Genomic DNA, 72,089 nt, shown 5'->3' on the forward strand with positions numbered 1-72,089 from the left:
AGCAGAGATGTTGTTGTAGATGAGAATGCATCCTGGAATTGGAGTAAATCTGTAAAACAGATTCATTGTTTTTTAGAAGACAGTGAACAACAACAAGATGAAGAACATGAAAATACTGTTGAGCCAGAATCTAGAAGATCACAAAGGCAAAGATTTCCTTCTTCCAGATTAACAGGTCATGAAGTTTACAGTGATAATTTGATCACTGATGAAGGAGACTTGGTTCACTTAGCATTTGTGGCAGACATTGAGCCAATCACTTGGAAGGAAGCAATAGTTGATAGAATGTGGAAGAGTGCAATGATTGAAGAGCTGGACTCACTGGAGAGAAATGAAACCTGGGAATTAGTGGCTTTGCCAAAGGGAAAAAGACCAATTGATGTCAAATGGGTTTTCAAGATAAAACTCAAGTCTGATGGCAGCATAGCCAAGCATAAAGCAAGATTAGCTGCTAAGGGTTTTCTGCAGAAACATGGAATAGATTACACTGAAGTCTATGCACTAGTGGCCAGATTGGAAACCATTAGATTGGTGTTGCTGTGGCCAGTTCTAGAAACTGGAAAATCTATCAAATGGATGTTAAATCTGCATTCTTGAATGGAATTTTAGAAGAGGAGGTTTATGTGACTCAGCCACCAGGTTTTGAAGGAAAGGATGTCAGCCACAAAGTGTTCAAACTTAAGAAAACACTTTATGGACTCAAATAAGCTCCTAGAGTGTGGAATAAACTGATAGATTCGTTTTTGCTCAAGCTAGGCTTCACAAAGTGTTCAGTAGAATATGGAGTGTATGTAAGAGAGTCACAAAGTCAAAGCTTAATCTATGTATGTCTATATGTGGATGATTTGTTAATCACAGGGAGCTCAATGACAGAGATTGAGCAATTCAAAAATAGATTGAAGGCTGTTTTTGAAATGATAGATTTGGGAATGCTTAGCTATTTTCTGGGAATGGAATTTGTATACACAGATCAAGGTATTATCCTGCATCAAAGGAAGTACATTAATGAAGTGCTCAACAAATTCAATATGAATCAATGCAATGGAGTTAGGGTGCCTGCTGCTGGAAATTTGAAACTAACAGAAGCCTTGGAGGAGATTGCAGTAGATAGTACTTTGTGATGGAGATCAAGCTCAAGAGGACATGGAGGCCAATCAACAAGATCAAGAAGAGGTAGAGGCACAAATGGAGGACGCCCATGGAGGTCAAAGCCCACCTCAAAGGCTTACAAGAAGCATGTTCAAAGCTTTAGGAGCTAGGGGACATTTATTTTCTCTTTTTGTAATTTCTTTGGTTGAAGGTGCTTAGAGGGAAACATTAGAAACCTCTTTTGTTATAGCATCTTTTAGGCTTTAGTTAGGAGCTTTAGGAAGGGGGGTGTATTAGTAGATAGGTGTAGGAGTATAATAGGAGGTGCCAAAGTGAAGGAAAAGGTCACACCTTCCTCATGCCTTGTAAATAGGCGTCGGTTCTAGTTTATTTTAGGGGGGAAATTTGAATTGTTTAGCTTGCATTTTCAGCACCTTAGGCTATAAATAGAGGTGCTTCCTTTGTAAATTTCAGATTTGAATTTTAGAGAAAAGAAACTATACTCAAATTTTGAGTGATCATTGGAGAGCTTTTGAGCCTTCTTCTCTAGTCTCATCTTGAAGGATCCATGGTGTCCTCAAGTGGCGGCAGCACACTCATCTAGGAGCAACCATCCTTCTAGTGGCGTGATCATCCAACCATACATCCATCTTCATGAGCACTCTCTTCTCCTTCCTTTCTTCTCTTTTGTTGTTCATGTTTTGAGTTGGTGTTCTTGAGATTTTTGGTTCGGCTTTAAGTTTTCCAGCAGCTGTTCTTATTCTTCTTTGTGTTTGGTTCGGTACATTTCTGTTTCCAGCTTTCCTTTTCAGTTTTCTTGTCTTTAATTTCATTTTGTTCGGTTCAAAGTTGTTCTCATTCAATTCTATTCGGTGCCTTTGGTTTTTACCTCTTTTTGTTGGTTCAATTTGACAATAATTGGAACTTCTATATGAGTTTGTATTTTGGCACTAGTTTTGGTGAGTTCTTGTTCATAGAACCTTGATCCATTTCTATGATAAAGTGCCTAGCTCTTAACCAACTCAAGATGATTCCTAAGAATGTCAATAATCATTCTAATTGTGCTAGTGGAATCACATCACTTTGTTTAAACAGATTGTTGGAAGTTTGAGGTTCATCTGCAACAGCAGGCCTGACATAAGCTATGCAGTTGGACTAATAAGCAGATTCATGTGTAATCCAAGAGTCTCTCATATGACAGCAGCAAAGCACATATTGAGTTATCTTAAGGAGACAACAGGGTATGGCTTACTGTTTCCAGTAAGCTTGAATAAATCTGAAGACTGTTTGGAGGCTTGGAGTGATTCAGACTGGTGTGGTGATAAAGTGGGAAGGAAGAGCACCTATGGATATTTTTCAAATATCTGAAAGCACCAATTTCTTAGTGTTCTAAGAAGCAAACTATAGTTGCTCTCTCATCTTGTGAGGCAGAGTACATAGCTGCAGCAGAGGCAGCTTGTCAATGTGTTTGGCTTGAATCTGTGCTTAATGATTTAAAGCTGGATCATGTCAAGCCTGTGCAACTTTGTGTGGACAACCAATTAGCCATCAACCTTGCAAAGAATCCAATCTCACATGGGAGGAGTAAACACATAGTGACCAAGTTCCATTTCTTAAGGGAACAAGTTGGAAAAGGAAAGTTAGAAGTGAAGCATTGCAACACCAAGGAGCAAGTGACTGATATTTTCGCCAAACCACTTAGACTAGACAGATTTGAAGAACTAAGAGAGTGGTTAGGAGTTAGAAGTGTTGCAGAATTTAGCTTAAGGAAGAGTGTTGGAATAAGCTAAATAGAAGAGTGTATAAATAGGTGTGCATTTATGTTCATTTGTGTACATCATATAACACACAGTTTCTCTAATAAAGGTTTTTCAGTTTTCAATTCCAACTATCATTTAATTCCCAACATTATGCATATTAAACTTAATTTTGTGAGATATTTAGTTATCCTTAATATAAGTGCATCTTAAAAAAATTGTTTGAAAACTCAATTTTATAAAAGCAGGTGTTGGGTTGCTTTTGCAAACTTAGTTTGCGAAATTAATTTGAACCCAAACATCCTTCATCCATCTCTTTCTCATATATGTGTTCTATTCTGTGCAATATCAGAGATACTTTTGTAAAGCGAGCAATGTAATGCCAGAATGGTTCAGCCTCTCTTTGTGTGACATCATTGAGGGAGACAGAATTTTTCATCATTATGGATTTTTTATCTGCAAATACATTTGAGAATCTTGTATAAAATTTTTGAAAAAAGTATCGAATTTCTTGACATGAAGTAATATCATTATAAAGATGATCCCTTGAAAGTAGTTGGGAATGTTTTGCAATGCAATGCTTAGTTATTAGAGAAAAAGTTTGTGAGTTATATATGTAGAAATCAGAGGAACGTCATACTTCTATGATGACATGACACTTTGAGTTGAAACGATGAAAATCATAAAAAAAAAAAAAATTGGTAAAATCATTTAATTGGAGTGTTGGAACAACTTTAAAAGGCGGTTGTCGGTCATATTCATGTTATCCATTCATGATGGGAGTTATGACTCTCATTTAGTGTTGATAATTAGTGTTGGTGCAATATTGTTGTGTTCGTATCTCTTTAGAGACTAGGTCTTGTTCTTTTGTTACTCTGCTCCATTCGTATGTGATGGATTTTTTCTTGAATGTTGAGTGAAGATTGATAGAAGGTAACAAAAGACTTGTAAATTTGTGGAGGAAGTATTGAATGGTTATGGAGGTTCTTGGTTTGGGCATGAGTTTATAAGGTGTAAGGACCAAGAAAGAGGTTAGGTCAACTCCCTTGAGTTTCTAAGAATGCAATGAACATCATAGAAAAAGACTTGGATATGTGTCTTGAGAATTTAAGAAACACAGTATAGAAATTACAAGAGCCGAGTCTTTTATTTATAATCTAAAAAGACTCCTAAAAATGACTAATGAGTTCTCAAAATACTCTTCATTCCTAGCATGCCACGTGGCAATCCTATGTATAGAAAACTCTTCATTCCTAGCTTGCCATGTGACAATCCTATTTATAAAAAGCTTTTCATTCATAGCTTGTCATGTGACAATCCTATTTACAAGAAGCTTTTTATTCATAACTTGTCATGTGTTTTCGAGTGATTTGGAAAGTCAAGGAAGGAGGCGTCTAGCTTCACTCTTTAAGGAGCTTGAAGAGTCAACATGCCAAGAATAGGCGCCCTTGGGTAGTTTTGTTTGGAGATAAAGATATTCTTGTTCTAAAGTTAGCTCAGAAATATAAAGTCAAAAAATATTATTTTACTATTTACATTTTATACAAAAACTAAGACAAATATTATGTCTGAATTCTTCGAAGTTGAATCTTTCCTCTTAGTTGATCTTAATTTAGAAGAATGGTGGTTTTAGAAAGGATTTTCCTCTATCTAACTCCCCCCTTACAAAAGGATTTATCCCAGATTTGGCTTGTTTTGATCTTTTAGCCACCATGATAAAAAAATTCAGCATATTCCATCAGGTTCAAATATTCACTTGAAGAACATAGGAAACATGAGAAGAACACAAAAGATGTATAAAGGTTTTTTTTTGTTTTTGTTTATTATTTTGAAAATCTTTAAATGAAGTAAGAGTAGAAAAAGAAGTACCTCTTTTAAAAGAAGATTGTAACATACAAAAGAGGTTTGGATGATAATGATACAAGAAAATTAAGAAAAAGAAAAATGTGATAAAGGACATTTGGTTCAAGGTCAATGTACTCCTTGTTGATCAAGAGTGATCAAAGGCTTTGAAGAATCCAAATCCAAGTGTTTGATGCAAGGCTGGAGTTGCTGCTGTGTTTAGGATAGGATTTGGGTAGTTTAAATGTGTAATCCACTCTTTGTTGAATCTAAAGCTAATGTGTTTTAAAACCTTTTTGAGTTTAAAGTGTTTTTCAAACTAAGTGAAAAACAACCTGTTGTTTTGTCGAAACAACTGATTGTTTTACTCTTAAGTGTTTTTGAAAAGGTTGAAAAAAGTTTTGGTTGGTTGACTTGCTGTCAAACCAAAATAATCGATTGTTTTGTGGTTTCAATCGATTGTTTCTTTGAAAATCCTAACAGAATTCTGTTTTGTTAGTTGAGTGTGCTTTAAATGATTTCCAACTGAATACGCTCCTCTATTAAATGCTTTGACCAATCTTTGAAAGATATAAATAGTTTATTTATGTTTTATAACAAACAAGAACAACAGATTTGAGTTTTTCAGTCGTGAAAGATTGCTTTCAAGTTTTGAACATTCACGTTCAGCTTTGGGTTTTCTCAAGAGAGAGTGGAATATGATTACATCTGTATTGATTTCAGATTGTTCTGTAAACAAATGTAATTCGTTATGAGTATTCTGTAAATTCTGGTGTTGTTGCCAAGGAGTGTTGTGTGCTCTTGAGGTGGTCAAGATCAACATTTTTTTTTTTGTGTTGTGCTAAAGAAAGTGTGTTTCTTGAAGGGTTCAAGGTCACTTCTTTGGTGGTTTGTGTGTAATCTGTTGTGATTGCTTAGTGGATTGCCCAGTGGCTTCTGGGGACTGAATGTAGCTCTTGGTTTAAGAGTGAACCGGTATAAACTATTTGTGTATCTTTTTCTTTTCTTAAACTCATTTAAATTCAGTTGTTATTGTTTTACTGGTATAAACAACCGATTGTTTTTTTGGTACTTTGTTATTTTGTGCTTAATTTCTTGGCTTACTGAATTTATGATTTAGTTTCATACAAGGATTTTGTTTGAGCTGAAAATTTTTTCAAAACCCCTCTTAAAGAAGTACTTTTACTTATATATTTTTTTTTCTGTGTTTTGTACCTTATGAATTTTCCAAAAACTTTTTATCTTTTTGTGCTATTTCAAAAACATCTTCCCAAGGTTTTTTAACAAAATCTTATTCAACTCTAGACATAAAATTTTCTTCAGATCACTCCTTATAAAAGTGTTCTAAAGAAGATAAGTTCATTTCAATGTTTAGTTCAACTCTCCAAAAAGAATTTTGTTTAAGTTCTTTTCTTCTTTAGTTTTCAAAACTTGAGATTCTAAAAATTCTTTTTCAAAAAACAATTTGAGTGTCAATTAAAATTTTATCATTATGAGTTGGAAAAGATTGATAATCAGAAGACGTTTCAAAACTATGTTTTTCTTTATCATTATTAAAAGAGTTTATAGGACACTCAAGAGATGGAGTATAAAAAAATGTGACTTTTTTTCTCTCTTTTTTCTTCTATTTTTCTAACAAGATTTTGTAGTTTTTCTTCAAACTTTTTTTCTCTTCTAACATATTATTTTTATCCCTCTATAAATTTCTTACCTATTGTAATAAATTTCTTTGGATCTTGAAAACTGGATGTAGAAACAAGGTTCAGCAAAGGATATCTTCTTATAAGTCCTCTCCCTTAATTATGGTTTGGAAGGGTAACTCTCCCCCTTGTAATCATTCCTATGGTATGAGGTGTTAGAGTATGGAGCTATATAATGGTGGTGATGATACAAAGGCAGAAAAACTTTCTTCTCATACATGCCTTCAATTCAATCCAGTTTAACATATCCTATTTACGATCAATCCTAATATCATATTGTCTTTGTTTCTACCCAGAAATGGCATGATCTTGGAAACATTGAGTAACCATGGAAAATCTTGTAAATCCAGCTACTTGATGGTTTTCAAAAAATTGATCAACCTTCGACTCTAAATATACCTTCGCATTTTTATGCCCACAAAAATAAAGGAGGCTTATTTCAGGTTCAATAGAATCTTGGATGAAAAAATTCCTATAATATGTTCGTTTCTTATGTGAATTCTTTCTATATTTATAATCTTCAACCTGAATTTTAGATCTTTCTCTATTTTTTTTCTTGGAATTTCATAAATTTTGAAAACATTTTTTGCAAATCAGACATTTCTAATGTTTGTTTTTGTTAGTTTTTTCATGTATCATAGACATTATTAAAAACATTGAATATGAAGATTACCATGAACACTAGATTGATGTAATGGATCAGCCATTGTTGAATCTAAGAATGGCTCTAGAATGAATTACAAAATAAAATTCTAGAATGGACAGACACTAAACAATCTAGAATTTATACAAATTTTTTCAAAAACTATTTTTGTATGAAATTTTTATCTAAGAACATCAACACAATATGTGATCAATCGCAACAAATTTTGCGTCAAACAGATGTATACTTGATGAGAAACAAATCAAAATCCTTAGCACTATGGTTCAGAAATTGAAACTATTTTTCAACACTGGTAGAGAGGACCCAAAAATTTATTGCAAAATAAATTAAAATAAATTTGAGGCTCAAATTTTTAGCACAAATGGAAAACATCATAAGAAAAACTTAAAACTTTGGGCAAATAAATTTCAGACCGAGAACAATCAACATAGAAAACTTGTTTTTCTTGGCAAAAAAAGTCCTGGCTTTTCTTGTTTATATTTTATTTTATTTTTTGAGGTGCCTTTTTAACTAGATTTAAACAACATCACAATGAACTTTTGTAAATTTTAAAGATTTTCTTACTGAAAAACAAACTCGGAATAAATTGTCAAAATTGAAACAAAAACTTGAAAAATATAGACAAGAAGAAAAACCTACGAATCCAAAAATAATAAGAACAAACTACAAGACACAATGAAAAATTATGTAATAAAAAACACTAATGAACAAATAGTACTCATGAAATCAAATATTACAAAAGAAAAAGACTCAAAAGCTTATACAAATTTTATGACAAAATCACTGATATCTGGTGTGTGCTTCTAAGAGGCATTTTAACAAATATACAATAAGTGAAAAACTATAATTATGTGAAAAGAAAATATTTGAATACTTAAATATAATACTTGAAGTCAGTTAATAAATCAAATTACATGTAAACTAAAACTACTATTCAATCAAAGCTTATTGTGTTGGAAGCAATTCCTTGAAGCATGATAAGAAAATTACTTTCTTCCATCACAACATATGCTCAAGAAAAAACTTAAACAAGACACATGACTCTAAAACAAAGGTGTTAGAATTCTTAGTGTGAGTTTGAGTGCCACATTGAGCAGGAATAAGCAAGATGAGTAGTATCATAAAAAGAAGGCCCACAAACCCATTGTCTTAAGGTTTTGGGTTAGAGATGGCGCCTCTTATATGATTTTCTCATAGCTCATTGGTGTCAAGTCTCTCAATCATTTCCCTTCATAAGAACCTAACAAACTGGTGCAATGAATGTGAATCGAAGATGTAAGTGGACTAAGAATCATAGAGTTGAGGATTTTTTATACCAAAAGTCTTACGAAAAAAAAATAAGTGATTCTCATTGTGATAAATTGCTAAAGGAAATGTATATCAATGTGGAAGAAACTCGCACGAGAGAATGAGATTCTTAAGAAATTCAAGTATGAGTTGGAGTCTCGCATTAGATAAGAATGAGTAGGATAAATAATATATAAGAAAGAAGATTTTTAAGTGATGAATAGTCTCCTAATATAGTGAAAAAAAAAAGTTATATAATTGATATAGTTCGAAATAGTTCAAGTAAAACATTATAGTGCTATAAAAATTAAAGGTTCTACATATGATGATAGTTGAGTTATAAATTGACAAGGACTTAAACCCAATTTTTGAAGAAATATTCAAAGTGTTCTCATTTGTCAAACTATTAATGCAAAATAAAAAGAACTAAAAGACAACCTAGTGCAAAGTGTTTATTTTTTCAATTCAAGAAATCAAATCATCTTTGCTTCAAATTTTAAAATTAAAAAAAAAATATTAAAAAGAAAGTTTCTTTTAAATAATATACATTAATTATCAAATAGTTCACATAAATAAAATACTACTTTTATATAATATTATGTACCTTAATTAAAAGTTTAGATTCAACTTACAAGAAGGACCTTCTTTTAAGTGTGATATGGTTATAAAAATAATTGAAAAAAATGCTTAAGTTTCAGCATATACTTTCACAAATTATACGAAATTCAATAAAAAATATACTGCTAAATTCTAATATGTATATATTATATATATATATATTTAATTTCCACTAAACTATAAAGTATAACCACAAAGTTGAAAATATTTTCCTATACAATTGATAATTATAAAAATATATCAACTAAGTGATAATCATAAACATTTTTTAAATATTTAATTAACATCAAATGATAAAAAATTTCTAATTCAATCTCATACTATTTATATTTATAATAATTTTACAAATATATATATATATATATATATATATATATATAATTAGTCAAGCAACCTGTGCATGCATATGCAGAGGTTACTACTTCCGATTTGAAACAAATAAACATCTTTATTTAAAACCTCCTTCACTCATTCCAAATTTAATTCGGTACTTTTGAATGAACTTAAAAATTCACCATACTTTAGCTCTTACATTGATAAGGTCAAATTCAATACGTAAATTTTATGATTAAAATTATAAGATAAAAAGAAGAAAAAACTTATTTGCATAATATAATCAATTAAAAAAGTCAGATACCTTGATAAAGTTTACAACTCATCCTCTATAAAATAAACTAGAAATAGAAAACAAACGACGTTTCATAAATCCTGTATAATGTATTCCAAAGTCTTCAAATTAACAAACGTTTGAAAACTGATTTTACAACAAAATCATTACTCTGAGACAAGCATGTTTTCTAAGCATAGGATTTGAAACGGCACTTGAGGGTGAACAATTGCCTCATATTACTGTACTCCACAAACCCCACCCCAATAACATGCCCAAAATAAAACACCCCTTGAAAACCACATCAGTCACTTTCCTCTCATGATCTTCATGACAAAGGATAAAATATCTTGAGTTAAATCCCTAGCAAGCAATTAAATGAACTTAAAGACTTCTGCCATAAGTGTAACTTCAAGAATCCAATTATAGCATGCATCAGGTGGGATTATCATTTTTCTTTTAAAATGACATATTGTGAACATGAAATCATTCACACTATACAAAGATATTGGTGGTTACCTAAACGACCTGTGACAAGGATATTTGCAATGCCTGCTATGACCTAATGAATAAATTATAAAAACTAGCCTTTTCCAAAATCAAAATACCTTTGACAACTAACATAGGTTACCTCCTTAAGTAGCAATGTATCTCAGTTCTCAAGTGTCTTCAGAGGGCAATGTTCCAACGCAAGAAGGGCTATTGCAAAAGCATGGCAACCCCTTTGACCTTTTCCTGATTTCTCCATAGCTAAAAGTAAGCTCTTCATCTACTGGGATATCTTTTGAAGCAAAGAAGCATAGGCGAGGGAACAAAGCTCCTGAACTTCTAACTAGCTTTGTGCTTAAATTACCACCATCACATGAATGATTTACAAATCGTGCAATGTTTCCTATTCTTGTCGCATCGATATTCAATCTCAGACATGCCTTTCCAGAAGGAAGATGTTCCCTCACAACTAAAAGAGCTGAAGAGAAACGGCCCTGCAATGCCAGTTCATCATAGTATTGATGTCTCCTCTGGGCTTCCTTGGTTGTTAGGAGTTCACCTTTTATTACACAGGAAACCATGATTTAATTTTACACACGCATGAGGGGATTAAAAACAGTCATGCATAAGAAACAACTAAAAGATTCAAGAAAGTATCAGTGACAATGGCTTAGAAACAGTAGAAAATAGTTTCTACCAATCTTCATATAATTCTTAACACACAATGCAACATTCCATTCTCGAATATCTCACAAAAGAAAGTGCCATTCAGTTCCTTATTTTAGTCAAATTATCAAGGGTACCTTGAGTATCCAGTAATTTGCAAATTATTATTACTCTCCATATAATAATTGATTAGTTCGCAAATCACCCACCTCTCCCACCATACCATTCTATCAGCAGTAAACTCAACTATTCCATCAGCGCATCTACGGATCTCAAACATTCTACTCGACATATTCATTTCACCTCCCAAGTGGGTTACTGCGGGAAAACTAAAATAACAGAGAAAGAAGAATGGGTAATAGAATGAGAAAAATGCTCACCTAATATGATCTGAGGGGTCCATGTAATTTTGGGTATTCTATAATTTCTATTATATTTTTAACTAAAAAGTACCAGCTGCACTTGAAAGAATTGTTATCAGTCCATTTTCTTTATTTCTCGTATTCTCCCAAGTGCAGCCTTCTATACTTGTAATTAAAAACATAATAAAAATTATAAGAAAACCCAAAATTACATGGACTCCTCTAGATCATATTATCCCCAAGTCAGAAAAGTTCCATTGACTCCAATTTCTGTTTCCAAAATCTGACACGATCCCCTTCAAACAATTCCCCAACCCCAATATAACAGAATCAGACAGCACTCCTCTCTCCACTGAAAGAATATTATGCCCCACACTGTTTGGACCTTCGATGGTATGTCTTAAAAGGCCTATCCCACTTAGAAGGTAGATTCCTAAGTTACCACATGCAAATACCCAAGTTCATTTCATTTACTAGAGCAAAACCACATTAAAGCTTCAAAGCATTAAGAGATTCCTTATATGGAAATATTCGATCAAGTCAGCACCTCAACCATGACCCCATAGTCCATCATCAATACTAGCTACTATAATTACAAATAGTATATAGCTCAATTAACACTTAGAACTCTCATGTCATTTGTTACACTATAGGAAATAGACAAACATTGGGCTAAAACTATTTTTGAGATAGCATGGTGTCTTGTATTGAGAAAATGGAATCAACATAATAAATAAAGAAGATTTCAAATCCTCTAAAATTAAAAAAAATGATACAAAAATAAACAAAAATGTTCCTAGCAATACATATATAATTTAGATATACTTGATTATAAAACTTTGCACCTTATAACATTCTTCCTCATGCTAGAGCATATATGTCAGACGTGTTCAGCTTGCTGCAAATATGATTAACCCTTGGTCCTCTTAGAGACTAGGTAAATATGTTCGCCAGCTATTCACTAGAGTTGACAAATCTAGTGGGGATCTCTCCAAACTCCAACTTTTCTCTTACAAAATGATAATCTACCTTAATATGTTTGGTCCTCTCATATACAAGATTAGAGGCATTGTTTAATGTTGCCTAGTTGTCACGTATAAATTGAATTTGAGATTTCCTTTTTCAAATTTAAGCCCTTTGAGAAGTTATTTTAGCCATATGAACTTATAAGTGACTAATGTATAATTGTTTGAGGCAATACAAGTACCTATGAAGATGACATACCATATCAAATGACTCTCCTAAAAATCCAGAAGGTTGCTCCATGTAGACTTCCTCATCAAGATCACCATGTAGAAATGAACTCTTGATGTCAAGCTAAAATAGAGTCCAATGATGAATAGCTACAATGGAGAAGAGAAGTCAAATAGATGTCATTTTTGGAATAGGTAGAAAGTATTAGTATAATCTTGTCCATAAATTTGTGTATGCTTTTCCAACAAGACGAGCTTTATGGCAATCAATGTTACCATCAAGACCTATTATAAGTGTACAACTACCAACACCTAACAATTGATTTCTCAGTTGGATGAGGAACCAACTCCTAAGTACTACTACTTTGAAGGGCACACATCTCATCAATCATCCCTTGTTAGCACTGTGGGTGAGATAAAGATTCATCTTAAGACTTGGGAATATAAACAGAAGATAATGAGGACAAACAAGTATAATGTATTGTGGAAAGTTAATGACAACTAAGGTTAGTAAGTATAGTGAGGAGAATAGTTGTCGGTAAAGCGTATACCTTTCCGAATAGCGTATACAATAATCCAGATAGAGTCGGGGAAGGATCAATCATGACCTTTACTATATCATTATTCATAGAAGAAGGGACTTGCACTACGATGTTACTAGGCTATGGGCGATGTTGATATACCTGAAGAAGTATTAGAGAAACGTCCCGAGACATGTTAGAGTTATCTGGTGGTAATGAAGAAAGATTGCCACAGGTGGAAACGTGACTACATGTCTTTATTAGAAGGGACAAGTATAATATAGGACAAACTCAAATAAAAAGACATCAATAAATAAAAAATATTGATTAAGATTAAGAGAAAACCATTCATACCCCTTATGGGAACAATGATATCCTAGGACGACAATTTTGAACAACCGAGGAGAAAATTTATCTTGATCAAGTGTGAGGTTATGTATAAAACATCTGGTACTAAAAACACATGGAGAAGACTGTTTAGAGGGGAATGAGGAAAAATGACAAAACAAGGTACTTGATCAATCAGGATGGATGATGGAATCAGGTTAAATGAGATAATATACTATTAAAACGACCAAATGCCTCACACTTGACCTGAATTCTAGAAACTCTCTCCCATGTGCGGCACCTCACTCTCTTAACCTACCTTCCAGAAGTTTCCTTCATGTTGTAGCCCCCCTCCATGCACTCCTGCTCACCAAGGCACTAGTATCTATAAATCGGGTGTCTCCCCTCTTGTAAAAACACATTGAATGAATAGTAAAGAAACTTTGCTTCAATGAGCCTTGAGTTTTCCCTAAATTCCTTTGAGTCTATCTTGGCAGAGATGGCTACAAGTGGCGACTCACATCCTCACTCATCTTGGAGCTCTCTCCCCCAAGCGACGTGATTCACCTCCATAATCTTCTTTAACTATTTTCTTCTTTTCCTTTCATTATTCCGCCATCATGCTTTCCTTTGTTAGTTCTTTATCTTCCTTTTAATTCGGTCATTTCATTCCCTTTGTCTTGCTTTAATTATGTGTTCATCATCATCATAAAGAGTGTGTGTTTTTCTATTTTCTCTTTGAAAGAGAACCTTCACACTTAACCACTTGGTTAAGTTTGTGTCCATTGGCAATTTTCACTGAGTTTCACCATATCTTGTTAATCAAAAATCACAATCCAAGTAAAAACCTCTAAAAATGTGCAATTCTAAAATCAACTCCCATCAGGATGGCTAGTAGGTGATGTTGGCCGAATTGTGTTTATGCCTTTGGGGTGGATCTTGTTCGCTTTATGATATGGAAAGGTTAGAAGCTCAACAAGATTACACAATAATTGCAAGAAATGGAATGGAATAAAAGACAATGGGTGAAGGTGCAAATGGAAAATGAAAATAAAAGATGAGTAAGGAAGGGTGGTGAGTTCATTACCAAATGAACACATCCACTAAGAGACGACAATGACCCTTGAGGGTCTCTTAAGACCAATGTTGTTAAAATCGTAACTCGTAGATGGATCGGAGAGGGGGAAAAAAATCGTAACTCGACTCAAAAGAGTTACTATACATAAGATAATTAAAAATAGACTCATAATTCATGAAATTGTCCAAATATATAACATAACTAAATGGTCCAAATACATAACATAATTCAAAGTAGATTCAACATAATGTTTAATACAGATAAACTATCCAACTAAATCATTCATATTAATTATAGGATAATCATCTTGGTCTTCCAAAAGATCTTCATTTTCATTATCATCAATTGGAGGAACTTCCAAATCATTTGTTCCTCTAGTAGCATCATCTTCAAGTAATATGTCTTCATCTAAATCATATAATGTTTCATTTTCCTCCACAGTCCATTCATCATCAGAAGAAATATCATCAATAGTATATTCTTTTGTTTTTCTAACATCTTTCTTCTTCGTCAATCTTGAATTAGTCATCACAAACACCACATCATTCATAGTCATTTGGTGTAAACGATTTCTTTTCCTAAGGTACCTAAATAATTATTAAACTAGTTAACACATCATATGATCATCTAAAAATAGTTATGAAATCACTTTCAATAATTTAAATTATTACCCTTTCAAAAGCACTCCAATTATGCTCACAGCCAGATGAACTACAAGTCAAATTCAATACTCTAATTGCAAATCTTTGTAGTTTTGGATGTTGATCACCATATGATTCCCACCATTGTGATGAAGATTTGGTTTTGAGTCCAAGTTGAGCTAAGGGAGTACCATACAATCGAGACTTGATCTTGAAACTCTATAATTTAAGATCAATTTTACCCATCACACCAAGGTTTCTCACCAACATCTCCAAACATTCATATAGTCCACGTATCACCTCATAATCAACTTTAAAGTTAGGATGATAGTGTAACATGATATTAAAATAATAGCCTACAGCATGCAACGGCCTATGAAATTGGTTGTCCCATATTTGATCAATGATTTCCTAAAGGGGAGTGTAGCTAAATAAGATAAAAATAAATAAATAAATCTCCAAAACAAGTCTATATATCTAATTGAGAAATCAAATATAGGTAAATTACCTTTTACTAACTTCATTGAAGAGACTTTGTATCTTCTCTTTTGCAATATCCATCTCTTCATAAATAAATCTCATGGCTGGTTTCTCATCTGAATCAACCATGCGCAACACTTTAATCAGGGAAAGAGCACCATCAAACAATTTAAAATGTTTTTCCAAAATTCTTTGTCCAATATCAAATTTTCCACCAACCCTCATCTCTAGTTTTTGCAAATTGACTGGATTGCCACTCCGAGGATGTGAACATCTTAATAAGTGATCATTTATTATCATTCAAACATCCTAAACTCAGATAAGAGGTGGCAAAACGAGTACTGATTGGTCTTATCAAATCTTTTCCTTCACTTTATTTGTGCAACAAGGAGATAAGACCAGTTCTTGAGTAAATGTAGGTTGTAATTTTCTTACCATTGAAGATTGTGTCGTGATGGAGTAGTATTTTCTTTTCAAAATCTTTCAACATCAAATCAATGCAATGAGCTGCACAAGGGGTCCAAGATCGCGAGTGTTGTTAAGATCGTGATCTTACAATCTTTTATGCAGAAAACATGTTGGATCGGTGCTGGATCGGATTCTCACTGGATCGGAGCGATCCGGCGATCCATGGGCCTCCACGATCCATGACGCGAGCCCAAAAAAACCCTAAAACCTAATAAAACCCTAATTTGAGTCTCAGAAACCCTAATCCTACAACATAACCCTAATTTGAAGAACATGTGCTTCTTTCGCGTCGTTTGGCCGTCGATCGTGGTCACCTTTCGCCGCCGCCGCCGTCCGCACTACGTGTTGTCGCCGCTAGCGGTGTGTTTCGCCTTCGCCATTCACGCGCTTCCACCACCGTGCATGCGGCCTTCGTCACCTCGCACGACCGTCGCACTGCCTCCGCCACTGCTTGCGCGATTTGCTCTGCTCCGACACTGCTCACGCGATTTGGGTTATATGTTATAACTTATAATGGCAAGTGGAAGGACTGATCCAGCATGGAAACATTGTGTGTTTGTTGATGGAAAAACAAGGAACTTAAAATGTGAGTACTGTGAAAATGTTTTGACAGTAGGGGTTTACAGATCAAAGCACCATCTAGCAGGGACTTCAAAGGATGTAGGAGCTTGTGTATCGATGCCAGAAGATGTTAAAAAATAAATGTTGGATATTGTTGTTAACCTGCAGGTGAGTTTGTTAAGGAAATCAATCTCTATAGAAGATAGTAATATTGGTCACACAGAAGAAAGTGCTAGAAAAAGATCAAATGGAGAAGAGATTGGGGACTCATCAAATATGGTTAGGGTTTAGGGTTTGGGGACCCCTTGTGTAGCTCATTGCATTGATCTGATGTTGAAAGATTTTGAAAAGAAAATATCATTTCATCACGACATAATCGCCAATGGTAAGAAAATTACAACCTACATGTTTTATCTCCTTGTTGCACAAATATAGTGAAGGAAAAGATTTGATAAAACCAGCCAATACTCGTTTTTCCACCTGTTATCTGAATTTAGGATGTTTAAATGATAATAAATGATCACTTATTAAGATGTTCACATCCTCGGAGTGGAAATTCAATCAATTTGGAAAAACTAGAGATGGAAGGTTGGTGGAAAATTTGATATTGGACAAGGGATTTTGGAAAAACATTTTAAATTGTTTGAGGGTGTTCTTCCCCTGATTAAGTGTTGCGCATGGTTGATTCAGATGAGAAACCAGTCATGTGATTTATTTATGAAGAGATGGATATTGCAAGTGATAAGATACAAAGTCTCTTCAATGGAGTTAGTCAAAAGTAATTTACCTATATTTTTGATTTCTCAATTAGATATATAGACTTGTTTTGGAGATTAATTTATTAATTTTTATCTTATTTAGCTACACTCTCCTTTGAAAAATCATTGATCAAAGATGAGACAACCAATTGCATAGGTTGTTGCATGCTGCAGGCTATTATCTTAATCTCATGTTACACTATCATCCTGACTTTAAAGTTGATTATGAGGTGATACGTGGACTATATGAATGTATGGAGAGGTTGGTGAGAGACCTTGGTGTGATGGGTAAAATTGATCTTCAATTATAGAGTTCAAGACCAAGTCTCGATTGTATGGTACTCCCTTAGCTCAGCTTAGACTCAAAACCAAAACTCTATCACAATGGTGGGAATCATATGGTGAAACCATCCAGAGCTACAAAGATTTGCAATTAGAGTATTGAGTTTGACTTGTAGTTCATCTGGCTGTGAGCGTAATTGGAGTACTTTTGAAAGGGTAATAATTTAAATTATTGAAAGTGATTTCATAATTATTTTTTAGATGATCATATGATGTGTTAACTAGTTTTATAATTATTTAGGTACACATTAAGAAAAGAAATCGTTTACACCAAATGACTATGAATGATGTGGTGTTTGTGATGACTAATTCAAGATTGACGAAGAAGAAAGATGTTAGGAAAACAAAAGAATATACTATTGATGATCTTTCTTCTAATGATGAATGGACTGTGGAGGAAAATGAAACATTATATGGTTTAGATGAAGACATATTACTTGAAGTTGAAGAAGATGATACTAGTAGAGGAGCAACAAATGATTTGGAGGTTCCTCCAATTGATGATAATTTGGAAGTTCCTCCAATTGATGATAATGAAAATGAAGATCTTTTGGAGGACCAAGATGATTATCCTATGATTAATGTGAATGATTTAGTTAGATAGTTTATTTGTATTAAACATTATGTTGAATGTAATTTTAATTATGTTATGTATTTAGACCATTTAATTATGTTATATATTTGAACCATTTCATGAATTATGAGTCTATTTTTAATTATCTTATGTATAGTAACTCGAATAGTAAATCTTCCGAGTCGAGTTACGATCCCCGAGTTACGAGTTTTTTTCCCTCTCCAATCCACCAACGAGTTACTATTTTTAACAACATTGATCATTAGACCTTCTACTATCCCTCATGTTAGTACATAATCGTATACACATAAGCAAACTTGCTACATGGTTCAAATTCAAGGTGTGGAAGCACCTAACCACATTGACTATGAAAACCAGAAGGAAAAAATTATATTCGCCCTACTTTTCCCGCTTTTCATTTACTTATCAAACATAATAAAAGGCAAACAACTACCCTCACACATAGTTGTTAATCTCAAGGTCAAACCTAGTACCATAAGTTAATTAGAAGATCTACCTAAACTACAAAATTCAAACATACCCACCCGGTATACGCATAACATAAATAATAAGAATATCCTTAAAACCACAATAACTAGCATTTACTTGAACTCAAATTAAAATTGCGCAAATGATAATAACAACTTTCTTCACGATTTACATTACTAATTCTCACCAAAAAAAGTCCCATTCAAATTCGGAGAAAACCTAAGTTGAAACCCTCAACGGTCTTTTTACATTGTTCTCTAATCAAAATCAAATTTGGAGTAAACTTAAGTTGAAACCCTTTCACTGTCTTCGCTACTATGCATAAGAAAAACTCTAATTTTAATAGAAGATCTAAACCAAAATCACATAATAGACTACATTTCAGTTTTGTTCAAGGTTTTAGAAAACAGTCTACCACCACGATTTCAGCAACAACCATGCGGTTATTTGGGCTTTGCAACCACAATTGTAGTTGCATTGGCTTGAGTCGCACATGCCCCAAGTATCAAGGATCACAATGAAACCATGGTAGAAACTGCAATTTAAAACCTTTGTTTAGTCCTACAAATTAACTCTATCATTGTTAAATATTACTATCATTACTGGAAACATCAGAGCTGGGGTGGCCTGAGACCACAATTGTGTTAAGTAATCAAAACAATAGTTATCAGGACAAATCTGTCTTCCGCAATTTTGTTAAGTGATCAAATCAATAGTTATCACGATAAAAATCAGTTACCAACACACTATCATATTAACGGCAAAATTAAAACTGTATAAAAATAATGAATACTAAAAGCAATTATTAAGAAAGGTATCATCGCATATTAGATTAGACGAATAAATCACCTGCATATTCAAACACAAACTCCCCTTTCGCGATTAACTGATCCGCGTGCAACCCCCATCCTTTCCTCCTATGCCTCACAATCTTCACCCTCACCGCCACCCCATTCCGTGTCAACCGGTTCCCGCACTCGGGCCCACACCGGCACCCGGACCCGCACTCTCTGCCAACGTCATCCAGCCCATCCAGGCCAGCACAAGGGCACTCAGCGTCCGCACATGCCTCGCACTCGCAGCCCGACACGGCCCGGCCTGCGCCATCGACGAAGCCCACTGACTCCGCGCGAAGAAGGTGACACTTCGCGGAGGGGGAAACTGCCGACGAGCCCCAGGGCTGGCGCAGGAGGGGGAGTGGCGCGGGGAGGACGAGGGAGCGCGTGTAGAAGAAGGGCGCGTATGGGTGGGAATCAACTGCGTTAAGGAACGGAATCGGAAGGGTCTCGAAGGTTCTGGAAGCGTCGGAAGCGCGACGGAAGGTGATGGAGCGTGAGAGCTTGAGGATAGGTTTGCAGGTGAGGGAGACGTTGGCAAGTTCTGAAGGGTTAAGGTAGGGTAGCACGAGCTCTGCGCATTGAAGCAGAGGAGGCTCTCTCGCGTTGCAGCGCTTCGGGGGAACACTTTCTTCCGCTGTTAACATTTGTCCAAAGGAATGGAAATAAAAGTGAATTCGTTCATCGACTCTGCGATTAAGATTCTCTTGCATATATGTTTTATTTTGGACTAAATTCAAATTTTTGTTTTTTATATTTTTTTGGTATTATGTCGCACCATTCTCTTCTTGATATCTATGATAACCCTGATAAATAGATAAATTTTTTCTTTTAGTCATTACTTAGTTAAAAGATATTTTTGTCATTAGGTTGAGTTGTGTTTTGATTTAGGGTTTAAGATTTATTTTTATTGGTAGTGTTGTCATTGTGTATAGTGATTATTGTTATTTTTTTATTTGATTGATAGTATAAGTGGTTATGTTTGGAACTTAAATCTATTTCTACTCAAACAAATTTTAATTACTTTTATACATTCACAATTAAAAGTAAGTAAGTAGAAGCAATTAAGAACTTCTAAAAACACTAAGAACATGTGACTCAATCAAGAAGAGTAAAAACAAAAATGGACATAAAAACATTCAAAAACGAAAAAGAAGTGTTAATGAATAAAAATGCCGAAAAGTAAAGACAAGAAAGTAAAGGCTGAATTTAAATTTGCTTTAATGTAACGGCAAGAATTTAAATTTGCTTGAATGTAAAGGCAAGAAAAGTAAATTGCCAAATCAACTCAAAACAAATATGCTCAAAAAACCAAAGCTCTGATACCACATTATGTGAGTTGATTTTAGATTTAGCCATTTTAGATGTGACACTTTACTTAGGATTGAGGATTTTATCAATTATATGGTGAGAACCCAAAGAAGATCTCCACCAGACACGAACTTAACTAAGTGGTTAAGTAAGTGTGAAGGTTCACTTCTAGAGGGCAAAGGAAAAATACAAGTATATGGTGATTGATGATGAAGGGCGGAAATTAAATGAACATGGAAGGAAACATAAGAGCATGTTAGAAACCAAATTGACAATGGAGGAAAAACAATAACATAAGAAAACAAAGATACATGGAGTAATGGAAAAAATGGAAAAAAAAGATGAAGGAATGAAAAGCTTATGAGATGGAAGAGAGTTGGTCACGCCACTTGGAGTGTGGTCTTCCTCCAAGATAAGTGAGATGGCCACCACTTGAGAGCTCTCCAATCACTCAAGATGAGACCTAATGCCAAGAGGAAACAAGCCTCAAAAACACCTCACACAATTTGTGCAGAGTAACTTTTCTATTCAAATTCAACATGTAAAATACAAGGAGTATGGTACCCTATTTATAGGAGATGGTGCATTGGAAAACAAGAAGCAAGGGTAGGATGAGAAACCTACAAATGGGGTTGCCTTTAGGGTTTGACTAAGTCAAACCATATCTTAGGCTTGTTCTTCTAGAAACTAGGTCAAAAACAAGCTAAAGTGATAAGCACACCTCCCCTATTATGCTATATGAACCTACTCTAGCCTATCTTGCTATTTGGACCCCTAGAGTGAGCCTAATTTATTTACAACTTGTTTAATTCTTAAGAAGACTAGTAGGAAGAACATTAGATGCTCTGGTTTTTGTTCATTTCTCCCTTTGGTGAGGTCTATTAGATCATTGGTGAGGTCTTCACTTGATTGTTGAGATGACTTCTCATGGTGTGAATGGTAATGTGCTTCCTTGGTCATCTCCTTGTAGCTTCGTTGATGACTTTCATCACCTATACGATTTAAAAATTCTTGTATATTGACTGGGTCTTCCAAGTTTCGATTTAGGATAACAACTTGGAAATTACTAGTCGATCTAGGAATTACATTAGTGTTGTAGTTTCATCGTCGCAAGAATGTTACAATATCACTTGTGTCAATATCAAGACCTTCCCATTTCTCCATTGGAAATCCTTTTGTAGAAAATAAAATCGTGACTAAACTTGCACTTACAAGGTATTGATTCTCATGTTTTCGTTCTTAAAATGTTATATTTTCTAATGACTAAACTAACCTTGTATATTCAAACGTGTAAAGGACACTTCTATTCACTTTTTGCCACTAAAACTTGTTACAGGGCTACCTTGCATGAACTAAGATCATTGTTGGGTAGGTGGGAGCATTATCTCACCCTCAATTAGAATCATTTGAAAAGGTCACATTCATCAATGCTTGCATAAAGATTGTGTTTGCTTACACACCTGCACGAAGCTTATCTCCAACTGTTGCATCATTACTTTCCTTTGTTCTTCAATTGCAATTTTGAATACAGACCATGTGTGTAAAGGTATTTCACACATTTTCATTTATTAAGGTTTTCAAATCTCACTACTACTAACTTGTGTGTTTAAATGCAGTCTTTGATTACATGTTATTTGTGCATTTTTCATAACTCTTGTCTTCCTCCCAGCACATGCAATCTATGTTATTACTTTGAATACCATACAATGTGGGAAACTGTCTTATGATGGAGCGTGAGATCTTGAGGAGACGTTTGCAGGTGAAAGAGACGTTGGTAAGTTCTGAAGAGTTAAGGTAAGCTATAAACATTGAAGCATAGGAGGCTCTCTCGTGTTGCAGAGCTTCAAGGACAAACTTTCTTGTGTCGTAAGCATTTGTCCAATGGGAATGGAAATCAAAGTGAATTCATTCATCGACTCTCCCATTTATTGTCTATAATTATACAAATTAACATTTTACCATTAAATTCAAACAAATTATTAAAAAACCAAAATAAACCATTGCATTCTGGATCTATCAATCCATAAGTCAAACAATTCATTCCGGATCCAACAATCCATAACTCAAAAAAGTCATTCCATATCCACCAATCCGTAATTCAAAATATGCATTCCGGATTCAGAAACCCATAAGTCAAAATAACTTATGGATCCATCAATCCGTAACAGAAATTAGGCTTCCGGATTCAACAATCTGGAAATAAACAATTTATTAAAAATTTGCTTCCAGAACACCCCCTCATCCGGAAAACAAAATGATTTACTTATGGATTTGGGCATTCGGAAATCACATTTTCACTTCCAAATTGATCAATCCATAACCAACTCCCAAATTCCGATTTTCGGTAACCACAAAAACTCCATAACCACTCATGCTCTTAAAAAAAGTTAATTCTTACCTTTAAAAGCCAAACAACACTTTGACAACACAACTCACTCCTCCACCTTGCTCCGCACAGCTAAAATGACCCTCCACCAGCGCCTCAAATGAATGAAGAAGAAGAACAGTGTCAAACCAACTCCACCATGGTGCTCTTTTTCAAATAAAAGGTCAAGGCCAATTTTGGAATTTTGAAAACTATGGAGGTGTAGGAAGAAAAATGTAGCGGTGCAGGAAGAAACTCCCATTCATGATTTGGGTATTATTTTTTTTTATCTTTCTCAAAATAAAAAACAAAAAACAAACAAAAAAAATGAAAAGAAAATACGTTTTTTTTCTCTTTCTCTCTTATAACCGCTTCTCTCACGTTCAAACAGTTACTCTCCCCACACAACTCCATACACACATTCACCGAGACCTCTCTCTCACACTAACTCTCTTATTTTAACTACTCGCACAACACAAAATTTTTTTTTTTGGACTCACCATATTCACACCATCATACTCATTACACATTCACGAAAAAACCCAATCGAGGAAAGAAAAACATGAGGGAGGTAGCCTCTAAAGAGAAGAGAACGAGAGGTATGATTCTTCACTAGTTCTTTGGTTTCATTTATTATAGGTGCAAAAAAGTTCTATTGCTTGGTGTTCTTTTCCATTGGTTTGTTTTTGTCTTCATATATGTATGGTGGGCGTTTTCCTATGACACATGAAGTTTTACAGTTCAATTAGAGCACCTATGAGTGAGTTGCTTGTTTTTGAGGCATGGCTACACTAGCATGAATACTGGTGGTGTGTTTCCAATGGTTGCATTTATGTTTTCATTTTGAGCATGTGATGGGTGCCTCAACAAATAGTCTCAGATTCATTAATGCTTTTGTTATGGTTTAATGATGTCGTAACTATAAAGCTCGGACACGGTGTCAAGGTGTCGTTTCCGCGTTTCCGATACACCTCTGATGCCGATACGTGACGGAGGCGAGCACGATGTGGCATCAGACACATCTTCGTGGGTCAGACACGACCTTGTTTTTAGACATGCCGAAGAGACACGATCCACTTCTTGGATAATCCGGAGAGGACACGGTCCACTCTTTTAATGCCTCTATTTAAGATGTTCTCAGAAAAACAAATATGAATATGGCTACTCTTCATTTCGTATACGAAATGTGGGATTCAATGATTGAAAATGTGAGAAAGGTCATATATCAACATGAAAGAAAGACAAAATTTGAACATTCGTCATTTTTTAAGGTAGTAAAATTAATGTTAATTGATCGTTGGACTAAGAGTAACATATCTCATCATTGTCTTGCTCATTCCTTAAATCCAAGGTAACACAGTATAGTTAAATTATTTTATAATTATATTTTATTGAGGACATACTATTATGTTAATTTATGTTTTTATATTTTTTATGTAGATATTATAGTGATGAATGGTTAAATGAAGATTCACACAGACTTGTCCCACATCAAGATAAGGAACTTACTCGGGAAAAAAAGAAATGTTTTAAAAGGTACTTTGATGATGCGGATGTAAGGAGACAAGTAAATATGGAGTTCACAAACTTTTCAGATGGAAGAGAATATTTTGTTGATTTTGACTCTTTAAGGGATAAAGGTAAAATGGATGCAAAATCATGGTGGATTGTTCATGGAGTTCATGCACCAACACTTCAGAAGATAGCTCTTAAACTACTTGGAAAACATGTTCTTCTTCTAGTTGTGAGAGGAATTGGAGTACCTACTCCTATATACATTCTTTAAAAAGAAATAAGATGACATCTAAAAGGGCATAAGATCTAGTATTTGTCCATAGTAACCTCCGTCTTCTCTCAAAAAGCTCCTCAAATTACAAAGAAGAGGAAACTAAATTATGGGATATTGCATGAGATGACTTTTCATTAGATGACAATGAAATTATTGATATTGCTAGCTTATCTCTTGATGAACCAGAATTAGAAGTTGTATTTTTTAATGAAGATGAACAAATGTAAAACCAAACATTATGGTTTCCATTTTAAACTATTTTTATAAATGTTTCTCTTGATTTTTTTCATATAACAAAATATATTACTACATTTTAATTTATATATATAGTCGTGTCCCTTGTCCTATAATTTTCAATTTAGTTGTATTTTTGTGTTCGTATTCGTGTATGTGTTTCATAGTGTTGTACCGATGTTGGTTGTGAACCAAAATGCACTACCGCTTGAGATATACATGAACATTATTGTACCACTTGAGTTAGTGATTTTTGCACTTGTTTTTCTCTTAAGAAAACAAAATCTACGAGACTGATTTATGTTGGTGTTGTTGGGGATATGTGCTGGACATTTTATTTGATTTTCTCTATGAGTTCTTTTAATTTCGAAAAAGGGTGTTCCAGAAGTCCTGGAAAATTACAATCTAGAACTCATTTTAAAAAAAGGGTTTATAGTTTAGGTTAGAAAGGTGGTTCGAATTATGAAACTTGTTTCTGAATTTAGAAAAATGTTTCATATTAAGCAATCCATAATGTAATGTTATATTTTGGATACATAGTTTAATTTTTTTTTCAAGATTCAGGAAAATTTCCGGATTATCTAATCCATAAAGTACACAAAGATAAAAATTAATTTTGGATTGTTTCTATCAAAACATCCTCTTGCTTAAACAAAATGTAGTTTGATCCTTTCTAATCATTTATAGCACTTTCCTTGCATGAGACCATGCTTGCTTGCCTTTCAGTCAATGCCTCACTGTCTCCTTCATGCCATTCTCGTTACATGTTGCAATTATGCATCACATTAGCATTAAATAGCCTTTGTCACATATCACTCCAGAATTCCTATACCTAGATGTCATTCTCTTACCCCCTATTGCCCTTGCTTTGTTGTTTGCGTATTTCGTACATTTTAGCCCAGATGAATTATATATTTTGGAAGCTAGTTCCATATCAAAAAAGGTTTCCAGATTTGTAGAATCTGAAAGCAAATTTTTGAGAAAACACATTTCAAATTACTTAATTCAGAAGTTTTTCCTAAATTTGGAAAAGACTTTCGAATTATGTAATCCAAAATGTGTTTTTTCAAAAAATTGTTTCTAGATTCTTCAAATATGAAACACACTTCCATATTCAAATTTGGCTTCCGGATTATATGTCGAGAATGTTTTCAAAACACTAAACCAATCAGTGCAAATAACAATAAGAAACTAGATCAAGAGAAGAGTGCAATACATCTAGAAAATTAACATTTTCCACCACAAAACCACAAACAGGTTGTCAAATGCTCCCAAACTATGTAAACAACCACAAAGAAACCTTCAACAACTATAAATGGGATGCTACCACGGCGATGAGAGAAAAAGGGAAGTAGGAATAAGGTGAAAAATTGTGTGGAATTTTAAGATTTATTTATTTTTTAACAGAAGAAAAAAATGTAATTTCACATTTAGTAGTATTGAGTGTCATAATAACCTATTAAGGTACACTAAGTGTTTTAAAGCCAATAAGAGATTATTACAAAGGGAAAACAGATCGTGCAGAAGAACCTTATGCTTTTTCCAGTGGGTTTTTTCGTGAAGAACCTTGCGCTTTTTCTGGTGGATTTTTTTGTTCAACTTTGAACTTGTCGGAGGGGATCTCAAAATGTTATAGAGGAGACTAAATCTGCCCGAGGATGACGTGCACGACATTGCCCTTCTATGCATCCTGGTTCAATGTCAACCATTCTCTCGGATGCACCCAAGATAGTGTTAGAATATATGGCCTTAAACGAGACGAGGGTGAATTGTTTAAGAGGAGTTTTTGAAAACTTTTTCAGGTTCAATGAAATTCTTTGTATAAATCCAGAACAGGAATCAAGTTAGCCAAGAATTCAAGCAGTTCTACAACAATACATAGAAAAATAATCGGTTGTTTCTTCGAAACAATCGGTTGTTTATATCAATTAAGCTTAAAACAGAATTTAAATGATTTCAGGGTAAGAGAGAAACACACAAACTGTTTATACTAGGTCACTCTTAAGCCAAGAGCTACATCTAGTCCCCAGAATACCACTGGGTAATCCACTAAGCAATCAAACCAATTACAAACACAAACCACCAAAGTAGTGACCTTGAACCCTTCAAGAAACACATTTCCTTTGGCAAACCACACCAAAAGTATTGATCTTGAACACCTCAAGAACACACAATACTCCTTGGCAACACAACACCAATACAGTAGGTTTAGAAAGGATTACATCTGATCACAGTACAATCTGAACTGAATACAATTCCAATCTTATTCCAGTCTCTCTTGAAAATCCAAAGCTTGAATTGAATCTTGAAATCTTATAATCAAATATGTCAAACTGAAAAACTCAAAACTGTTTCTTACTTATTTGAAAACATAAACAAACCATTTATATTTTCCAAAGATTGGTCAAAGCAATTAATGAAGGAGCGTATTCAGTTAGAAAACATTTAAAACAGATTCACCATTCAAAACTGAATTTTGTTAGGATTTTCAAAGAAACAATCGGTTGAAACCACGAAACAATCGATTGTTTTGGCTTGACTGTTAAGTCAACCAAACCAAAACAGTTTTCAACCTTTTTCAAAACTCCTAAGAGTAATACAACCGGTTGATTCGACAAAACAACAAGTTGTTTTTCACTTAGTTGGAAAAACACTTGATTTCAAAAAGGTTTTAAATCACATCAGTTTTAGATTCAACAAAAGAGTGGATCACATTCTATTCTACCCATATCCCATCCAAAGACAGCAGCAACACCAGCCTTTCATCAAACACCTTGGATTTGGATTCTTCAAAGCACATGATCACTCTTGATCAACAGATAGTTGCCGCCACAATCGAAAATACCGCTAGTTTGGTTTCTCTTCTACACTATAAATGTGTGTCTCCTTATGAAGCACAGACACGAATACAAACACGGACACAAACACAGAGATACGACTAAATTGAAAATTATAGAACACGGGACACGACTATATATATAAATTAAATGTAGTAATATATTTTGTTATATGAAAAAGTCAAGAGACACATTTAAAAAATGGTTTAAAAAAATATCTACTTATGTAAACCATAATGTTTGATTTTACATTTGTTCATCTTCATTAAAAAATACAACTTCTAATTCTGGTTCATCAAGAGATAAGCTAGCAATATCAAGAATTCCATTGTCATCCAATGAAAAGTCATTTCCTGCAATATCCAATAATTTAGTTTCCTCTTCTTTGTAATTTGAGGAGTTTCTTGAGAGAAGACGCATATTACTATGGACAAATACTAGATCCTCTGCCCTTTTAGGTGTCATCTTATTTCTTTTTAAAGAATGTATAAAGGAGGTACTCCAATTCCCCTCACAACAAGAAGAACATGTTTTGCAAGTAGTTTAAGAGTTATCTTCTGAAGTATTGGTGCATGAACTCCATGAACAATCCTCCATGATTTTTCATCCATTTTACCTCTATCCCTTAAAGAGTCAACATCACCAAAATCTTCTCTTCCATCTGAAAAGTTTGTGAACTCTATATTTACTTGTCTCCTTACATCTGCATCATCAAAGTACACCTTAAAACATTTCTTCTTTTCCTGAGTAAGTTTTGTATCTTGATGTGGAGCAAGTCTGTGTGAATCTTCATTTAACCATTCATCACTATAATATCTACATAAAAAATATAAAAACATAAATTAACATAATAGTATGTCCTCAATAAAATATAATTATAAAATAATTTAACTATACTGTGTTACCTTGGATTTAAGGAATGAGCAAGACAATGATGAGATATGTTACTCTTAGTCCAACGATCAATTAATATTAATTTTTGTTGAAGGTTGACTAATTCAAAAGTCAAAAGTGAGAATAAATTAGTGGTTAGTTTGTTGTGGGTACCACTATAAATAGAGTTTGTGTGTATACGTGCAAATGTGTGCATATAACAGAAAGTGTATTTTTTCTCCCAGTTTTGTATTCTTCTGCTTCAGTTTGTTTAGCAGTCATTTTTCATTTCTTTTCTCCAACAAACTGGTATCCAGAGCGTAGTTCAGATTCAAGGGCGTTCTTGTGGGTTGATCTACAATGGGACACACCAGCGCAACCTTACAGTCGAACCTTCTTGTTCTTGATGGCAAGAACTGGAATCGATGGAGTATCCAGATGAAAGCCATTTTCGGCTTTCAAGAAATCACGGAGATTGTTGAAAATGGCTACCCAGAACTTGCTACAGATGCAACAGAAGCACAGAGGGTGGCACACAAGGAAAACAAAAAGAAAGACTGCAAAGCCATGTGTCTTCTTCATCAGAGTGTCGACGATGCACACTTTGAGAAGATTGCAGAAGCAAAGACGTCACAGAAGGCATGGCAGATTCTGGAGAAATGTCATCAAGGAGCAGATCAATTGAAGAAGGTGCGTCTCCAAACTATGAGACGCCAGTATGAGTTGATGCAAATGGAGTCAAATGAAAAAATTGCTCAATTCTTTAATCGAATCCTCACTCTCACCAATGCTATGAAGGCATGTGGTGAAATGATGACTGATCAAGCGATTGTTGAGAAGGTATTACGGTCCCTAACCCCTAACTTTGACCACATTGTTGTGGCCATTGAAGAATCCAGGAAACTTGAAGAACTGAAGGTTGAAGATCTTCAAGGCTCCCTCGAGGCACATGAGCAGAGGCTCATTGAAAGGTCCACTGAGAAACCTGTAGAACAGGTTCTGCAAGCCCAGACTTTGAGGAAAGGAGGCTACGATGGCAGGGGTGGATTTAGAAACCGAGGAAAGGGGAAAGATTACAGAGGAAAGGGCAGAAGTTCTCATCAAGAACAAGAAAAGTCTGATCAAGATCAAACAGAAATCTCCTCAAGGAGGGGAGGATCCAATTGGAAAGGAGGTAAGAAGAAAATAGATAGAAAGAGAATCAAATGTTTCAATTGCAATAAAATTGGACATTTTTCTTCTGAATGTCAAGCTCCCCCAAGTCAGTATGATCATCGCAGGAAACAGCATGATGAAGCTCATATGGCAAAAGAAGATATGAAAGATAACAGGGATGAAAGTCCTGTTCTGCTAATGGCGACAACGGTGCAGGAAGATTTGTGCTCGTTCGTTTCGGACCCGTCCGTTTTGTCTACGTCTGTAATGTTGCAGATGACAAATACTCAAGAAATTTGCAGTGAGGAAGTTTGGTATGCAGACTCTGGCTGTTCTAATCACATGACAGGCCATAGAGATTGGCTCATAAACTTTGATTCAAGTAAGAAAAGAAAAGTAAAGTTTGCTGATGATAGAATGATTCAAGCCGAAGGCATTGGAGATGTGATAATCAAGAGGAAGGATGGTGGGAATGCGTTGCTGTATGATGTGCTCTTTGTGCCTACCATGAGTAGCAATCTAATCAGTTTGGGACAACTATTGGAGAAAGGTTTCTCAATAGCCATGAAGCACGGATTCTTGGAAGTCCTTGATGCTAAAGAAAAGAAAATCATGAAGGCACCGCTTGCATCAAACAGAACTTTCCAGGTACACCTTAATGTTGTTGAAGCTCAATGCCTTAACTCCGAAATTCTATCTGATGATACTTGGTTGTGGCACATGAGGCTTGGTCATCTTAACTTCAAAGATCTTAGCCTCATGAAGTCCAAAGAAATGGTTCTTGGGCTTCCGTCTGTACACGTGCCTAAGAAAGTTTGTGATAGTTGCTTAATCAGTAAACAACCCAGATCATCATTCAGCAAGTATATTGCATCAAGAGCCAATAGTTTACTGCATGTGGTATATTCGGATGTGTGTGGTCCACTTGAGGTTCCGTCCTTAGGAGGGAACAAGTATTTTGTGACATTTGTAGATGATTTCAGCAGAAAATTGTGGCTTTATCTTATTAAGGCTAAAAATGAGGTGTTTCCCATTTTCAAATCCTTCAAGTACTTAGTTGAGAAGCAGTCTGAAAAATCCATCAAAATATTGAGAACAGATGGTGGTGGTGAATTTACTTCCAAAGAATTTGATAGTTTTTGCATGGAAAATGGGATTGTGCATGAGATAACAGCACCTTATACTCCTCAACATAATGGGGTGGCTGAGAGAAGAAACAGAACTATCCTAAACATGGTTAGGAGTATGCTGAAGAGTAAAAATCTGTCACACGAATTTTGGGGAGAAGCTGCAGCAACTGCAGTTTATGTGTTGAATCATTGTCCTACAAAGAGGCTGGAATTTAAGGTTCCAGAAGAGGTATGGACAGGGAAGAAGCCTTCAATCAGATACTTCAGAGTTTTTGGTTCCCTATGCTATAGGCATATTCCAGATCAAAAGAGAAGGAAGTTGGATGATAAAAGTGAACAAATGATCTTCGTTGGTTACAACTCCACTGGATCCTACAAGCTCTTCAATCCTAAGACACGGCAAGTAGTATTCAGCAGAGACGTGCATTTCATTGAGTCAAGCCTGTATCCGTCCGATCATAACCCAATGTTGCACGCGTTTGATCGTGAGAGATCGCATGCATCCGGAAGTGGAAGCACGTACCCGTCTGTTCATGACATTATGTCTCTGTCCGATGCACCAGAGTCAGAGTCAAGGAGTTTGTTACCGTCTGATAGAGACGAACCCAGCACTGAGTCTCAAGGTGCAAATTCACCTGAGAGATGTATTCAAACAAGACCCACCAGATCCAGAACTCTACCAGCAAGACTCAGAGATTGCGAAATTACATTCGATGATGCTGTCACTAACGAAGGAGAATTACTCCAGCACATTGCACTTCTTGCAAATGCAGAACCTGTCAGTATTGATGAAGCTTAAAAAAGCAAAATATGGAAGGAGGCTATGCATGAAGAATTGAAGTCGATAAAGAAGAATGAAACTTGGGAGTTGGTGAAACTTCCAGCTAATAAGATGCCTATCGGTGTAAAATGGGTATTCAAAACTAAGTTGAATCCAGATGGAACTATTGCCAAATACAAGGCAAGACTAGTGGCAAGAGGATTTATGCAAACAGAAGGGATTGATTTCTCTGAAGTGTTTGCACCAATCGCAAGATTAGAAACTGTTAGACTGGTTGTTGCTATTGCTACTTTGAAAAACTGGAATATGTGGCAGCTGGATGTTAAATCAGCATTCCTAAATGGACCTCTTGAAGAAGAAGTCTATGTTACTCAACCTCCAGGTTTTGTTATAGAAGGAAGTGAAGACAAGGTCTACAGACTGAGAAAAGCTTTGTATGGCTTAAGGCAAGCACCAAGAGCTTGGAATAAAAGGATTAATACTTTCCTTTCAAGTTCAGGCTTCAAGAAATGTAATGTAGAGCATGGTGTGTACATTAAAGCAATGGGTGGTGGAGGTATTCTATTCATTTGCCTTTATATAGACGACCTGCTCATAACTGGCAGTAATACAGGAGATATTGAAGCTGTGAAGCAGTGCTTGAAGTCTGAATTTGAGATGACTGATTTAGGAAGGTTGTCATACTTCCTTGGCATTGAGTTCAAACAAGTTGATGGTGGACTGTTTATGCACCAAAAGAAATACATTCATGATGTATTAAAGAAATTCAATATGCTGGAATGCAATACTGCAGAGACGCCTGCAGAAGCAAATCTGAAACTTGATAATGGTGAACAGGAATCAGCAGTGGATGGTACTTTGTTTAGACAGATGATTGGCTGTTTGAGGTTTATTTGTCATACAAGGCCAGAGATTTCATACAGCGTTGGCTTGGTAAGTCGATTTATGAGTAATCCGAAGAAGTCGCATTTCATGGCAGCTAAACGTATTCTGAGATATTTGTGCGGCACACTTGATTTTGGAGTGCTTTACTCAAATCATTCAGAGAAAGTTGGGTTACAACTTGTAGCCTATTCTGACTCTGATTGGTGTGGGGATTTATTGGAGAGAAAGAGCACTATGGGTTATGTGTTTTTACTCTCTGGCTCTTCAATCTCATGGTGTTCCAAGAAGCAGGCTGTTATAGCCTTATCAACCTGTGAAGCAGAGTATATTGCTGCATGTCATGCTGCGTGCCAAGCTTTGTGGTTAGAATCGTTACTGGAAGAACTTAAGGTTGGCTTTAATGGCTATGTTGACTTGTTGATAGATAACAAATCTGCTATCAATTTAGCTAAGAATCCGGTTGCACATGGAAGGAGCAAGCACATAGAAACGAAGTATCACTTTCTGAGAGATCAAGTTGGAAAAGGGAAGATCAGACTGAAGCATTGCAAAACAGATTTACAAATTGCGGATATAATGACTAAGTCATTAAGAGCTGATAGATTCAGAGAACTTAGAAGACTACTGAATGTTGTTTGTCTTTAAATGTTTTTGTAGATTTTGAATTAGGGGAGAGTGTTGAAGGTTGACTAATTCAAAAGTCAAAAGTGAGAATAAATTAGTGGTTAGTTTGTTGTGGGTACCACTATAAATAGAGTTTGTGTGTATACGTGCAAATGTGTGCATATAACAGAAAGTGTATTTTTTCTCCCAGTTTTGTATTCTTCTGCTTCAATTTGTTTAGCAGTCATTTTTCATTTCTTTTCTCCAACAATTTTACTACCTTAAAAAATGACGAATGTTCAAATTTTGTCTTTCTTTCATGTTGATATATGACCTTTCTCACATTTTCAATCATTGAATCCCACATTTCGTATACTAAATGAAGAGTAGTCATATTCATATCTGTTTTTCTGAGAACATCATAAATAGGGATAGTAAAATCAAGTACGTAATCAACCTTCATCCATCAATTATCAGTTAACAAAGTTTCTTTCACAAATTGTGCACTATCGACATTATCCTCTTTGTAGGAAGACCATTCATTACTAATAACCATATCTTGGAGTCCTTTCTTCAAATTCCAAATCTTTTTAGCATGATTATGGTTGAAGCAAATCTTGTTGAAGCAACAGAAAACAACTTCAATGAGTTGAAGTTATTGAACATTGATAACCTCATAGAGTGCCCCTTAATAAAGGTAGCATCATCAAAAATTTGTGAGATCCAAGAACATTGTTGATCAGTATCACTATTTTTTTTTAGTATTTTTTGTTACACATATATTTTTCAATGCAAGATTCAAGGTGTGCACTACACAAGGAGTCCAATAGATTGAAGGAAATTTTAATTCTATAAGCATACCCGCTACCTTACATACAAATGCATTATCAATTACAATGTGTACCATATTTCTCAACCCAACCTCCATAATTGCATTGCTCATGTGTTTAGCAATAAAACCTTTGTCCTTTATTTCACCAGGCCCATCTACTGACTTCAAAAAATATTGGTCCACTCTTAGTGATAGCCATAAAATTTATAAGTGGTCTTCTTTGAGGATAACTCCACCCATCACTAATAATTGTTACACCTTTCTGATTCCATGAGTTTCGTATAGGTTGCATAAGGTTTTCTACATGACTTCTTTCTTTTGAAAGAAAATGACTTCTCAGTTTATTATATGTTGGCGGTACATATCCACTAAGATTAGAAGTATTACTTGCATAAGAAAATGCCCTCCTATAATAAGGACTTCTTGCTAAATGAAATGGTAGTCTTGAAGAATAAAACATCATCGCAACTTCACAATCAAGAGTATCCCTCACTTGAATATTGAAAGTAACTTGTAAAGAACCTTTGAGTTTTGAGTTAAGATCAGTGTTTGTCTGATTTCCTTCATTAGATATAGGTGGTAGAGGAACCTTTTTCTTTTTTGAATAATTTATTTTTAATGATGCTTCATTGTCTAAGTATTTAAACTCAATAAGTTTTAACGGGGTCACATTCGAACAAATTTTAACTTTTCCCCCTATAATTTTTAACAAATGAGCTCTTACTCGAGTGTAAGATCTAATGAATGAAAAATCACACAGACTACTCTTGATCATATTATTTCCACCGAGAGTTTTTCTTAAATTTGAAACATATCTCCACAAAGGTTTTGTTTTATCTTCCTCTTCGGTAGCTTGATTGAATATATTCATCTTAATTTCCTATGACAAAATAAATTAAATATAAAAGATTTACTTACATATAAAAATCAAATAAATTCATTTAATAGAAATCAAATTATGAATACAAAATATAAAACATATAAGAAATTAAAAATTATAATATAATATATTATATATGTTTAAAATAATTTTAAATTATTATGCTATTTAAGTTTATTTTATATTTTTAATTTCAACATAATTATTATTAAAATTATTATCACTTTTGATATAATAAAATTAAATTTAAATTAAAAAAATTACTAAATACATATAATAAATAAAACATATAATAAATTAAAGATTAAATATAATATATTTTATATTTTTAAGAGTGTTCAATTATTATGTTATTTATTTATGATTTTTTTTATATAATTATTATAAAATAAATTATCTTTAATATTCTTTCAAGTAAAAGTTTAATTTACCTTTATAAAATATTATTTTTAATAAAAAATTAAGTGAAAATTTAAAAAATAAAAAAATTATTTTCGTGTTAGTAATTTAAAAATGAAATAAAATATTTAAATTATATAAAAATACAGAATATTATATAATTATATAATAGATTATATTTAAACTATTTAAAAAATTTAAAAATTAAATAAAAAATATTAAATTCAAAGTTCCTGTAACTTTATTCAGAATTACAAGGTCCATTAAATATTGATGAATAAAAAACAATCCTAATAAATATAATTATATAATAAATTATATGTAAATTATTAATTCAAATCGCACTATATAGATTCAATATACAAGAAAAAGTCAGCACAGTATGTACATTCAATATATATAAAAAAAAAAAAAAAATAGACCGTCCTCTAAGAATGGCAGGTATAAACAAACTTTAACATTGGACAATACGAATCATTGGCCACTGCACAATTGCTAATAAAACAAAAAAAAAACATTAAGAACACGTTTACCTCTCCATATACATAGTTTCTCTTCTTTCTTCTTCTTCTTCCTTTTTTTTTCTTCTTTTTTTGCGTTCCTTTTTCTTCTTCTTCTTTTCCGTTGCGAACTTGCAACTCAACAACCCTTACCACCACACCAGAGTGCTATGCCACGTTCCAACTCAGGTTTTAATAGAGTTTAACTATTTTGTTCTTTATTTTTGTAATTTCTATATGATTTATAAAGTGTATTTTTTAGATTATAAATCTTTTTAAGGAAAAAATACATTATTTGCTCTTGATGTCTTCTTTTCTTCCTCTAAATTATAATGGATTTCCTTAAGATTTTTATATAATTTTTTGTTAAAATGATTCGTTTGAGATTTTGTGTGGAATAGGTGTTTAAGGAGTGGATCATGTCTCTCTGGCATGTCCAGAAACAAGGTCGTGTGATGTAAATTAAGCCAACAAGGAGATGACCAAGGATGCACACTATGAGAAGTCATCTCAACAATCAAGTAAAGACCTCACCAAATATTTAGCAGACCTCATCAGAGGAAGAAATGGACACAAACCAGAACAATCAAGTGAAGACCTCACCAAATATTTTGCTTGTTTTCCAAGGCTCCTTCACCTATAAATAGGAGGTCTATCCATTGTATTTTACATGTTGAAATTGAATAGAAAATTTACTCTGCACAAATATTGTGAGAGCTTGAGTGAGTATTGTCTCCTCTTCCTTTGGTCTTATCTTAATGAGAATGAAACTCTCAAGTGGCGGCCTAACACTTATCTTGGTGGTTTCCACCCATCAAGTCGCGTGACCACCCACCACCATCTCCATAAGTTTCTTCTTCCATTTCCTTCATGTTTCCTTTCCATTAATGTTTCCTAGTTTTCTTCTTTATTTCGGCAATTGCATACATGTCACCATACAATGTCTTTTTATCTTTGCCTTTGTGAAATACATCTTCACACCTACTTAACCAGTTGGTTAAGTTAGTTTCCAGTGGGAATTTTCCTAAGGTCATCACCATTAACTCCTAAAATCTCAATCTTAAAGTAAAGTGTCACCTAAATGAAAACATCTAAAAATCAACTCACATATCATCGTGACTGGCCCACAAAGATGTGTCCGACACCGCATCGTGCACGCATCCGTCATGTGTCCGGGTCAAAGGTGTATCCAAAACACGGAAACATGTGTGTTCTAAACCCGACTCAAGCACACTTGTAAAACAAATTGATGTTTGGACACATGCAAATAAGGTATGTCGTCACACCTTACTTAGTGCATTATCTAGTGATTTGTTCAATTTATATATATCTTACAAGGAAGCAAAAGATATTTGGGATTCCCTTATTCTCAAATACACGACTGGAGACGTCGTTAGACAAAGATTCGTGATCAAAGACTACTATCACTGGGAGATGATTGAAGACAAGGACATAAAAATTTAGATAAACGAATACTACAAGTTGCTTAAAGATATGAAATCAGAAAGCATAGCATTGCCTAATGAATTGGTCTCCGAAGTGCTGATAGAAAAGCTTTCACAATCTTGGACTGACTACAAGCAACAACTGAAGCACAAACATAAACAAATGTCTCTGCCAAATTTTATCACCCACATCATCATTGAAGACAAACAAAAAGGAGTGTGCTTCTTTTAGGGCTAAAGCCTTGTCTGCCAAGGTAAGCTGGTAGAAATCAAACCAACTCCAAAAAAGTACGAGAAAAAAATCTGATCACAAAAAGAAATATAATAATAAATTTTCTTGTTCTAGTGGAGCTAACCTTACCTTCAAGAAAAAGAAAAATTGTTTTGTTTGTGGAAAGCTAGGTCATCATGCACCTTAGTGCAGACATAGGGCCAAAAATGACAATCCTTCTAAGCTCAATCTTGTCGAAGGCGAAGATACCATTATTGTAGTCATTTCACAAGTAAACCTTGTGACCAATGTGAATAAATGAGTGTTAGAATTTGGGGCTACCATACACATATATGCAAATAGAAACGTGTTTACCTCATACAAAAGTGTGGGGGATGGAGAAGAACAAATTTATCTTGGTGATTCCGGGACAACCCATGTCTTAGGAAAATGAAAGGTTCTTCTAAAGCTCACATCTAGTAAAACTCTTGATTTAAGTGATGTGCTACCTGTGCCATTGATTAGAGTTAATTTGATCTCGGTAGCATTGCTGGGAAAAGTTGGGGTTAAAGTGTCATTTGAATGACAAGATTGTTACGACAAAAAATAATGTTTTGTGGGGAAGGGATATTGTGATAAAGGTCTTTTTGTATTGAACATTTTTTAAGTTATTAATGCATTTGGGTCTTTTGTTTATATTGTTGATTTGTGTGATGCGTCGCATGCTAGATTAAGACATGTGAATTATTCATATGTTATGAAATTGCAACGACTAAGATTAATCAACATGCATGAAAAACAAAGTAGTAATGTGATATATGTGTAGAATATAAATAACGAAGAAAACATGTCATTTTGTAGAACGTCAAACTGAACTTTTTGGTTTATTTCATACCAATCTTGCTGATTTAAAACAAACCATGTATAGAAGTGGTAAAAATTATTTTGTAACATTTATTGATCATTTTTCAAGATACACCAAAGTGTATTTAACTAAACATAAGGATGAAACTTTTGACATGTTCTTAACTTATAAGGCGGAAGTAGAAAACCAATTGAATAGAAAAATTAAAAGAATTAGATCAGATATAGATGGTGAATATGTTTTTTTTAATGATTTTTATGCTAAAGAAGGTATTATTCATGAAGTAACCCCACTGTATTCACCTAAATCTAATGGAGTAGCTAAAAGGAAAAATAGGACTTCTAAAGAAATGATGAATGTTATGCTTATTAGTTCTAATGATCCTAATAGTCAGTGGGATGAATCTCTACTTACCACGTGTTTTTTTCAAAATAGGATACCACATAAGAAAATGGGTAAAACACCTTATGAGTTGTGGAAAGGTAATAAACCTAATCTGAAATACATAAGAGTGTGGGAGTGCCTAGCTAAAGTGATGTTACCTGATCCTAAGAAAAGGAAAATAGGTTCTAAAACCTCATATTGTATGTTCTTAGGCTATGCTAAACATAGTGTTGGCTATAGGTTTCTTATTCTTAATAGTGGTATAATTGAACATAACACTAGAGTATAGATGAAAAATGTTGAGTTTTTTTAACATATCTTTCCTTTAAAGAGTAGTGGTACATCTAAACAACGTATAGATAGTTTTAGTGATTCCATTAGTGAATATGTTAGGAGAAGTAAAAGACAGAGAAAGGAAACATCGTTTGGAGATGATTTTTACACTTGTCAAGTTGAAAATGATCCAATAAGTTTTTTAGAAGCTACTAGTGCTCTTAGGCCATTAGGATAAGGCCATTAGGACTGAGATTGATTCAATTAAGAAAAATAATACTTTGACCTTAGTAAATCTGCCTAAGGAGCAATACTCATTGGTTGTAAGTGGATCTTTAAGAAAAAGTACCATCCTGATGGATCCACAGAGAAATATAAGGCAAGATTAGTAGCAAAAGGTTTTACTAAAAAACCTAACATATATTACTTTGATACCTTTGCTTCTGTTACTAGGATTTCCTCTATTTGTGTGTTGTTAGCCCTAGCATTTATCCATAAGTTAGTAATAATGGATGTTAAAAAAACTTTTCTGAATGGTAAACTAAAAGGGGGAATTTATATGACTCAACCTGAAGGATGTGTAGTTTCAGGTCAAAAGGAAAAAGTATGCAAACTTTTAAAATCTCTGTATGGTTTAAAACAAGAACAAAAAAATTGCATGAAACACTTGATAATGTATTACTTTGTGAAGGTTTTTCTACCAATGATGTTGATAAAATGTGTGTATTCTAGATCTGAAAATAGTGAATGTTTCATTATATGTTTATATGTGTGATGACATGCAAATTTTTGGTACATGCGATGATATTTTTTTAAACAAAACTTTTTCTTGGAAGTTTAAGATGAAAGACATGGGTAAAGCAAGTGTGCTTTTATGAGTTAAAATTATAAGGAATGGAAATAATATATTACTATTCCAAGAACAATGCATTGAGAAACTTCTTAAAAAGTTTGGTTACTATGACTTTAAGTCAGTGAGCACCCCTTATGATGCTAACTCTAAATTAATAAAGAATATAGAAGAATCTATTTTTCAAACTCAGTATGCCCAGCCAAGATCATTGGGATGCGCTTGCGAGACTCATGAAATACTTGAGAAGTACAATGGATTATGTCATTGAATATAATGAATTTTGCATTGTGCTAGAAAGGTATGTTAGAATGTATGGCTGAAACAAGAGGGGAGTGAATTGTTTTCGCAAGATTTTCGCAAAGACTGGAAGAAGATTGAAAAGATCAGTTAAATCAATCAATTTATTTATCTGTTCAACTAGTTTATTGAACAGATTAACAGTTCTGGAAAAATATAAACCAATTGTTTTATCGAAACAACTAATTGTTTAATGCAGCAGGATACACATAACAATTTATATAATAGTTCATCAGAGTAAGGGAAGAGAGATTCACATAGAAAGATTTATATTGGTTCACTTTTAAACAAGAGCTACATCTAGTGCTCAGTTCACCACTGAGAATTCACTAAGTAATCAAAACCATATTACACTACACCAAGAATGTTGATCTTGGACGCCTCGAGAACTTAGCCAAAACCATAATTTCTAGAAACACTGTCTGAAACTGTTTTACACCATAATATAGCATTGAAAGAAAGAAATAAAGTACACATGGGCTTTACAAAGCTGCATAATAATAGAACAAAAAACCCATATTCTTACTTCGCACACAAGCAATGATCCAAGACTTCAAGAATGATTAACAAAGCTCTTTGATCTTCTTTTGAAAACATTTTTACCAAAACTCTCTTTTTCTTTTTAAATGATCATAAAGCAGTCTTTATATAGACTTTAAAAAGAGGTTAAAACAGTTTGATCATTAATTGAAACCTGTTAAAAGAATTTAAAAACAATTCAAAAATCATAATAAAATTATGTTTAAAATACTTTATTGATTTTTCAAACAAACTGATTGATTTCTTTTTGTTATAAAACTGAACATAAAGAATCAGTTCATTTATTGAAATAACTGACTATTTTATCTTTACAAAAAAGACAAAAGAAAACAAATCATTTTTAAATCCTTTTAAAAACTCTAAGTGTAATTCAATCGGTTGTCACGATAAATCAACCGGTTGAAAAACTTGTTGTAGTCACCAGACTTTGAACAAAAGCTTTTTCAACTTATGTAAAACACAAAACAACTAATTAAAATTAACACAAATTTGAAAACCAAAACTTTCAAAAGAGATTTCAAATCATACGAACTTGGATCATAAGTAAGTGCAAATTAACAACTCAAAATCTACCTAACTACACACATAAAATAGATTTTTCAAGTCTTCAAAGATGGATTTGGAAATCATCAAAGCAACCTTGTTCAACAATCTCCCTCTATTTGATGAAGACAAATCCCTGGTTGTTTGTGTTGAAGATTTTGAATTTAAAGAGATCCTGCAAAATAGAAAAGGGCAACTATTGTGGGGGTGTATTATGATTGTTAAATCGCTAACACATATTAGCTTGTTATATCAACTACTATGTGTGTTAAGTTCATCAATCTAAGACTGGTTCACATAGCTTGTTATACCAGCTACATCTTATATAAACCCATGATTTTCTTCTTTCTTTCTTTCAATGTCTTATCTTTTACAATATGTGGGAGATTGTTGTAAAACCAATCAAAAGAACCTTGCGCTTTTTTCGGTGGGTTTTTCCGTTCAACTTTGGAACTGTTGGAGGGGATCTCGCAATATTGTAGAGGAGACTAAATCTGCCCAATGATGACGTGCACGACATTTCCTTTTTATGCGTCCAGGTTCAGTGTCAACCCTGCTCTCAGATGCACCCAATATCGTTGGTGCAACAATTGGAAATTCAATTGGTTTGGTTTCTCTTCTACACTATAAATATGTGTCTCCCCTTTGCTCCAAAAAGACACAGATTCACATTCTCTCTTCTCCACTCCTTTCTAGGTCAAAATTTTATTTTATTATTTTCGTTTTCTACCATTTTTTATATCCTGGGTTTTTCTCTTCAAGAGCTTATGTGAAGAATTTGTGGCAGCAATGCAGGGGGAGTTTGAAATGTCTATGATGGGGGAGTTATCCTTCTTCTTAGGGTTGCAAGTCAAGCAATCAAAGGATGGCATCTTCCTTAGACAAACCAAGTATTACAAAGAGATTCTCAAGAAGTTTGAAATGGAAAACTACAAAGAGGCATTCACACCAATGTCTACAAGTTGTTATATGGATGCTGACTTGGCTAGAATAGCAGTAGATCAAACAAAATTCAGAGGATTGATTGGTTTTCTTGCTTTATCTCACTGCTAGCATACCAGACATCATGTTTCCAGTTTTTCTTTGTGCTAGATTTCAATCCAATCCAAAAGAATCTCACTTCAAAGTTGCAAAACAAATTCTGAAGTATCTCAAGGGCACAACCATTGTTGGTTTATGGTATCTCTCTCACTCTCATATAAACATAGTTGGCTACTCTGATTTTGATTTTGCAGGGTGTAAGTTAGATAGAAAAAGCACAAGTGGGTCTTGTCATCTTCTTGGTTCAAGTCTCATATCTTGGCATAGCAAGAAACAAGCTTGTGTGGCTCTTTCCATTGCTTAAGCTGAACACATAGCTGCTGGAAGCTATTGTGCTCAAATTCTCTGGATCAAACAGCAACCATAGGACTTTGGGTTGAAGATCAACAAGGTGTCTTTGCTTTGTGATAACAAAAGTGCTATAAATCTTACCAAAAATGAAATTCAGCATTCAAAGACAAAGCATATTGAGATTCACCACCACTTTATAAGAGATCATGTGAGCAATGGGGATTGTGAAGTTTAGTTTATTGAAACTGGAAGACAACTTGCTGATATATTCACCAAGCCATTGCCTAAGTACAGGTTTTTCTTTATAAGAAATGAATTGGGTATTCTTGATTCTAAATATCTTGCTTAATTATGCTTATAATATGTTCTTCTACTCTATTTGTGAAGACAAATAGGGGGAGAATTATCTAGTTTGAATGTAGTTTGTATGCTAATACATATGGTTTAAATGTAGTTTGTAGAAAACTTTGATTGTGCACCTCATTCACACTGGTTTTTCACACTGATTTTGCTGGTTTTCTTTATGAAAATCACATGGTGAAAACTGGTTTAGTAGTGCAAGAGGAATCTATTTATGATTGCTTGAAAAGGATTTGAAAAGCTTGATTTTATTTGACTTTGTTGTCAAACCAATTCTACCAGTTGTTTTGAGAAATCAACTGATTGATTTTTGAAAATCCTTAACAGAATCTGTTAAGTTTGTTAAAATTGTCTTAAATGATTTAAAATTGATTTGGCTCTTGCATTAAATGTTTTTAACAGCTTTTTGGAGTATAAATAATTTTTTATACGCTCCTAGTTGTTATGAAATCAGATTATACTTTTCAAATCAGTTTTATCCAATATTGCTTCAAGCTTTGGATTCTTTTAAAGAGTGGAATAGGATTGCTTTGCAATTTTTCAATTCAATCTTTTGATTGTATCAGGTGTGATCATTCTTTTTCTCTCTTGATCTTATAATTCTGTAAAGACTGGTGTGTGCAGATCTAGAAGGTGTTCTGATCTGTGGTGTGTTGTTATCCAAAGGAGGTATGTTTTCTTGAGGGATTCAAGATCACCTCTTTGGTGAGTGTCGTTTGTAATCTAGGTTTTGATTGGTTAGTGCATTGCTCAGAGGTTTCTGGGAACTAGATGTAGCTCTTGGTTAAAAGTAAACTAGTATAAATTTTTTGTGTGATCTTTCTATCCCCTGTCTCCTTTAAATCTGTTTTAGCTTGTTTTTATTCATTGTTGATAAAAACAACTGATTGATTTGTATAAACAATCAGTTGATTTTCTAGAATCAACTTAAAACAATTTTATTTGTTGCCTGATCTGGTCTCTTGATCATTTATTCTTCATTGAACTTCACTCTACCTTCAATATTTGTGAAAAAAAAAATTATAAACAATTCATCCCTCTTCTTTAAAACCTACAATTCCAACAAAATAATTATTTGGAGTAGTTTTTTTTATATGTGAATTAGTTACTGTAATGTTTTTTTAATTTTTAAAAATATTGTGTTTTGTATTTATGTTATTAATTTTGATTTTTTTAGAATTTGTATGTTTAACTTTTTTATACAAATTCATGTTGTTATGTTGTTAGGTTTATATTAAATTTGTTGGGATTGTAGTAATTTATAATTTTCACTACTACAATTTTTTTTAATACAAATCAATTTAATATTTTTAAATATAAGTTTTGATTATTATTTATTTATTTAAATTTCATTATTTAATACAAATACATAAATCTTTCATATTTTATTATTTATAATTTTTTTATTATAAAGGGTAGAATTGTAAACTTACATTTTATACATTTTAAAAAAATTATAAATCTCCTATCAACCCTTACATCACTCACAAACACCAATAAATTTTCTTCACACATCTATTTTAACGTTTCACAGTTCAAATACTCTCACTTTCTTCACACTTTCACCTCAAATCCTCACACAACTACTCTCTCAAATCCTCACAAATTGACTCGTCAATCCAAACACAACCTAATAAACATATCACTAAGGGTACATTTAGGAACTGTTTGGATCCGGGTGAGTATTGTTCACCCGGATTTAAAAGCAAGGAAACTTTATGTTTGGACTAAGGGGTTTGTAGTGATTAGGGAGAGTGGAAAGGCAAAGAAAGTGAGGGGAGTAATCTTTGGTTGTTTGTGAAGATTTGGTGAGAAAGTTTAGCTTTTACCATATTACCCTTTGCCACCTATTATCCCCATGTGCCATAACAATGTCATGCAGTTACAGAGATTCACACACATGAGATTCCACCAGCAGAGCACAGATTCGTACAAGGTTCTTCAACTGTGGTGGGTTACTTCATTTGTGGTGGATGATGAGTTAATAGAATAATAAATATGAGAGGGGTGATAAATATGGGAGGGGAGAGGAGGTGAGTTATGTGTTTTGAGTTGAGGGAGGACCTTAGAGGTGGTCGGAGGAATGCGGTCGCCAGAGGTTCGCAATCTTTGGAGGTGTGCGGTTGTCGGAGGTGCAAGGTGTGAGTGGGGTTTCGTTCGTGGTGGTGTTCTGTTGGTGGCATTGGTTGTGCTCGGTGGATGTTGTGGTCCATGGTGGTCCGTGGTGGTTCAGCTGGTGGTGCTCGGTGGACGGTGGTGGTTCGTGGTGGTTGTTAGTGGTTCCGTCATCGGCGTTGTGGTTTTGTACATTTTTTGCAGGTATAAATTTCATAGATAATGAATTTGGAATGTGGAGAATCAAATATGGATAATGGATTTGTAATGTTTATTTATTTGTTTTATTTTTATTTATTTATTTTAATAGATTTATGTTGCTGACCTTTGATTTTCTAAGTTCCTTGCTCAAGCACATTAATGAGCATTAATAAAATTTTGAATGGGTTTTATTTTTATCTGGTAGTTAAAAAAATTATTAATATTTAATTTTTTTCTTATATTTGAAAATACATAGAGTTTATGTATAATATTTAATTTTTTCTAAAAATAAAGTAAAAAAACTTTATAAATATTATTTTGAATTTATAAAATAATTATAAGCATACAAAATATTTAAATATTTTAAAATACTACTTTATAGATTGTCTACATATAATATATTTTTTTTTAAATCAAGTAAAACAACTTTATAAATATTATTTTTAATTTATAAAATAATTATAAGTATACATAATATTTAAATATTTTAAAATACTACTTTACAGATAGTCTACATATAGTATTTATTTTTTTCTAAAATCAAGTAAAAGAACTTTATAAATATTATTTTTAATTTATTAAATAATTATAAGTGTACATAATATTTAAATATTTTAAAATTCTACTTTATAAATAGTCTACATATAATATCTAATTTTTTCTAAAATCAAGTAAAAGAAGTTTATAAATATTATTTTGAATTTATAAAATAATTATAAACACTTTACTTTACGAAGTTTACATATAATATTTAATTTTTTTTAATAAAGTAAAAAAAATTGAGTATAAAGAATTTTTTTTATGAATTATATAATTTCGTTTTTAATTTTATGTACTATTATTTTTTTAAAATGTGGTTCTTTAGACCTAATAGTTAAATATATATGATTGTCAAGGACTTGTGACCATGGATAACGATAACCATTGGTCTATGTATTTTGAAAATGTCGAGATGTCTAGCACGAATGACATGAATTCCGATGTAGTTGGTGTCGATTTCACACTAATTTCACAAATACAAGAGCAAATCAATTTGTGAACACAAGTAGCAACAATGACAATCTTTTGCATGATTGGATATGGATTGAATGTGTTGCGTGTGTTAACCGAGACAAATAATGATATACCGGAGTTTGTTCCACAAAAAGAGCGTCGTCGGCAAGAATTGATGTTGTACTTGGTCCATACTGAAAGATTTCATAACATTATTTGCACGGGTTCGGAAGCATTTATTAATTTATGTCAACGAATAAAAGGAACGGGGATGGTTAAAGATGCATTCCAATCTACAGCTGAAGAATAAGTGGCTAAATTTTTACACATCATTGGTCATAACGTTAAGAATTAAAGTGTTTCATCCTTCTTTCATCGGTCCGGGGAAACAGTGTCTCGTCACTTTCATAATGTTTTGAAGGCAATATTGATGTTGTGTGGAGAGTTCTTAATTCAACCAATTGGGACCGAGGTTGAACCTCATATCTTAAACAACAATCGATTTTTTCCATACTTTAAGGTATGAATATGAAAAACAATAGTTAAATATTTAATTCATGTTGTATACAATGCAAGTTATTTATAAATGTGAATTTGTTGTGAATTAGGATTGTTTAGGTTCTATAGACGACACTCACGTTCGTGTTAAATTCCCTCGAGCCGATGCTCCTTGTTTTCGTGGAAGAAAAGACTGGACAACGCAAAACATATTTGTTGCTTGTGATTTTGACATGAAATTCACATATGTTCTTGCCGGGTGGGAAGGAATAGCCTTTGATTCCAGGATATTGAAGGATACGTTTGTACAAGAGGATCCATTGGTCATTCCGAAAGGTTAATTGAGTGTGTTTTCAAGTGCAATAAATATTCATTTGGTCACATAACTTATAAGTAATAAGTGTTAATGGATGGTTGTACGCAAATACTACCTTGGAGACGCGGGTTTTATGCTTAAAGCCTAAGTTATAACTCCATATCCCGAAGTTCGATACCATCTAAAAGAGTATTCCCGAAGAGGTCCACAAAATGCCAATAAGTTGTTTAATCATCGTCATTTCTCACTGAGAAATGTTATCGAAAGAACATTTGGTGTCCTCAAAAAGAGATTTCCAATTATCGCTAGCGGAACAAAGCCTTATTACTCTCTGGACACTATGACCAATATTGTTTTAGCATGTTGTATTCTTCATAACTTTCATCCCGGGGTGGATAGTGATGACTCTTTGTTGGAAGAAGTTGACCATGACTTGACCCAATGTGAAACTCTTTGCTCAGCTGACCCTAATGTCGATTCATACAGTCCTGACCCTAATTTGACACCCCCATCGGTGCCACCTCAGCCATTCCAGCCATCAAGTGGTACTTCTTCTTCTAGGGGCTCAAAAATAAAAGCCCCCATGGTGGACGTCATTGATCTGCAAATGGAAAGGGTTAACACAAGGTTTGAAGGATTAACTGATATCCTTGGGAGGGGTAGTGATCAGTCAGATAGGTTATGTCATATTGCTGAGCGACAAGTCATTTCATTTGAGGTTGTCACTTTGTCATCACAGCGAGTGTTGTTGTTGCAGAAGAAGAACAAAACTCCATATTTTGTGAACACACGCGCACACTCCACCATACACCGACTTTCCAGTACTCTGAATCTGATATCTAGGAAATGTTAGTGGAGATGAACATACAGGATGAAGATTTGTTGGATAACTGTTACGACTTCTTGTGTGATCATCCTAATGTGGTAAAACAACTTTTTGGCCTGCCTCTCCAGCGACGAATGAGAAAGCTGGTGAAGATAATGACTACAAATCCTTAAACTACGTAAAAATTTGGTTGTATTTTATTATGCATATATGTTTTTCTTTTCGGATCTGTAATCTTATTTATGACACGAATCCCTAAACAAATTAAGGACTTTCATAACTCTTTTGAATGATACATATTTCAATGTATCATTCATATGATTTTCCGAAACATTATTATTATTATTATTATTATTATTATGCATAGACTTTATTAATGAATTTTGCTTTAATAAACTAAAACTAATGTAATAATATTTATTTCATAAAAATTATCAAATTATAACTCCAACACATTATCAGAAATAATTTGTTTTAGTACCGGAAATGATCTTTTAATTGCATACAACTATATTTGAAAAATAAATAATCCACAATTACAACTTTGTTCTAAATAAAGTTTATGACAATCAGAAATATGGTCCGAAAATTTTGCATAATTTATATTTTTCTAAAGGTAGCTCGAATACAGAATCTGATATAATGTTTCAATTGTCAAAAATAATATTTAAATTAAAAAACAATTATAATTAACAAATAATCAATCAAATTAATTTTTTCTCAATTTTTAAATGTAAGGGCATATATGTAAAATTATATTTTTATTAGTTAAAACAAATACAATTTCAATCTCACTCATCACATTACTTACAAACTTTTATAAATTTTCCTTACATTTTTCACTATATTTATCTTATTTCAAACACGTTAACTTTCTTTATATTTTCCATTTAAATTATCTCAAATTTACTCTCTATTTTTACTCTTTATTCCAAACAAAACATTAGTGAATAGAAGTTATGTGGTGTTTGTCACTTTGCTTCATCTTTGGTATTTGTGGGACCACCATGCGTTTTTACATCATAAGGACTTAAAGCTAATTAAAAAAAATCGCAATTAGTGTCTGCAGGGTCATTGAACATTTGCTTGTAAATAACCAAACAAGTGAAACGTGCCAGGGCTATGTGTCTCTTTTAATTTTCATTGTGCATGTGTGTCCTATGTTGTATAATGCTTTTTTTTTACAATGTTCCATGGCAACCTCTGCCAATCTATGTACTATTTGTGTACGCAAGGGGCCACGTTCTACTGCTTTTTAAAGGTGTACTAAAGCTCATCATAATTTGTGTTATATGCATGAGAGTTTGCATAATAAAACTTGTAAGTGGGGCCAATTTTGTGCATTTTGTGGCTTTTTCCCTGCAATTTACGTACCCTTTGCATGTGGAGGCACCATTTGGTGCCAATCTTGAAAAAGGAGTGGGGTCTATTGTCCCTTATTTGTTGGAATTGGTGAATTAAAATTTGGGCATGCAAATTAAAATTGGAGTGTAAGAGAAGATCCATGTCAAAAGGAGACCATACAGGACTCGGATTCCTTCTCCATGCACCTCCATCACTTCTTTAGTCACCTCCATAAATTTTTAAATTTTTAAAATTACCCTTCAGTAAAAAATAAAAACAAAAACAATGTTTTATACTATGGATTACGTAATCCAAAAGTTCAAAAATTACAGCTTCTAAATTATGTAATCTGGAAGTAAAAAATTACAACTTCCGAATTACATAATACTATTTAATACTTAATACTGTATGTTCATAAACAGTATTAAGTATCAAAGAGTATTAAGTATCGGTGTTTGCATTATCTTATACTTTAATTAGCATGAATATAAAAAACTTAAAATTCAAAAAATATAACATTCTAGATGTTTTTTATCTTTTGGAACTATTAGTTTCTAATTTTTTATTATTGTGAATGAAAATACATAGGAGCAAGGTTAATTCTTGTTGGACTCAAATAAAAATAATTTCAAAATTAATTTCTTTTCACATGTATTTTTGTTTCTATTTTTGAAAAATAAACATTTTAAAAAATCACATTCTTTTTTTGCATATATAATTATAGGTACCATCTTAGGATAGGGTCATAGGGTATTAACAACTTCCCTATGCGTAATCGACTCCTGGATCCTAAATCCAGTTTTGGAGACCATTTTTTTAAAAAAAAAATTTCATAGTTTTCCTTGATAAACTATGGTGGTGACATCTTTGCCTTTTTTGCCCCAATTGCGACAAAGAATATTCTCTGGACTTAACCACTCTTGACTAAACATGTGTATTGTTTGGAACACAATCATTCCTCATTAAGATTGAATATTCTTTGGATTAGAGTTAGTTACAATAGTAACTAAATTAGAGACTATTTTAGAAACTAAAAAATATATATATTTTAACCAAAGTCCCTAATTAATAATGGAAGCAAACTACAGCAAGCAGGACTTAAAATCAAGTCCTTTCAGTGACTAAATGAACATTATACTCATATTATTAATATTATATTCATATTATTAATATTATATTCATATTACTAATATTATATTCATATTACTAATATTATATTCATAGTATTAATATTATTAATAATAATAAGTATAATAAAAATCATAATAATATTAGAAAAATTGTTTGGTGTAGTGGTTAAAGTTTCTTTGGTTATAAAAGAATTTGGTATTGAATACCACCAATTTGGTCACTAAAGTTTCTTGTAGTGTATTATAGTATAATAATTATGTTCTTCAGGATGTGTTAAGAGAGTTTTATGATCTACTATAGATTATATAATAAATATAAATGCAATCTTAATTAAAATAGAATCATATATTCAGGATGCGTTAGAAAGTCTTTATGACCTACTATAGATTATATAATAAACATAAATACAATTTTAGTTAAAATATAATTATATAACCTAAGGTTAATCGTAAAAAAATGATGAAATTTTCATTAATTAAAAAGAACTAATATAAAAAGATTTGTCTGATTTCTTTCTATAATTTTAGTTTTTTTTTCATTTTTAATTCTTTAGTTGGACAATTACATGAAATTTATAATTTTTTTAAAGATGGAATTGTAACTTTTAATAATAAAGATTTAAACTTTTGTAAATTTTACAAGTAACTTTAAAATTTAAAAATGTTAACATTTGGACTTCACAATTATTCATCTTTTATCTTGTTAATTGGATGTCAAATTATTAACAATGTTGATCCTGCCTGTTGACTGGAACGCTGGAAGCTGCCTCGTCAAAGGATCGTCGTGCGCACCGCTTCTCACCTCCGTTCCTCTTCGGGATCTATCTCAAGAACCTGCAAAGAAACAGCACGGCGCCGCTGCGGCCGATCGCACTCCAACGCTCAAGTCAGTGACGGTATCACCAAAAACTAAGAGAACTGGAACCGTGCAAATCCTCTCTCACAGTTAGCTCTATCACTCGCAAGCGTAAAGTGTATGAACTGAACGTGCGTACCTCAGAAAGTTTGTTAAGAACTCTTATATACCTGGTGGCTTTCTCTCTCCTGGCAGTTACAGACTTGGACACGTGGCTCGCATCCAACTGTACACGTGCCATCATCTAGAGGCTCCCTGACTTGGCGCTGCTTCTACTCTCATTTTGGCTAAGTTACTTATGCATGGTACTGCCCAGTGCATAGCTAACTTAGGAGTGCGATCTCTACTGGAACTGGCGAGTTAGGGGCCTTCATACACCTTCCCTGTGGTCTCGCCGGCCGCCTTCGTAACCTGCTTCTCCTTCATCTTCGGCGATGTGCTTGTTCTGGCGATCTCCGACTGCTTGGTCGCCTGGGTCTACATCTGACGACTTCATCTTCAACCTGGCGATCGCCCATTCTGGTAAGCTAGAAGTCGGAACACGCCAGCTTAACAACTGGCGAATACACGTGCCCCCCGACTTCCTTCCTTTCTGCCAACCTGGCGCCTTGTCAACATGCCTACACTGCAGCAGGACGCCACGTCATCACACCCGACCATCAGGGCGGTACACAAGCCCCCCAGTCTTAAGCGAAGACTTGTCTAGCGAAAAGACTGAAAGAGCCCTCGTTAACACCGATCTACGTGGCCCTGACGCGGAATTCCAAGCGGTTGTACTTTCTGCTGCTCTGACGCCCCACCAAACCCCTCACTCATCGCTCGACACGTGGCTTCATCAACGGCTCCCTTCATTTGCCGTTTGCGTTTCCCTAAACCCATTTCGAAAAACCCTTAAACCCATTTCGCTTCACTGTTCCATCACTTTCTTCGTGCTTGCAAACGCTCTAACTTCCTTCTGCGAAAACTCTCAACGCTCTTCAACGCTCGAGATCACCATCTTCCTCCATCGTCTTCCTGATCATCGAAAGTTAACTACTTTCCTTCATCTGCTGGGTTTTCTTGCATTTTCACCGATTTGCATCATCCTGTAACTGCTTGGTGCATACGCTGTGGGTTGTTTTTTCCATTTCTCCTTCTGCGTAACTTAGGGCTTTGTCGATCGTCGCAACGAACTTACATTCGTTCGCTTTTTCACCTTCATTCTATGATCGAGTCAGCCCCTGTAACCCCCTGATCATTTTTCCTTTCTTCTTCCTTTGCAGTTGCTATCATGACTCGCACAAAGATTACCCCGAACCCCCCTACTTCAGCACGAAACCTTCCTTCACAAGCACACGACTCAACACAAGTTCGTGGCGCTCCCTCTTCGCAGGCTGAGAGGCCTGCGTCTTCCCAATCTGCCCTGGCCCAGGCGACTCCATCTAACGCTGGAGGAGTCCCCGTTCCTCCGCCAGACTTCAAAACTTTATACCCCTGGGCTAACTCAACCCTTCTGAAAGAAATATCCTCTGTGAACACTGCGGGGGCAGTCTTGCGGCTGACTAAGGGGGACGAGATCTACCAGTCGTTTCACAAGGAGCACGACGAAAGGATGATGGTGCTGCCTTGCCCCGCCGACCTGCCCGTGTGTGCTGATGACAAAGTAAGCGCCGATGGGCCCTTCTGCTTTGTCTATACGACTCTGTTCAAGAAAGTCAGGCTCAGGTTCCCTCTTACCCGATTCGAGAGGGAACTTCTCACCGAACTCAACATTGCAGCCGCCCAGCTTCATCCCAACAGCTGGGCGTTTGTTCGAGCCTTCCAAGTAACGTGCGCCCACCTGGGGTTGCCCGCGTCGGTGGACGTGTTTTTGTTTCTTTTCGAAGCCAAGCACCCAGGAGACCGCCTGTGGGTCAGCTTGAATGTGATTGCTGGGAGATCCATCTTTACCATCTTCCAGCAATCGTACAAAGACTGGAAGGGGAAATTCGTCCAAGTACGTGCAAACGACAAGGACACCTCCCTTCTTGATGGCTTCCCCTTGTACTGGGTGGATAAGGGGAAAAAGGAGTCCAAGAGCTGCTTCAGGAGGCCCAGAAGTCCTGATAGCATGGGAGCATTGGACAGAGACCTTTGTCTCTTCTGGAAGAAGGTGGCGGACGCAAATATAACTTTCCTCACCACCTCCCTGATCAGCTTTGAATTCTACGAAGATCAGCTGGAATTTCAAATAGGTTAGGTCATTTGAACTATTGCTTTAATACTGCTTCTGCTTAGCTGTTTCTGGGCGTCTTGTGCGTTATGCGCAAGGCTTTGGCTTTACCTTTTCTGCACATATCATCTGCTTTGCTGTTTATTACACTATGCACTTATTTGTTTTCCTTGAGTTAACCCACGCATCTCTGTCCCCTGCAGACAACATGTTGCCCAGGAACATGCTCGCCGAACTCAAGTCGCTCGCCCGAAACCACGGGTTGGCAACCGGTTCCCAAACGGTGCCCAACTCGGTGGTGGAGGCCGCCATTGTCCAAGGGCGATCACCACCCAAGGAGCCCGCCCAACGCAAAAAATTGGTCCTTAAGAGACCCAAAAGGAAAGCCCCTCAAGTCGTCCATGAGGAGGAAGAAGAGGACGACGAGGTCACCGAGGATGGCCTCGTTACGAAGAGGAAAAGGGTGGCACCATCTTCACCACCTGCCCCACCACCTCTTTCAAGCTCGACACCACCATCAACGCCTGCTCCTCCTCCATCCTCGCCAACACCATAGGCTCCTTCTTCACCAGTCCAAGCGGTTCCACTGGCCACTGCGCCACCTGCAGCTGAGGCCCAAGAGCCAAATTTCCTGGAGGACCCCCCGAGCGCCTCTACACCATATGTGTCAGCCGGAGGGGGTCCCCCTTCAAACGCCTCCGCTGCAGGAGATGTTCCAATCGGGGACGAGGTTGCTCACACCTCTCCGATTCTAATCACCGAATCCCCGATCCCGTCGCCACGCCAGGAAGCAAACACTGAAGATCCTGCTAAGGAAGGTGGCGACGAGAACCCACAACAAGCCCACCTGGCGCCTCTCCAAGCAGCAAACCTTCCCCTTGAGGTCACAAGGATGTGGGAACCTCTGACCGCCAAACTGAAAACCATAGCAGAGGACATCCCAGCGATTATAACCAGGGCTGTGGAAGGCTCAACCAGGAGGCTCCAGGACGACCTCTTCAACCTCAAAACCGAAAACAGCACTATGAAGATCGAGGTGGAGAAGTTGTCCTTCAGCCTGACGCTCGCAGAAATCGAACACTCCCGAGTGGAGGATGCAATGAGTACCGAGCTCAGGCTGGCGCGCAAGGAGGCTACTGACCTTCGCCGCAAAGTTCACGATCTTGCCCAAGAGAAGGTCGAGCTGGAAAGCAAAATCGTGCCTCTTCGCGCCAAGGCGATCGACCTGGAGGCTCACATTCAAGTTGACGCCGCTAAGGTGCAAAAACTGGAGCAGAGGTCGATCGACCGAGAGAAACTACTTGGGCAAGTAGAAAAGGCGAGGGACGACGCCATGGCTGATCTTGCTGAGGCCAACAAAGAGAAGGGAAAGATGGCTGCTGAGTTGGCCCAAGCAAAATCGGAATCCAAGAAGGTTACTGAAGACCTTCTCCAGGCTCAAGAGACCAACGAACAACTTAAAAAACAGGTTGAAGAGCTGGAACAGCAGAACAAAGAGCTGAAAGAGCAAACCGAAGACCTCAAGAAGCGGATTGAGGAACTTCAGGGGCAAATCGAAACACTCAAGCTAAATTCTGCTCAGATTCTGGCTGTTGGATTCGAAGCTGCGCGGGAACAATTCGCTTGCCTATTTCCCGATCTGGATCTCAGCCTGGTGTCGTTGAACAACGAAGTAGTAGATGGAAAGGTCGTTCCTGCTGAAGACTAATCAACTCCACCTCATCTGCTACTTTTATGATTTCCCTTGTATTATTCTATAAAAACTCCTGTATGTATGCCTTTAACAAATACTTATCTCAATGACAAAGTTTGGGTATTCACTCTCGTGACTTCTTTAAGCGCTTTACCTTCTTTGCATGTTTAACTTTGTCGGATTTAACTTAACGATTTTTGCAAACACAACCTTCTGACTTAATCGCTTCGAACCACTTCAAACTTAAGTAACAATCACTTTAACCAACTTGTACTCTTAAAGCAACTAACCTTATCACAAGAATACCCTTCAGGCAACGAACTGTAACTCAATTACTGGCTCAAACAGCGTCCCCCTCGACCTGCTTTATCAAACAAGCCTTTTAACCTTCTCGCCGCTGTTAGAGCTTTTCCCGATCGCCAAGAACTCTTGGTACCATTAGCTCTTCCTAGCCTCATGCTTTGGCAATCGTTTCCCTGCATGGGGCAGAGACGCCTTTAGGGATCCCTTCTTTACCCTCCTGGACTTCAGAACAAAGACCGGCTGACTAGGCGTTCTCTTCGAACCTACCTTAGCCACCTTCCATACTTCTTCCACCCTCTGCGCCATACCTGAACTCGTTCGAGACGAGAAGGATTTTATCTTGCCTAAGCTCGCATGTAAGCGAGAAGGTCTTTTAACTCGCCTGAACTCGCTCAACGGCGAGAAGGACTTTATCTGGTGCCTCAACTTGCCCAGGGTGTACATCTCCTCCCCCCTGGATGCACTGAGGACCTTTTCTTTCTCTCGCCTGCACTCGCCCGACGGCGAGGAGGTCTTTAACTGGCCTTAGCTCGCACAACGGCGAGAAGGACTTTATCTGGTGCCTCAACTTGCCCAGGGTGTACATCTCCTCCCCCCTGGATGCACTGAGGACCTTTCTCTTTCTCGCCTGCACTCGCTCGACGGCGAGGAGGTCTTTAACTTGCCTCTACATTGCCCCAGGGGTTCCATCTTCTCGCCCCCAGAAACATGGAGGACTTTTTACTCTTTCTCGCCTGCACTCGCTCGACGGCGAGGAGGTCTTTACTTGCCTCAGGACGCGCGAGGGCGTTGAGGTCTTTCATCTGGTGCCTTCGATCGCCGAAAGACGATGAGGACTTTTAAAACTTAACTAGTGCCTCCAATCGCCGAAAGACGATGAGGACTTAAAACTTAACTGGTGCCTCCAATCGCCGAAAAACGATGAGGACTTAAAAACTTTTAACTGGAAACATGCGATATATATTTTCTTGCCTTAAATCACTTACAAGTGACAAGGTCTTTCTTCAAAACTTTTGGAAAACAGCAAACATGCAACCAGAAAACGCCTTATACTTCGAAAACTCTTCTTTTATTGGGTGGCCTCATTAAAAACCCTCCTTAGGGAAAAAAGAGTGCCCCCTTGAAACTGTTTTAACAGAGACATTGTAATATAACATTTGTGTTTGTCTTTACTTACAAAGCTCTTAACTATAGTACAACTTCAGGTGTGTGGCGTTCCAGGTGTGAGGGATCGCCCCTCCTTCCAGCGTCTCTAAGCGGTAGGCCCCGTTTCCGAGCGCCTCGGTTATTCTGAACGGTCCAGTCCACTTGGGTGACAATTTATTCTCCATCTCGTACTGGTGGGCCTTCCTCATCACCAAGTCGCCCTCTCTAAACTGCCTCGACATCACCTTTGAGTTGTATCTTCGTTCAACCCTTCTCTTCACGGCCTCAGCCTTCAACCTCGCCTCTTCCCTGACCTCATCCAGCAGATCCAGGTTTAGCCTTCTCTCTTCATTTGAGTCTTCCTCTACGAAGTTCTGGAATCTCGGCGAGCTCTCCTGGATCTCCACTGGAATCATGGCATCACACCCATAGACCAAGCTGAACGGGGTCTCGTGGGTTCCTGACTGCTCGGTGGTGTGGTACGCCCAGACTATACGGGGCACCTCCTCAGCCCAACTTCCCTTGGCTTTCTCAAGCCTTCTCTTCAAACCTCTCAACAACACCCGATTAGCTGACTCCACCTGGCCATTTGTCTGAGGGTGCTCGACGGATGCAAACACTTGTTGAATTCCCACCCCTTCGCAAAGCTTCTTCAACAGGTGGCTTGCAAACTGCGTCCCATTATCTGACACCAGGCGTTTAGGCACTCCAAACCGGCACACGATGTTCTTCCATACAAAACCTTCGATCTTGTGTGCGGTGATCTGGGCCACTGGTTCTGCTTCAATCCACTTGGTGAAATACTCAATCGCCACCACCAAGTACTTCATTTGCCTGATCGCCAGCGGGAAAGGTCCCAGGATGTCGATTCCCCAAGTATGAAACGGCCAAGGGCTATAGATCGACTTCAACTCCTCGGGAGGTGCCTTATGCCAATCGGCGTGCTGCTGGCATTGTTTACAACATTGGGCATATTTCTTGCAATCTTCTCTCATGCATGGCCAGTAGTAGCCTGCACGGAGAGTCCTCGCGGCCAGAGCTCGACCCCCGACGTGGCTTCCGCATATACCTTCGTGGAGCTCCGCTATGATTCTCGTGCACTTCTCGCCGTGTATACATTCCAGGAGCGGGTGAGTGAACCCAAACCTGTACAGGTCGCCATCAATCAACGTATACTTGCTGGAATTTTTCTTTACCTTCCTAGCTTATGTCGGATCCAGCGGGAGGAGGCCGTCCGCCAGGCACCGTTTGTATTGCGTTATCCAAGTGTCTGGCTCATGGGCGCAGCAGACCTGCATCACATCCACCTTCTCTCCTCGACATGCTCTAACTCTCGGTGATCTCAGAGTTTCTTGCGTCAAGGACTTATGGCTTCTCGCTGCTCTCTCCGTCGACTTGCTTATTTGAAGGACCAGGTGATCTGCTACAAATGCCCTTGGCGTCTTCAGAGTTTCTTGAATCACCGTCCTCTGCCTACCCCCCTTGCCTGAGCTGGCGAGCTTAGCAAGCAAGTCAGCTCGGGCATTCTGCTCTCGGGGCACATGTACTACTTTAAAAGAGGCAAAGGAACTCTTCAATTCCTGCACATACGCCAAGTAAGCCGCCATTTGTGGATCTTTAGCCTGGAACTCGCCGGTTACTTGCCCTGTGACTAGCAGCGAGTCACTCTTAGCCATCAGCACCCTAGCTCCCATCTCTTTGGCCAGCAAAATCCCGGCGATCAGCGCCTCATACTCTGCTTGGTTGTTGCTGGCTTTGAAGGCAAACCTCAAAGATTGTTCAATCAGCACGCCGTTGGGTCCTTCCAATATGACTCCAGCACCGCTGCCCTGCTGGTTCAACGATCCATCCACCGAAAGTACCCAACGGAAATCGTCTCCTTCAACCCGCGTCGCCTCTGACGAGAGCTCAACCACGAAATCTGCAAAGATTTGCCCCTTGATCGGGCCTCGGGGCTCGTACTTAATATCAAACTTTGACAACTCTACGGCCCACTTCACCATCCTTCCCGCAACATCGGGTTTCTTCAAGACCTTCTGGATGGGCAGGTCAGTCATCACCAGTATCGTGAAACTGTGGAAGTAATGGCGCAACCTCCTCGCCGAAAACACCACAGCCAGCGCAGCCTTCTCCAGGGCCTGATATCTCATTTCTGGGCCCTGCAACACCTTGCTCACAAAATAAATAGGCTTCTGAGCCTGATCTTGATCCTGGGCGAGCACCGCAGTCACCGCCCTCTCAGTCACAGCAAAATACAACCTGAGAGGGATTCCCGCCAGCGGTTTGCACAGAACCGGCGGGCTCGCCAGATACTCCTTTAGTTTGACGAAAGCTTCCTCGCACTCTTTCGTCCAAGCGAACTTGTTATTGCGCCGCAGACATTGAAAATAGGGATGCCCCTTTTCTCCGCTAGCTGACACGAAGCGAGATAGGGCTGTCATCCGACCTGTTAGCTGCTGGACTTTTTTCACCGTAGTCGGGCTTCTCATCGCCAAGATGGCGGCGCACTTGTCTGGGTTAGTTTCTATTCCTCTATCAGTCAAGAGAAAACCCAAAAATTTTCCAGCCTCCACGCCGAAAATGCATTTCTCCGGGTTGAGCTTTAACTTGAACTTGGCGATCGTCGTGAACAATTCTTCCAAGTCTGCGACGTGCTTGCTCTTTTCCTGCGAGGTAACGACCATGTCATCGACGTAGGCTTGCACGTTCCTTCCCAGCATTGGTGCAAGTACTCGATCCATCAGCCTCTGGTATGTGGCCCCTGCGTTCTTCAGCCCAAACGGCATCACCTTATAGCAGTAGCACGATCTCTCCGTCATGAAGGCTGTTTTCTCTTCATCCATGGGATGCATCTTGATCTGATTATAGCCCGAGAAGGCATCCAGGAAACTCAGCAGCTTGCACCCTGCAGCACTATCAACCAGGGCATCAATGCTTGGTAAAGGATACGAATCCTTTGGGCAAGCTTTGTTCAGATCGGTGAAATCGACGCACATGTGCCATTTCCCGTTACTCTTCTTCACCAGTACGACATTTGCCAACCATTCAGGGTACTGGACTTCCTTGATGTGGCCTGCAGCGAGGAGTTTCTGTGTTTCATCCCTGATCGCCTGCCTCCTCTCCTCGTTGAATTTTCTTCTCCTTTGTCGCACCGGTCTCACCAAAGTGTCCATCGCCAGATGATGGCACAAGAAGTCGGGATCAATCCCGGGCATGTCCGAAGCGGACCATGCAAATGCGTCTAGATGCCGCTCAATCACCTTGGCGATCTGGTCCTGGAGATCGACCTCTAGGGATCTTCCGAGCTTGAAGATTTTCCCTCCGATCTCCTTCTCGAGCCACTGCTCGACAGGTTTAGGCCTGGATTCTCTGGCGATCACCGCCCTGGCGATTCCCTGTTCCCTTGCTTCCTCGGGGCGATTCCGCGCCTCTTCCTCCTCCAGGCCAGCATTCCTCTCCCCTAGCTCAGCGTCTACCATCTCTACATCCCTTCCGGCGGCCTCCTCTGTTACCGGCGGTCTGGGCTTCACACCGGGAGGTGGGGTGGTTGTTACATAACTCACTGATCTTTTGTTTTTCAGGCTATTCTCATAGCACCTTTTCGCTTCTTTCTGATCAGACTTGATCGTGATCACCACCCCTTCCATGGACGGCAACTTCACCTTCATGTGCCGAGTCGACGGAATGGCGCCTATCCTGTTAAGAGTGGGCCTTCCCAACAGGATGTTATATGCTGAAGGGGCGTTTAGGATGAGGTACTTGATTTTCTCCGTCCTCGACCCGGCCTCATCTGTAAACGTGGTTCTCAGCTCAATGTACCCCCTGACCTCCACCTGGTCACCAGCGAACCCATATAAGCAACCTCCATAGGGCCTTAGCTGATCAAGGGGCAATTCCAGCTGTGTGAAAGTCGGCCAGAACATCACGTCTGCCGAGCTTCCTTGGTCCACCAGAACTCTATGGACCTTCCTCCCTGCTGTAACCAACGAAATAACTATGGGATCGTTGTCATGAGGCACAACGTCCCGGAGATCCTGCCTGGTGAACGTAATGTCCACCTCCGGCAAGTGATCTTCAAACATGTCCACTGCCATCACCGATCGCGCATACTTTTTCCTCTGCGATGCGGTGCATCCACCACCTGAGAAACCCCTTGCAATGGTGTGGATCTCCCCGTGGATAGGCATCTCGTGTTGCTGGGCTTCTCCACCTGCTGGCTGGGAACTCGACGCTCCCCCCGTCCTTCTATCCAGCAGATAGTCATTTAGGAACCCGCTCTTGACCAGATCGTCGAGCTGATACCCCAAAGACAAACACGAGTCCAAGGTGTGGCCAAAACATTGGTGGAACTCGCACCAGGCGTCCGGCTTTGACCCCAGCACCTTGTCGCCCACCTTCTCAAGCGCCTTCAACCTAGCAGATATGTTAGGGATAACGATCAGGTCCGCTAGTCCCATGACAAATTTGTGTTTAGGCGGACGATTATATTCCCGGCGTGCTGGTTGTTGGCGTGCTGGTTGTTGGCGCGCTTGGCTTCTTCCCTTGTTTCTCCTGTCGTAAGGATGGCGAGTCCTCTGGTCTTTTCTGGCCGCCGCCGCCGTTTCCAGCACCCTCTGCGGCTGGATCCTGGTCTGGGCGCGTGGCCTGGCGGGAGCCACGCTGCCCCTCTTCTCGGCGACTTCACTCTCGTCGGCGATGTGGGCCACCGCAAGTCGCCTGACTTCAGCAAACGTCGCTGGATGAGCCCTGATCAAGGCCTCGCAGAATGGCCCTGGCTGCACGCCCTTCTTGAAGGCATAGACCAGCATTTCTTCATCCTTGGCCGGTGATCTGACCATCTGCGCTCCGAAGCGATTGAGGTAGTCTCTAAGGGACTCCCCATGGTACTGCCTTATATCAAACAGATCATAAGACACCCTGGGCGGTGCCTTATTCACAATGTACTGCTCGACAAAGATTTTCGAGAACTGTTGAAAATTGGTTATGTGGCCGTTAGGCAGGCTCACAAACCACTCCATCGCCGTTCCCTGGAGCGTACTCACGAACATCTTGCAGTAGACGGCGTCTGACCCTCCCGACAGCATCATCTGCGTGTGGAACGTGGTCAGATGAGCCTCTGGATCCTCCACGCCGGTAAAGACAGCCTTAACCGGAACCACGCTCGTGGGAATAGGCGTGTCGGTAATCGCCTGAACAAAAGGCATCGGGAAAACACGAGGTGGCGTCGACGGCGCCACCTCTTCAGGAGAAGAACGTCCTTGCTGCTCCTGAAGAGCTCGACGCAGCTCCTCAGTCACCTTGCTGAGCTCCTCGTTCCTGGCGCGAGAGGCGACCAAGTCCTCATGTATCCTCGCATGCTCTACGCGCGAGGCTTCCACAGTTGCCTGCAACGAGCGCATCATCTCTGCCATCTGCGCCATGGTCATGGCGGTTTCGCCTTCAGCAGCGACAGGCGCCACGGGACTGGAATGATTGCTTCTCATTTTTCTCATTAACTTCAGCAAATCACAGGAATGCAGCAAACAACACTTCAGCGAATCACAGGAATGCAGCAAACAACACTTCAGCCTCGATCGAATCAGCGATCAATCGGAAAAAAAACAGTGCGGAACAGTGCAAGAAAACTCAAGAACACCGTAAGCCTTCAAAGAAAATCACAACTTCGCCAGAAACCACCGCTTCCCCGCGAACAACCAAACAAGCGAAAGAACTCGAACTTCCACCAAACAGATTACGCGTAAGCAGCAGTAAACCTTACTCCACCGATCGAAAAGCCAAACGAACGGTTCAAAACGCAAATTCACCGAACGAAACTCAAAGAAACTGCGAACGACGGTTGCACCAGCACACAACCACGCAGAAAACCTCGAAAACTTCCAAGAACTCACGCTGTGGATGGGAGCTTGTTTTACACGGCCCCACGGTGGCGCCTGATGATCCTGCCTGTTGACTGGAACGCTGGAAGCTGCCTCGTCAAAGGATCGTCGTGCGCACCGCTTCTCACCTCCGTTCCTCTTCGGGATCTATCTCAAGAACCTGCAAAGAAACAGCGCGGTGCCGCTGCGGCCGATCGCACTCCAACGCTCAAGTCAGTGACGGTATCACCAAAAACTAAGAGAACTGGAACCGTGCAAATCCTCTCTCACAGTTAGCTCTATCACTCGCAAGCGTAAAGTGTATGAACTGAACGTGCGTACCTCAGAAAGTTTGTTAAGAACTCTTATATACCTGGTGGCTTTCTCTCTCCTGGCAGTTACAGACTTGGACACGTGGCTCGCATCCAACTGTACACGTGCCATCATCTAGAGGCTCCCTGACTTGGCGCTGCTTCTACTCTCATTTTGGCTAAGTTACTTATGCATGGTACTGCCCAGTGCATAGCTAACTTAGGAGTGCGATCTCTACTGGAACTGGCGAGTTAGGGGCCTTCATACACCTTCCCTGTGGTCTCACCGGCAGCCTTCGTAACCTGCTTCTCCTTCATCTTCGGCGATGTGCTTGTTCTGGCGATCTCCGACTGCTTGGTCGCCTGGGTCTACATCTGGCGACTTCATCTTCAACCCGGCGATCGCCCATTCTGGTAAGCTGGAAGTCGGAAAACGCCAGCTTAACAACTGGCGACTACACGTGCCCCCCGACTTCCTTCCTTTCTGCCAACCTGGCGCCTTGTCAACACGCCTACACTGCAGCAGGACGCCACGTCATCACACCCGACCATCAGGGCGGTACAAATGTCATAGTGTAAAAAATGTAAAGTGGTTCCTACTCTAGACTTATTAAAAGTTTGTGAAATTTAAGTATAATTTAATCTAACTAAATCAGTTCAATAAGATTTTTTTTTCATTTATATATTATAAATTCGTTTAAATTTTAGTCAATGTATCTCATGCCGAGGATATCGTGCGTTCAAGTTAATGATATCAAGTGTGGAAATTAAAGGTGAGGGGTGATAGTGGGTGTCATGATATGTCCAACAAACCCAATCTATGATAGACTCTTAATGATTATAATATCATATTAAGAAATGACTCTGATACCATATTAAAGTATTTAGTTTAAGTTTAACTCATCCTCACAAAATTAACTCAATAAGGTGAGATTTGTCCACACTTTATATATAATTTGGTCATATTTCTAGTTAATGTGGGATCTCTCACATACTCCCTCACATCAAGGACATTGAGTGTAGGAAACAAGGAAGGTCGATAATGGGAGATACAATATGTCCAACAAACTTGACTTAGGATAAACTCTTAATGTCTCCAATATCATATTAAGATGGTGAAATTTAAGTTTAACTCAATCTCACAAAACTAGCTCAGAAAGATGAAGTTTATCTCCACTTATATCGTTTATACTAGTCTTATCTCTAACCAATATGAGATCTCCAACACATCCTTTTACATCGAAGACATCAAGTAAGAAAATAAACAGAAACACGATAACAAATGCTACGAGAAAACCAACAAACTCAATCTAAGATAGTCTTTTAATAACTCTAATATCAAATTAAGATAACAAAACTTAAATTTAATTTAACCTTACAAAATTAACTCAATAAAATAAGATTTATCTCACTTAGATATTATAAATTAGTCTCATCTTTAACTAAATTCGATCTCCAACTTTAAAATTATATATTTTATCATTAAACTTTTGTGAATTTTATTATTCAACTTTCAAATGATCAACTTTCGTGGTTTTCCTATATGACCTTTCAATTTGATGAATTTCATAATCTGAAATCTAAAGATATACATACTTTACATTGTTTTATATTGATCGTGTTATATTGATGTAAATTTTGTGATGATATCGATGACATAACCAATAAAAAAGGTAAACAAGTAAAAAATGTGTATGTAAAAGTTAATCATCTTACATCTTCATACTAGTATAACATTAAGAATAGTTGTTGAAAAAGTATAATTAAATCAAACTAGTATAATAGGATTAGCGTTATATAGAAGCAACGAGTAGGTTAAAAAAAAGGCGTCGTAATAGTATAAAAGCACGACGATTATTGAGTGCAATGATCATATCTCTCATAATTGCTACAAAACGTTCTCTTCATCTTTGTCTCTTTTGCCCTTCCCTTTCCCATCATTTCGGTTCCTGCTTAGTCATTTATGTCATTACTGTCATCAGCATTCTGCCATTTCACCGTCGTCACCGTCAAAGGAGAAAGGTTTGTCTTTTTCTTTCTTTACATACTGTTTTTTTTTTATATATATTTTTATATTTATCATGCTATTTTAATGAGATATTTATAATTTTAAGTTTTATTAGTATAATAACATGTTAAATTAGACTTTAGAATTTTAATTCTCAAGTTAATTTTATTTAATTATTTACATATTAATACACATGTTAAAGTTAATATTTATATTATTAATAATTTTTTATTAAATTTAACTAATCTAACTGTAAAGTTCCATATTTTTAATTAAGTATATTATATATATATATATATATATATATATATTCACACAATTCGAAACTATTTAGAAGTTTATTACGTTATTTAATTTTAATATTTAGTATAATATTTAAAAACATAAATATTCATTATTAGATATCATATTTTTACTTGTATAGACAGATAGAACCTAGATAGTACCTAATACCAATTTGAACAATTGTCCTTGATCTTTCAGTCACTTCTTCTTCTTTCTTTCTCATATTCATTTTTTGGTGTTCGGTTATTCCTTTTTTCTCATACTCACTCTTTGGTACTCAGTCGGGAGATAACCTGCAAAAGGTTATCTAACGATCAAGTAAGTGCTTTGTATAAGAGTGAATGATATATTGATAAAAACGTATCTTACTCTTGTGTGAAAATGCTTATTTATAGTGTTCATAATAGGCTATTTCGTTTATGGATCGTACATGATGCATATCTTTGCTAAAGCAGCAGTACTTGATTTATCGCATGTTACCAAATTTATAACATATTACCTGATTTATCGCATATCTCTTTATTTTCTATTAATGTGATCAGTTTGTTCAGCTTACTGTTATCGAGTGACGTGGCTCACTCGGTTTCAATTGGTATACTTGCCTTCCAAAAGAGCTTAGATGTGACCTTTGGTGTCTCAAGGTTGAATTTGATTGCTTGTTTTACCTTATGTTTTTCTTGTTTGATGATCCGACCGTGTAGGAGTAATTAAAAAAAAATTGGTAAGTTGTTGGGAGGGATTGTCGTTTGAGACAAAACTTCCTTACCCGAACTAACTATGTGATTTATCACTATTCGAGAGGGATTGCCACGTTAGGAAAAAGTTTTCGTAGTCGAAGTATACAAATTTTTAAGCATCGGGAGGGATTGTCAATTGTTAGGAAAAGTTTCCTTAACTGTGCCAAGCCTTGAGGCATTGGGAGAGATTGTCATGTTAAGGAAAAACTTCCTTGATCGAGTCGAGTCTTTGGGCATTAGGAGGATTTCCATGTTAGGGAAAAACTTCCTTGATCGAGCTGAGCCTTGGGGCATCAGGAGGGATTGCCATGTTAGCGCAAAACTTCCTTGACCGAGCCGAGCCTTGGGGCATTGGGAGGGATTGCCATGGTAAGGTAAAGCTTCCTTGACCGAGCCGATTCTTTGAGCATATGGAGGGATTGCCATGTTAAGGCAAAACTTCCTTGGTTGAGCCGAGCCTTTGGACATCGGGAGAGATTGCCATGTTAAGGTAAAGCTTCCTTGACCAAGTTAAGTCTTTGGGCTCTAACCTTCGTCACGGTTGTGTCCGCTTTGTTCTCTAACCTTCGTCACGGTTTTGTCCTTAAAAGAAGCCTCGGTGGGTTAAGGGAGGAAGGTGTATTTAAACTGTCATTGACCTCGACTCCTAAGCGATGTGAGACTATATTGGGCATATTAGAACAAACCCTCCAGTCGAGGTCTAAGGGGAATGGATTCCCCCTAGGTGAGAAGCGAAGGAATTAAATGTTCGTCTTTGGAACCTCATTTCGTTCCCACATTCGAGGTATTCTCAAGTCCGTTGGAGATAGCATCTTTAGATTCAATTCCCGCATTCGATGTATTCTTAGAGGATTTGTATCTCCTCCTCTTTCTTCTGGCGCATGATTCACATCTCCTCATGTTCTTCTGGCATATCTCCTCCTTGTTCTTTTGGAAAACCATGATAGAACTCCAAGCTTGAAAGCGGACAATACCTCAGCAATGATTAATCCTAACAATGTTATTTCAATAGACTTGAGATCGGAACGATATTTATAAAAATTTAAATGATGTGAAATTTAATATACATATAATTTAAGTTAGTATGGTGAAATTCTATAATTTAATATACATTATATATATATATATATAAATATATATATATATATATATAAATATATATATATATAAATAAACGTAATGCCCTTTTAAATATATTGCAGTGGAACTCTCAAGACAAAATTTCCAGCTTCAAATATTATATTCAGGAGAAGATATGACATTTAAAATAATGTGTATTTATTGTATGACATACCTTATTAATGCATGGTAATCCCATTTTAAATACTTAGGGACCCCTTTATTGTCGTGGAATTCTCAAGACCTTAGATTTTGTGGTATCAATCTTTATATTTATGGGATATGGCATTTAAAATATTGACTATTTGCTAAACGACACACCTAATTAATACATTTACACTGGTATCTATAGTGTAGGAAATGATAACTTGGAGAGACAGTGTATTATTGGGTTCAAATTTTTTTCTTCAGAAATTTATATTTTGTTCCATTTAAATTTTTCTATCACCATTGTTGAGCCGGAAACCAAGTTGTGCTGATGATCATAAGTTGAAATGGATTTGTTGTTCACCAAGAGATAGAGCACAATATTTTATGAACACATTATAATTTTGTTATTAGTAATGATATGATTTTGGAGGAATTTTTCGTTCTATTTCAAGTTTGCTACATTGTTTTATATATATATATATATATATATATATATATATATATATATATATATAATTTTTATTTTTTATAGCTTCTATTCTGAAAAACAACATTTTCTATTTTTAGACAAATATTTAAGTATTATTTCTTTCTCTCTTTAACATTTTTTTTTTTATATATGTGACTGTTATTTAAAGGCTACAAAAACTACAACATAGCTAGCCTTAATTTTTCATTTTATATTATATTAGTTAGTTAATTAGATTATATATATATATATATATATATATATATATATATTAAATTTTGTCATAAAGATTAACCTGCAAATATTATATATGAGAAATTAATAGCCTGAATTTTCACTAAAAGAAAAATTAATTTATTAGTTTCTAAAATAATAAAAAAATACTCATTAATATAATTAAATACTAATTTAAATCTAATAATAATAAGCATCAATTTAGTTACCATTAAATGAAATCAATTTAGTGATAAAATCCATAAAGATTAATATAATAACCAATTATATACAAACTAATTCAAAAAGACTACTAAAAAACTATTAATAAATAAAAAATAATTTTAAAAACAAAAAATAATTAATTATTATATTTACTAAATTAAATATTATTTTATAAATTAAAAAATTATTAATATTTAAATTAATTTCTATTTTTTTATAAATAATTTTATTTATTTAGATTCTAGAATTCACTCATAATTATATTTGGGATTGATAAGTTTGTTGATGGATAGGAGAATCCCTCAATAAATTATATAGCTATAGAGAAAGTGGCCCTCTCCAATATAATAGTACTACATTTCTAGTTTGTGCTATTTTCTTACAATTGCTCTAGTTTTGTGAAATAGGATTTATTTAGGGAGATAAAAAATAGTGAGAGGCAAATTGCCTTGGGTTTTCTTGTGCATAGACTACAATTATTATGAGAGTTCTATGACTGTGTACCATGCTTTGTAGATATGGCAACGACAAACCTAGAGAGAGACAAAAAGATTGCAGAGACTCTTTTATTTTTTCTGAGTTGCCCTGTACACCTTAAACTCCTGTTTATATAATTAAATAGGTTATGTGGTAGATATTTCTAGAAAAGTAGTCAATTTCAACATGTAGAAAATAATTTTCAGGTTCACCCTTAAACCTTATGATAAGTAGAAACATATCAATAATTTTAAGTATAGTTTGCAAAAAAAATAACATTAACAACATTTAAGTATAGTTAAAACAAATTATTTTTCCATAGTTCCTCTCAAAACACCTTTAACATTTACTTTAGATGCTCAATTATTATCTACTTGTCCGAACACATAAAATAAAATAAAAATATTAAAAAATTGAAATTAAAAATATATATAAAATAGTGTAATAAAATTACCTTATCACTTTATCACTAGAAGAAAATCATGAAATAGAAACTAATTTTAGAGACAAAAAATAATTAGTTGCTATAGTGATTAAATTAGAGACCATTTTAGGAACTAAATAATTTTTTGGTTTCTAAATTAGTTTCTATTATTGTTAAATGGTTTCTAAATTGATATATAATTAACAACTAAGGTTTTTTTGCTACCAAATTTAGAATCTAAATAATTGGTAGTTAAAACATTGCTAGCTAATTAGATACCAATTTAGAAACTATTTCACAATAATAGAAATTAATTTAAAAATCATTTTTTTTAGTTTCTAAAATAGTGTCTAATTCAATTATTATTGTAACTAATTATTTTAGTGTCTAAATATTGGTTTTTATTTAATGATTTTTTTATAGTGTATAATAAAGATGGTGTATAATCGGCTAACTATATTTCCTTCTCATCTTTAGTTTTCTTTAAAAACTTAGTGGTATAGATTGATTACTAATGTCATCTATCCATTGTAGAATATTTTAGAAGTATTAAATATGGACATATTTATTTCCTGAAAGTAATACTAGATGTAGAGTGTAACATATATCAAAGGAGCAAAATCTCTCATTAATAAATAATATTGTAGACTTTGCAACATAATTGGAAAGAGAGAGAAATACCACTGGTTTACCTAATTTTTTATGATTTCTTGTGCTTGCCTCAACCTTACATCAACAACACTAGCAAATTCAATTAAAATGTGAAGTGGATCATTCATGTGCTCATAGTCAAACCTTCCTCTTAACAACTCTTTATTTATATTGTGTTTGCATACAGTGATTACTGTTCATCCAAAAAGATTTGTGATGATTTGCGTTGTTCGAATTCAGTGATTTGTGTTGATTTGAAAAGGTGAGTAAAGTCGAAAACATAATCCACACATATGTGTGAAGAAGTGAGGAGAAAGTCACGGAGATCCATAGTAATTTATATTGGTGTCTTTTCTTTTTGGTGGGCAAAGTCGCATGGTGGTATTGTGTGATAGTTGGTAGTTTATGTGGTGATCTTTGGTGTTGTTGTGGTGGTTGTTTGAGGTAAGAATTGAAAATGGAAATTGATTACAAAGAGTTAAAATTGATTATGAAATTATTAAGATCATCTCCTAAACACCGATGTTTCGTATCTTTAGAAAACATTCTTATCATTAAGAAAAGATATTATAAAGCATTTGATATATAATTATCTATTTCTAGGATTAAAACACATCAAATATTTCCATTTAAGTCAGATCATTAGAAATACTTCTCAGTCAATGTCAAAGATCTAAATCAAGAATAATATTCAAGTTTTAAGCATAAAATGAAAATAACAATATCAAATAAGAACAAAATATTATAGATAAATATCACCTCAATACATAGAAGTTTGAAACGATTACATTCAATCCCAAAGGAAAGGAATTAGCCAATCATGGTGGCCATTACATGCACCAAAGCAAAAGAAAGTGATCCAGAACATTTCTCTTTGATGATTTTTTCCTTGGGTTTCCTCTCTTCTTTTATCTTTGTCTTACGCCATTATTTAACCTAATTGGATTTGTGTTAAATGACATATTTATTCATAATATATCTCTTTGCTTCATCTCTCCTTAAATTCCTGAAAATAACACAAAATTAGGAATAAATAATACTATTAATCTCATAACTCCAAAATATATTATTAAATTCTAATTTTTCAAATTAGGTTGAATCATAGCTTAATTAACAATTAAAATCAATAAATATTTAACTTTTTCATGAAATTTTACTGAATAATGACACTTATCATCAATCCATGTTTAGTCCCTATAATCAGTTAAAGAAACTATAGATTATAATGAAACAAATACATAAAAGGAATGTTGCTACATTATAGAAAGAAATGAAACTGTGTTATAGAACAAAGATTAAATCATATATGAATTTTGGATATAGAGGCAATGGAGAAGAGGGAATCTACGCAATTTAGCAGCAGAACTGGCCAATAGTTAAGAATCATATTTTTTAACAATACATAAATTATATACACTTAATAGAACATAAAAATTGAGGTGCTTACTTCATGTGGCAGGTTCTTCTAGCAAATAAAGTTTTGATTTTGAGTTTGGAGAAGCAATATGACTTGGATTTATGAATTGCATTCTATCAAAGTCATTAAATCCTTGGTTATGCACTAGTCCATTCTTTTTGGTAGCCCTTGAAATCCAATATGCATGGTCTAAACTATCATCCCAACCCCATAATACATGAGTAGACTTCAAGTGCAAAGGAAAAAATGTATAAGAAAAGAGCCAAACCTAGAATTGAAACTCAACAACTCTCACAATCAACTATGATAAGGTTTTCAACCACAACCGATACATTATGAGATTGTTGAAGACATCAGAAGTACTAACATAACATGTAATAAACAATTAATAACATTACGCAAAGTTTTCATCATTATTATTGTCTATTACATTCTATTTTTTTAACATTAGGTAAAAAATAATTTCTCTCTAACAATTAAAAAAAAAAGGAAATTCAGTTTTAATATTACTTTTGACCGGAATCAAATCTTCTACAAAATACAATAATTCTAGAAAGTTGGAAACTGAGAAACTATTAACAAAATCTAAACCAAAATATTTTCCCAAGATCCTTGGAGCATAAAACCTATAAAAAGACACAAGCTTCAACGAGAAAGAGGGGCTTCATAGGGTTTTCTTAGTATCTTTTCTTCTTTGTAATTCTTTTATTTTGCCTCCACATGGAAGGCTAAACCTTTTTGGTTGATTTCTTTGTCATTCCCCATTGAGTTATGAGGTTTTTATTAGTAAAACTTTGATTTTTTAATTCTCTATAACAGTTGGTTTAATATTCTAATCTCCTAAAAAACTATTTTTTGTGAGAGGTTGTAATGCATGATTGATTTCTTGGGCGCATGATTGAAGGTAGAGGAGATAAGAATTCTCATGGAGTATATGCATGGAATAAAGTGATTACTTGTATCGGTATGGGCGAGACCGACACTTGGTCACCCTAACCGATACCCACTTGACTGCCCGAGACCTGGTCTACTTGACCGAGACCAGGGGAAACATGGCCGAGACCCGATAGATTCGGCCGAGTCGACCGAGACCTAAGAGGCTTGGCCGAG

General features: G+C 36.0%; 1 protein-coding gene and 2 pseudogenes across 1 annotated transcript; 1 reads left to right on the plus strand and 2 right to left on the minus strand.

Moving 5' to 3' along the window:
* Nucleotides 1–9,945: 9,945 nt before the first annotated feature.
* Nucleotides 9,946–20,103, minus strand: SDG20 (SET domain protein 20). Its single transcript, XM_068646245.2, has 2 exons — nucleotides 19,363–20,103; nucleotides 9,946–10,612 (listed from the first exon to the last, which is right to left on the minus strand). The coding sequence occupies exons 1-2, from the start codon at nucleotides 20,060–20,062 to the stop codon at nucleotides 10,224–10,226; spliced, it is 1,089 nt and encodes a 362-aa protein (XP_068502346.1). The 5' UTR covers nucleotides 20,063–20,103; the 3' UTR covers nucleotides 9,946–10,223.
* Nucleotides 20,104–24,182: 4,079 nt separating this feature from the next.
* LOC150027913 (uncharacterized) lies at nucleotides 24,183–25,041 on the plus strand (annotated as a pseudogene).
* A 3,090-nt stretch (nucleotides 25,042–28,131) lies between these two features.
* LOC150027914 (uncharacterized) lies at nucleotides 28,132–35,015 on the minus strand (annotated as a pseudogene).
* Nucleotides 35,016–72,089: the final 37,074 nt, after the last annotated feature.

Source organism: Phaseolus vulgaris, chromosome 4 (genome assembly GCF_051622355.1).
Source record: "Phaseolus vulgaris cultivar YP4 chromosome 4, ASM5162235v1, whole genome shotgun sequence".
Lineage (NCBI taxonomy): Eukaryota > Viridiplantae > Streptophyta > Magnoliopsida > Fabales > Fabaceae > Phaseolus > Phaseolus vulgaris.

What these genes read in the sequence shown, in the direction of transcription:
- SDG20 (XM_068646245.2), bottom strand. Translation starts at nt 20,062, where the DNA reads ATGCAAGAGAATCTTAATCGCAGAGTCGATGAACGAATTCACTTTTAT. An exon ending in GTTTGTGTTTGAATATGCAG is followed by an intron (nt 10,613 to 19,362) that starts GTGATTTATTCG and finishes GTGTAATAAAAG; the next exon opens with GTGAACTCCTAACAACCAAG.